Source organism: Cinclus cinclus, chromosome 5, assembly GCF_963662255.1.
Source record: "Cinclus cinclus chromosome 5, bCinCin1.1, whole genome shotgun sequence".
Classification (NCBI taxonomy): Eukaryota; Metazoa; Chordata; class Aves; order Passeriformes; family Cinclidae; genus Cinclus; species Cinclus cinclus.
Genome location: NC_085050.1, coordinates 14,080,136 through 14,152,224, shown reverse-complemented (window position 1 = coordinate 14,152,224; position 72,089 = coordinate 14,080,136). Strand labels below are relative to the sequence as shown.

The 72,089-nt window shown below is 38.8% G+C and overlaps 1 protein-coding gene across 2 annotated transcripts; it reads left to right on the top strand.

Annotated features, from left to right (window-relative positions):
• Window positions 1–34,683: 34,683 nt before the first annotated feature.
• BOD1L1 (biorientation of chromosomes in cell division 1 like 1) lies at window positions 34,684–71,013 on the top strand. 2 transcript variants are annotated; one of them, XM_062492678.1, is made up of 25 exons: window positions 34,684–34,967; window positions 35,377–35,501; window positions 36,694–36,884; window positions 38,010–38,615; window positions 39,093–39,239; window positions 40,525–40,694; window positions 41,575–41,698; window positions 42,038–42,182; window positions 42,847–42,922; window positions 43,809–49,527; window positions 51,954–52,015; window positions 53,397–53,466; window positions 55,880–55,923; window positions 56,818–56,905; window positions 57,977–58,056; window positions 58,616–58,700; window positions 59,674–59,747; window positions 61,022–61,097; window positions 61,178–61,212; window positions 63,130–63,175; window positions 65,980–66,014; window positions 66,120–66,204; window positions 66,653–66,806; window positions 68,475–68,618; window positions 69,767–71,013. In XM_062492678.1, the coding sequence occupies exons 1-25, from the start codon at window positions 34,773–34,775 to the stop codon at window positions 69,873–69,875; spliced, it is 8,685 nt and encodes a 2,894-aa protein (XP_062348662.1). In that variant the 5' UTR covers window positions 34,684–34,772; the 3' UTR covers window positions 69,876–71,013. The 2 variants fall into 2 exon arrangements, with proteins under 2 accessions (XP_062348662.1, XP_062348661.1); XM_062492677.1 differs by having other exon boundaries at window positions 43,809–49,917.
• The last annotated feature ends 1,076 nt before the right edge of the window (window positions 71,014–72,089 follow it).

Here is a 72,089-nt window from a genome sequence, read left to right as displayed (position 1 = left end):
CTAGACTGCAGGCCAAGTGTCCTGTAAATAAATCCTGGTCTTTCCAAGTTGACCCTCTGTGCACATTTAAACACTTCATCCTTCAGAACTTGAGGCTGCTCTGGGATGCACAGCAGCTACTGAAGGAGTCTGCAGCTACAGAGAGCCCTGCACTAAGCTGCTGGGGACATCAGCACAGACAGCTTCCTAAAAGAGTTTCTTAACAAAGTCAAAGTTAGAATCTGACCACTTCAGCCTGTGACCTGCTGCTCTCTCCTCCTGCCCAGGTTTGACTCTGGGATTACAGAATTTGAAGTTTCCCTCAGCATCCTTCTCAGCAGGTATCCACAATGGACAAGGAGTTCACAGTAAAGTAGAGAGAACAAGACAAATAAACAGTGTGATAAGCCAGGGTTTGCTGTTACCTGTATATTGCATTCCCCACTACAAATGTTTGGCAGAGACGTTTGTTTCTTAGGAACCACTAAAGTTATTTGCAAGCTGCTTCCACCACAAAATGGCTGATTGTTCCTATTCATAGGCAGGGCTAATGCATCTTTCTGCTGAAGCAACTTCCACGGAAAACAGAATTTTAGACAACTTCAAAAAATACCTTCTTTACAAAAGACACATCCAAATAACAGTGACATCCCCAACTCTAGCAAAGGATTGTAGATTTTAGGCAGGAGCCTGAAAAAATCTATGGGTGAGGAGAGGGAAATCACTGCATCATTTCAGGATTACTTCTTGGTCTTGCAGCACCTGCTTCTCTAGTGGGCTGGATCCTGTGGGATGCCAGCAGTAGCTGTGGATTCTGTCCATCCAACAAGGCGACATAAACTGTGTCATGCTGACAAGTGATCCCACACGAGTGCTGTAACCACTACACGCACAAAGACACTCCAACTTGAAAAATCCTAAAAAAACAATGGGGCATTCTTTAGTATTGTTTCTTTGGTGGCCATACAATGTCAGGGGGATTAAGCCCACTCCCTCTTCTGCTATCCCTGTATCTCCTCTTCCCGTTCAGTGCAGGCACAGAAGCTCCTCTCTTAGCTAAGGGCAGTCTCCTCAACCCACAGCCTGCACAGGACACCTCAGCACACCTGAGCTGTGAATGCCTGCCCTCCCCATGACTTTCTGCAGCTGGCAGTACATGCCCTGGCTTACCCCAGGTACAAAGCAGAAAAAAAAATATTTAGAGTGCACTTTAGTTTTCTTAGTCTGTAGCTTCTGGATTTGGTGGACTTTTCTGCTTGCAGCTGAGCTGACTTTCACAGCAAATAGCATAGATTAAGTTCTATGCTCTGAGCAGGGATTTCTCATTTCATACATCATTTATAACTTTCTGCAGTGATTCCACAAAGTCAGTTTTTCTCCATAGCACAAAGATGAGAAGGATGGAAAATATAGCTGAAAAAGTGACAAACCTGCAAATTGCATTTATGTAGAATTCTGTTGCCACAAAGCTTCTACAGCAATTTTATGGAAACCTAGCAAATTCAGTATAACTAAAGTTGCCATTCAGGAATGTTATGCATTTATAGATTTCAGCACAGTGCCATATTACAGCTTAGCAGAGATGCTAAATATCTCTCACACAAAATGGAAATTAAATCTGTTCTATTTTGTCAGATAGTACATTGATGGTACTTTGCCTGTGGTACATTGGGCATAGATTTCACTGCTCCCTCCTCACAGAAGTGAAAAATCACACAAACAAAACCCACTTTTGCAAAGGTTGCAAACACTAATTACATCAGGTTGCCCTATAACTGGCAAGTGATGTCTTTTTTCATTTTGTGTTTCGCTGAGGTATTTCATCCATCATTCATTATCAGAATATGAATGGAGGTGACTACAGAACATCACATTTTGGTGACATCAAGATTCCAGTGAAGTAAACAGCAAAAATCCCACAGGTTTTATTAGATTCACAAACTGCTCCTTTGTATTGAGTTCTTGTTTTTATAGTCGGGGCCAGTTGCCAAAATAGTGGTCCTGATCCCACTTTCATAGCTGGATAATCAGGATTTACTACGACCTAAATCAGTGAAGTCAGAATGGTGCAAATGAGAGAACTGGGGCCATCTGCTGTGAATTTCCAGATACCAAAAAGGAACTGAAAAAGGGAGAGATTTTCTTACCAGCCTTCAATTCCTGATGGGCAAAGATTTACAAAGAAAGTCCTATTGTGCCTGTCACCCATATTTAACTGTATCTTAAGTCAATAGGAAATAACGTCAGCAGGATACACACACTCACAAACACGTACGTATGAAAACACAAAATTGAATTCAGGTTGAAATGCTTTTCATTTCAGTACAGCATATTGCCATCAGATAAAGAAAAAAATATATGTTATTTTCTGTCTAGATCTTCCAAAGGAAATAATACCAAAGGTTTAAGAACATGCATTGGCTTCCTTCCTGATAGGATTTTAAATGTTCTTTTCCAATGTAAGTGCAAAACCAAACATTAAGGCTGAAAATCAAGCACACTAGACACGCACATTCAAAACTGCTGTGAAAAGACTGGACCTGCTGCAGCCAGTGGCACAACTCCCACTGATTTCCATGGGGCCAAAATTCCATCCAGTTCCTAGGAGAACATTAAATTGGCCACATTATGCATTGCATTTAATGGACTACATTAGCAGGCATGATTTATTGAGATTCACATTCAAGAAAGAAATCAACTGCATTGTGGAAAGTATTTAAATTAATGTATCTGTTACAGCATACATCTAAATTAAGTTAGAATTCAAAATCCTACTTTTGGTACTGCTTGACTTCTTGCTTTCCAAAGAAGTATTGCAGTAAGGGAATTTTGAACTCCATTTCCCACTTTTCCCACTGCAGACCAAGGTGTCACCTACCATACGAGCTTTATCAAAAAGTCTTTAAAAAAAAAGAAAAAAACCTTCAAATCAGACTACATCATGGCACAAAATATACAGAGGTATGAGTAAATTATTTATCTCTTTTTTTTCTTTTTATTTTTTTTCCAAACTAATTCCCTGCTTATTTTTAACCCAATTACAAGTGTGTTGGCTGCCAGTAAAATTTGGATCCAAATATTTCTGCTAACCAAGTGGAATTGTTTGGATAGTACAGTCAAAATTTCTAACATCTCAATGTGGTTGTTTCCTGACTTTTTTAATAACAAAAGTAATTGGGTATGTTAAAACTGCAATTCTTGAAAGTCCAAGACAAACATCATAATAAAATACTTATTTCTTTAGGGAAAATTCTAGTATAATAAAGAAACCAAGAGGATTTTATTGACATTACTTCCAAAGCCTAAAAAAGTTAACAGGTTAATCTACTTTCCATAAGTTTTGCTGCATCTTGGGTAGTTTTATAGGAGGACTGGAATTACATATTCTGTGACCACGACACCTTTTAAAATATTATTAATATCTTGTCACTTAATTGTGAACAGACAAATATAATTCCCTTATTTTGCTTTGTCCAGTACCTTCATTTGGCCTCTAGTTCCTCAGTGGCTGAGTGGCCATGTCCTGCAGGTCAGTGCTCCCCTGTGACCCTGCAGGAGCAGTGCATGGACTGGCCAATACCAGCAGCCTTTGTGCTACAAACACTGGAGAGCACAGGTGAAGCAGAGCACCAGGGCAACACTTCAGGTCCACTCAGGGGCTCTCACAGGAGAAGATGAACAGCACAGGACTTGAGGCACGAGGGCACCTTCTCTGCCCCAAAAATGGCAGACCCTGAGCATGTGGAAAGCATGCACAGAACAACCATAAAGAATGTTATTAACTTTCAAGAGCAAATAATTGCCACCCAGAACCAGTTCCAAACTAAATATTTTCAGGCAAATCCGTACTGAAAGTGAATAAAGCCTGACCACTGCAGGCAACTGTCAGAAACTCTAAATAATGAGATTTTGTTATAGGCATTTCTTAATGCAGAACTGCAGTAGCAATGAATATGCTGGGACAATGCAGGGGTTTTTATTCTCCTTCTGTGAAAGAAAATAAATGGGGACCTTCATACATTCATTGGCTCCAAAACCAAAGAAAAATAATCACAACCACACAGCAAAATCCATTGCACAAGCAAGTTGTATAACTTCTTTTGAGTGCTTGATTAAATATTCTCCCAAAAGATATACTTTACTTTTGCCATAAACAAATAAAGACATGCCGAATTTACCACATTCCTTGATAAATTATTTGTTTTTTCCCTGCTAAAAAAACACATCTTCTTTGAGGATCCATTTTATCTAACTTCAGTTAGCAGCCATCTTGCTATGCCTTTCCCAGCAAGACTGCAAAATCCTCAGCAAGAGCCTTGGTGAAGAATTGTGTGACATCTTTGTTATGCCTTAAGCACCCTCCCTTCAAGCCTGTCTCCCACCTTCCCTTGGATAAAAATTGAACATATCGGCAGCCCTTCTTTGTTTCCCAGCCCTTGTGGTCCTGCCCTTTATATCATATTCCTCTCTTGTTATTATATCATATGCTTATGTTATCTTATCATATGCTCTCTTATTTGTGCTGCAAACTTAATGAACCAGGAGCCTCCCAAACACACCATAAATATCCTTTGTACATTAAAACTCTCATGAAAACTCAGCTGTTATCCACTTATATGTGATCTTCTGCTGTGTCTCCCCTGGCCTCCAAAGTGGCATGAGAAAAAGAAACTTTTGCAGCAATTTCAGTACTGAGTATTGTATTTTTTTAAACCTCATTCTGTGAGCTCTTGGTGCCCAGGAACTCTCCTTGAAGTATCTTCGGAGATACAAACCATCACTGGAGCTAGTTAGATTCCCTCTTCCTTTCCTTTTCCCATCCACACTTCCCACTAGCATGGTGTTGGTGAGGTTTGTCCATGAGGCTGGGCAGATACTGTCCTTCCCTTATCCACCTCCCTCCAATTCCCAGTGGCTTCATCTGGCCACAAATACTGTGCCTCACACTCTAACTTCTTTTAAAATATATGGTCTTTCTTTCTTTTTTCACAGTGAAAAAATAATACAGTTTATTAGTTGGGTCCTGTGGGGTTTTCTCAGTATTATTGAAAGAAGCCAATGTTTTGCTGACTAAAGAAAATTTATAAACAGCCAATTTCTAAATGAAACAGATGGCTTATTAAAAATGAGCAGTCACTTCTTTGGCACACAAAACCAGTTTTAATTCTTTAAATATTATAATATTACTGGTTTTGTTTAAGAGTGACAGTTACCATAGTCCCACCATGTTAAGCAACAAATAAAAAAATAAATTGTGTGGTTTTGTAACAAATTGCAAATATCCTCTTACCTTCACTCATATGCATGCATACATTGGGTTTGTGGGGCAAGCTTCTGGTAATGGAAGGGGGAGAGGGCACCTCTGTGAAGCTGCTGTAAGTTTTCCCCATGTCTAACAGAGCTGATGCCAGCTGGCTCTAAGATGGACCCACCACTGCCCAAGGCCAAGCCAGTCAGAGATGGGGATAGCACCTCTGGGATAACATTTTTAAGAAGGAATTAGTTATTCTGCAGAAGTAATTGCAACCAGAGAAGAGAGGAGTGAGAACATATGAGAGGAACAGCAGACACCAAGATTAGTGCAACAGGAGAGACAGGAGGAGCTCCAGGTGCTGGAGCAGATTCCCCTGCAGCCCCTGGTGCAGCCCATGGTGAGGAAGCTGTGCCCCTGCAGCCTACAGAGGTGATGGTAATTGTTGAATGATCTCTCCCTGCCCTTATCTCAACTTCTGAACCTTTCACTATATATTCTCTCCCCTGTCCACTTGAGGAGGGCAGTGATAGAGTGGCTTTGGTGGGCATCCAGCATCCACCAGGGTCAAATTACCACAATGTACTAGAACTAAGGTAAAAATATCTAGATGGTACTGAATTTAAGATTAACTGGTTTTATTTATTGACAAACATCCCCAAACTTGATTCAGACCTGCAAGAGAGAAAATTCATTGTAGTGGATTTCTGAAGTGTCTGTTCATGCAATGGTGCTGCTTCTTCATCTAGTTCTGGGTTAGATCTCTCACAGACATTGTAGATAATTGTGGATCTAAGTTAGCTTCTTTTCTTCTTAGAAGGCAAAAATACCCAACCACATATGAGAAAGTCTTAACTTTTCAAGTAGAAAAGTGAATAAAGACATTTTCTTGCAGTGCTGGACAAAAATCTGGAGGAATTTCTTGCATTCTTGCATCAAAACTCTGCAAGAAAAGCTTCATACAAACTTCACACATATCTACGTGGACATATGTTATCTTATTAGAAGACTGGAAACATCACCTCATCTGAGTTACATGCCCAATATTTCCCAAGAGATGAAAACAAATTAAAATGAGACAAGCTTTCCTATTCTTCATGCAAAGACTGTGGCTGTTCAAGGAAACTGAACTCCTCAGCTAAATACTGAAAACAGTGATATTTTCTTTTCCAATCAGTGTGCTTCATGAAACAAGCACATTTGAATATATTTGTTTGAATTTGAAGAATATTATTCTCTGAGAATACTAATAAACCTAAATAATATTAATACATTTATATCTAGATGAAAGCTATAATAATTCATCATTAAAATCACTGAATTTTCTTCATAGATACAAAATAATTGAGCTCTAGAATTACATTCAGCAGAAAAAAGGTCTCACTGCAAAACTTGTGTACACACCAGCAAACTAGCATTTCTTATGGCCAAAGATTTGCATGTTTGTTGATTATCTAGTCTGCACAGCTTCCAGAAACTTTAATCAAGAACTAACCATGGCAAAGGAAAGTTATGAGCTTAGTCACAAATACACACCCATAATAGTTAGTTTCTCAACCTTCCCAAGTTAGCCCACACTGTACTCTGCTAGAATAAAGTTGCTGACACTATCATGGAATATTAGTATATATAAGCTAAGTCTGAGGATTTCAAAAGATTTTCAAAGAAAGTAATCTCCTGACTTTCTGCAACTGGGTCTCTGTGCCTTGATTCTATGAATAATGAATTTGCAGTAATTTCATTTAGAAAGAAGCAGAGGAAAAGGTCACTTCAAACATGGGAAATTAGGCAATGTGATTCTATCAGAAATCATATTGAAAGGATTCATTTCTTAAAAAAAAGAAAAAAAAAAAAAAGAAAAAAAGAAAAATTAAGAGCAGCTAAATATCTTAATCTTGTTCCACAGATGTTTGATAGAGAAGGATTCATGAAAGAACCCCCAGCCCCTACCAGAAACACTGCCCCATCCAGGCTGTGACTCTGTTGGACAAATTTAACACACAGACATAAGCTGCACTCTTCTTCAGTTGCCCCCCTTCCATGGGATATTACACATTGGAAGGACAGCAGCAGCTCAGTGCCACACTGCGGGAAGCAGCACGGGCTCTCACTCTGCAGGATTTGGTCCAGAATAGCTGAAGACACCATGGCTTTTTCTTGCCACCTTTCCCTAGCATTAGCAGAACAGTACAGGGAAACAGAGCACCAGAAGTCCTGACACATCACAAGTACAGTGATTAGGTTTTTGAAATGCCTTTACCCAGCAGGACAGAAACTGAGGGCATTTTTAATATCCATGTTTTATCAGATCATCCTCTGTAACCAACAGTAGTTTAGACACTGATGTGTGCCTGCACATCCTTTAGTAGCTGGCCTCTCCTGTGATAAAGCATTCTATTTTCTATCTTGTAGCTTCTCTCCACCCTAAAAGGTTGTCATTCGGGCATTGGTCATACTGGGTGACATTTACCTGCAGTAACAGTGATTGATATTTTTAAGTCTTAAATTATTAGCAGTGTGACAAGCATCTAATTGCTGTACTTGGTCTAAAACCAGAAATAATATCCAGTCTAAGCTGAATTAAAAGCCAGACAGTGACAAAACCAAGAGGATTTGTGTGTGTGACAGTGTACTTGATTTATTGCTTCAGATTGCAAGCAGTGAAAGGCAGTGTCAGTACTCATTTTCAGGTGACAAAAAGATATAAAGAGGTTATTATAAGGACTCCAACAAGTTTCTGCAAGTTTGATCTGGGAGAAGATAATGCCAGGTACTACACAGGGATGGAGCAGAAACGTGAAAGACAGAGAATAACTGCCCTTGCAGGAGCTTCCCAGAAAGCACCTGAGGGCTTCAGCCCCTGAGAGCTGTACACATCCAAAATACAGATTTTCAAAGCTTTTATCTAGTCCTGAGGTGTTTCAGCTGCAAACAAATAGTAAAGTCCCCAAGGCGTGCTGTATTTTGCTTCTAGGTGAAAAGCTATGCTCAGAAATGAAGCGCTCAGCACTGAGCTCACACCTAATTCCCAGCAGGACTGGCACAGTGAGGTCCCTTGCATGTCTCTGTGGTTCAGCCCTACAAGGCCACACATCCTGGCAATATGTATCCCAAACACAGCAGACAGCACACCCCTTGGATCATTCACAGGGCCCGTCAAGAGAAAAGCACTTCAATCCCTGATGCTTACACAGCCCATTTCTCAGAGCAGGACCATCCACCCCCTGGTACCCAGAGGTGGGTCACTGGAAATAAAAATAAAACCTTAGCAGAGCCACATATTTCACACTTGTTTCTTTCATGCTTTCAGTGGGCCACTGAACAAACACAGTCAGTCAGGGTGGGCTTCACCTTCTCTAATTTCAACTGCCTGAAAGTGAAATGCCTATTCAAGGAGATGTTGCTAGCACAGGGAGAGACACTTGCAAGGAACAATTTATCCCATGCTTCTCAGACACACACCTTAGGTCAGACAGATCACTGTCTGGAGGAGTCTCTCCTAGGGATTTGGGATATTTGGGATATTTTGGGATATGTTCAGCAGCACAGTGCAATCCATGATGTCCTGTAGTCCAGGTCACTCTGTCGTCAGCCCAGAGAAATCCTGGGGCTCTCCCTTCCTGAACACGGGCTGAGGTTTTCCTGCAGAAACAGCCAGGGCATGCAGAGGGCCAGGAAGATCTCTTGGTTTGTCCTCAGGAGCAGATGGATTGCAGCTGGAGTAGACATCTGAGGATGAGCAACATGGAGTGTATTGCAGTACTACATATTATAATATAAATACAGCCTCTATATTCATAGCTTAGGTGAAGACCCTTTTAGCCAGACAATTAGGAGCCATAAATCCAGAATTTAGTGATACAAACCTTAATGATACTTTTAATGGCCCTTATGAAATAAATACCACCAGAATGAAACAAGAATTTGTTCTCTCTCACTGTCTTTCAGACTGGATATCAATGTCTAATACATTTTAATGCTGATTACATTTTTCTTTATTTTAATATATTACAGCAGATTTTGTACAAATATGGGGCTGGATTTGAAACAACTGTGTCAAAAATAAATATTCATCAACATTTTCCTTAAATGAAAGAAATAAATTTAAAAAAAAAAAATCTGGTCATACTTGGTCAAACTTTTCTCTTTTTTCTTCAACAAGAATTAGCCAGGTCAGCAATTAAAAGAAGCTTCTTTCCCATTCTGTTTTACTCTCTTCTAACAACAAGGTCTTGATTGGGGTTACTTTTCAGAACAATGATATGAAAATATGCTCAAACTAGAAGTAAGCATAAGATGCCTTCAACTAATTACATACCATTGTAAGATATGTTAGCATTTAACATTACAGTGTTGAGATGCCTTTTAGTAGCACTTTGCTTGCCATGATTAAATCTTCAACACTGGGCTACCCTGATGCTTTGGGAAGCCTGCACAAAAGGAATAGTATTTTGCATATTATATTTTTACTGAGCATATAAGTGGACTAGGTGAAGACTAGGTTGTTAACCAAGTGCAATTATTCTTTGGTTGTCACAGGTCTCTTTTGAATATTCTGACACTTCTACAGGATTTATGAGCTTAGGCATGGAGCTACTTGCATAACATGGAGTAGATGAGAGAGGAGATGGGCACCATCAAAAAGCATTCTTTTCACCTAGAAATTCTTGCTAAAGAAAATGCTACTGGAATAGCTATAGTGTTGTTAAACAGGTATTCAACTAATCTGTTTTGTTTTATAAGTATGTAAAATAAAACTAAAGGATGTCTGACATAAAAGAAACATTGAAATATAGGCTGAAAAACAATCTATAGCAAGCAAATCTTACAAAAAAAGCTTCTCCTGGAACTGTCTTCTGTGATCCACATTTATCTTAGTAAAACAGGGTAGGATTTTCATGGTCTCTTAGAGCACTGAAGTATTTGTGGAATTCTGTAATCCAGCCAATTTCATAGGTACAGTGAGTTCTTCATCTGAGATAACCTCCATGACAGCGTCAACCAAAACACTTTCCTAGAAGACTTTTACGTAACAGAACCAATAGGAATTTCATACCAGGTTAGTCAAGAGAATGAGTTTTTCAGTTACTACCAATGTTTCTAAAGGGAAATTTTCCTCCAAAGGGAGGAAAATTAGGCAGCAGTGGGAGACTCTCTCCCTTATTTCTGCCCTTTTCTTGATTTTTTGGGGGGGCTGGTGACACCTTTGGGCTGTATGGTCTCCTCCAGAGGTGCCTAGCCATTAATGAATAGAAGCGCCACTCAGCTTGGGAAAAAAAAAATAAAGAAAAAAATAAAAGAGGAAGGAAAAGAATCATTTTGACAAAATTCCCAGGAAATTCAGTCAGACATGATAGCTGTAGCTAAGTGGAAATCCTAGATAAATGCAAATTTCTGCTGCATGGATTGATTCTGCAGTGTCTGCACAGCTGTACAGAGAGCTTGACACTTTTTGGCTTTGTTGCTTATAGCCACTGTCTTTGCTGGACAATCTGCACATGTACCTGGATCACACTGTTACTGTACTCAACACATAGGTGTAAAACCTCTCTTACTAGCAATAATCATTGTGTACATGGCACATACCCCCACAGCCTTGCCCAGGAGAAACAGAGGATCCCAGCTGCTATGGAACTGACCCCCTTAGAAAATACTGACTTTGAAACAATCAGATAGGAATACAATTGGTTCTAGGGCTTAAGAAAATAAACAAAATAGGTTTATCTGCTCCCACTGTAGTTTTAAGATAACATTTTCTCTTCTGGGGTTGCAACCAGGAAAGAGTGCTAGCCCCAGTATTAATCCATCTCTTGGAATCTTTGTCTGGCAAATACTGTATGAAAAAAACCATAGTTTTGTACCATCTACCTGCCGCACATGCTGCTGTGGGTTCAGTGGAGTGGTTCTGATTTACCATGTCTGGCCAGTGAGCAGTACACTGAGCTGGGCGAGTCTCTGCAGCCAGGCGAGAAGCAGGGCAGACAGGAACCTGGTGAGGCAGATCATTCTCAACAATAGTCTCTAATGCAGAATGAAGTGGCAGAAACAGTACATTATGGACATTATCATCATTATCTCTTCCTACCTCTAATAGGTTCTTATATCATTTTGCTCATTTTTATAGCTTGCTGGCTCAGAACCGACATTCTTCGTAATTCACTGGAAGAAATGTTGCATTTTAGCTCCCCTTGTTCTAACCATACACAGAATGGATGAAATAGGGATGTGACTGCTGGAGTAGATCAACACTTTCTTGCATAATTCAAACTAAGAAATTTCTAAAGCATGGTATTGTTCACTCAAAAAGGGAGAAAAGAATATTCCCTTTACATTTCTTTTGGTCTAGCCTTTTTTTATTTTCATTTGTTTATGTTGCTTAAGAAAACAACAGAAAGGAGAAAAGTAGGCAAAGCATGGTCCTCATGAAGCTGCAAGGAAGAATTCAGCAGCAAAAAAATCTCAGAAGATTTTGTAAATTGGTTACACAAATTCCTGAACTACTATTTCTCGGATTTTCCCAGAAGATAACCAATAGTCTGCCTCTTTCAAACTAGGATGGTGAAACAGGATGATACCTCATTATAGAAATGTCATCAATTGTTCCAGCATTTTTATCATCTGAATATGAAAGCTCTTCTATGAGATGGCTAACAACAGGTTAGCCATCTGTGTTATGATAGAAACTCCTCTGGAAATACAAAATAATTTAAAGTCACCACTATTCCGTGGTTATGCCAAGAGCCTGCATGGGGGTACCTCTGGAGTGCAGGGGTAATATGTGCAACTTCCCACCTCCTTCTTCAGCAGTTTATTGTTTTTCCCATGTTACCTGCTGACACACGAAGTGCCATGGGTTTCTGCATGATCTGCAGAGGTGCACACCCCAAGGAGGAGGCTCAGGGAAAGCAGGGAGATCCCAGCTTGGGGATAGAGGGAATGGGACGGAAAGGGGTATTGTAGAGCATGGGTGAGGGGAAGCAGAAGCACTGGGGTTGCAGAGTGGGAGCCAGGCTGGAAGGAGCATAAGAACAGAGAGGGACGTGTTTGCAGTCTTGAGGGAGGAAAGCCAAGCCTGGAAACCTTGAGCAAGCATGGGAGCTCAGTGGGAAAACAAGACTCTGCAAGAAGTGTCTGAGAGATAGAAGGTCTGAAATGAAAGAGAAGGAATCTGCTATGCATACACAATAAAGCAGGGATACTGCCACCAGCAACACTCTGCCATGCAAAATAAAACAAAATTTACCTACTGAGTATCATTACTGAAAGAAGGAGTTTCAGGTGTCACATCCACTGATGTCTCACGCGCTTCAGTCTCTATTAACCTGCCCATACTTCTTTCTTTTTATACCCCAGTCATACTTTTATTTCTGATCATTCTGTTGGACCTGTCCTTATTATACTCAGTAAGTATTCTTCAAAAGGATTGTTTGTTCTGTTGTGGGACAAGAAACAACTCGCTGAGGAATGGAGCTGAGTTTTCTGCCTCATTTGCTCTGTACTCTTTTCTAGACTGCATCAGTCTCTTATTTTCTTTTTTTAGGTACAGCAAATTCCTTACAGTCTCTCTTCTTAGCACTTTCTTATGCTGTTTATTACTGATGGTGCACTTTGCTATGTCCCTCTAGTCAAGCTTTACAGGTGGGGCTGGGCCAGTGTCATTCCAACTGTTCTAGCTGTGGTAGATCCTGAGTGACATGACACTGGTCACATCCCCTGAAATACCATATACACATACATGAATATGTGTTCAGTGTTCAGTTTTGGTAGGTGTTGATACATAATCTGTACATTTAATTATGCCTCTTAGACAAGTACAAAGACTTGCACTTGAGGAGGAAGATAGTAGGTTTGGGATTATCCTCATCTGCTGTGGGTGCTTCATCTAATCTTAGGCTGCCAAGGAACCTCTATTCTCAACACAGTCAACATGACCTTTATCTGTAGGAAGTTCTGTTTTGCTGGAGACACAGAAACCTTGTGCACAGTCCTTATCACAAAGCTTTTGTTAGCACTGTGTAAACTGAACCCCAGCCATCAGAAGTCAGAAGCATGAGGTCAAAAGCCTTGAATTTTATTTGGACTTCTGCAGGTTAGTTGGGGAAGACAAAAGATATTATGTTGTGTGGGCTCATGTTGTTTTCTGGAATATGCTGGAATAGTCAGAATGCCGACCTTCTCCCTGTTTCCTATATATTTATCAGAGATATCATCCTGCTACATAGTGCTTCTTTTATTCTGATGTTCCTGTATGCAATGAAACAAACAACAGCAAGGAAGCCCAGATATATTTGCCAAACACTGTTTTCTTCTTCAGGTTCTGGAAAAGTTGTATTTGATGAACAAATATAGATGTGATTACTACTTTAAGACCTTTCATTTCGTTTGAGAGCAGTAAGTTTACGTAAGAATGTATTTAAGACCTGTAGTTGACTCTTCTTTTTCTGCATGTTTTGTGAAAAGAAGCAGTCAAAACCTCATCCTTTCCCTTTCACTTCTCCCTATTAAAGTGGATGATGAAAAATTGGTTTTATGTCTCATTATTGACAATACATTAAGGCCATACACCATTGGAAGTTTGCTAATAAATATCCAAAACCAGTGGAAGCACACTTTTGAACTGGTGGCTTCTCACACCACCGGATTTCTCTTCTAACACTGGAACGAACTTCTGATGAAAGGGAGGCACTTATGCAGTTGCTAGACAAGAGCTTGCACCTGTACAAAGCAACGGACCTGTGTCCATAGATTTTTTCCAGATGCCAGTAAATGCACCAGTCCATGTGTATTTTTCTTGGAGTTACTGGTACAGTATTTTTCATAAATGAAAATGTCTATGAATCCTGTCTGTAAATCAATCAGCTATAATTTTCAGCCTCAATAGTGGAACAATGTGATAGATAAAATACCTTGCCAATCCAATTTCTTGATCACAGCTGACTGTCTTGGACAATGCTGTGAGGAGTAAGAAAACAAAGCATTCCTATTTCAAAGTAATGCCATGGTTCTTTATTGACAGTGAAGACTGTTGCTGAGAATCCTCTTTATAACACTGACTTCATACAGCTCTATCTTAGGATATATTTTTCAAGTAATGATCAAAAATCATGCATTCATTCAACATGAACTTTTTCTTCACATTAAAAGACATAATATTATACACTTTTAAATAAAACATGGAACTGCAACCTGCAAAATAGTGCACGTATTTTACTTTTGCTTGCAATGCCAGAATACACAGTCATGCTAGCATTTCAGAGGGAGAACAAGTTAAAAATGCATATTATAAAATGCACTTCATGTGAACAAATGTCAAAATGGCACATAGTTTCACCACATGACTAAGCTAAAGAATTAATTTAATATATTGAAATGAAACTACATAAATTACAACTGAGAAAATATTGGCAGAGTAGCAAATTCAGACTACTATTACCTGCTGTCCTACAGAGAGTGCCTAAAAATGAAGGATTGTATATTCTTGTTTTTCTACTTCAACTCACCATCCACCCCGTTCACGGCTAGAAATCACTTTTAGTTTAAGAAAGATATACTGGGGTGGCAGATAAAGTTCACACAAGCCTATGAGGGAGCTGTAATGCAGAGCTGTTAAATCTTAGGAGTAACACTGTGCATTACAATCTCTGCACCACACAGCCCAGCGCCGAGACTGCAGGGTGAGAGCACACCAAAGGTACAGCCCTGTTTAAAAGCCCTTCACAGTACTTCGCTAATACAAATTACAGTGAGACAGAAAAGAAAAGATAACATAAATTACCCTGTGCCACATTAACAAAATTTCCTACAGCTGTGGGTTTTTTCAAAGGGTAAGCAGAATCTGAAATGTTGTGCTTTTAAAAGATGAGAAAGGGCTAAGGCATCTGCACACATACAGCAGGTAACTAATTTCAGTCCTTTTCCCTCCATATATTTGGGAAAAACTAACATAAATATTAATAGCAGAATCCCCATTTTGGAAGCTTTTCCCACCAGAGCAAAGTGTGTAATAACAGTGTCTCATGGACACTAAATGCACATAGGACATGTGAAGAAGCCAGAGAAAACAGTTCAAGTAGGAAAGCACACTGAGTTTAGCAGTTGTTTTCCTGACCCTGGATCCCATTCAATCCATTAAGTAAGGGCATAAATAGTTAAATAACAGCCCCTTCTGAAGCCTCAGGTGCTCAGCTTGCTCCAGGGTGACCCAGCACAAGCTATCTAGTCAATGGCCATTTATGCCTTCCTCCTGATCTGCTTACTGAAATATTTTTCCCTACTGATAAAGGCAGTTAAGCATGATTTTCCATGCACCTGCTTTGGGGACTTGCACAGCTCTGTAACCAGTTCAGTTACATAGTGGGAAGGCTGTAAGAAACTTGGGTTGCATAGTTTAAATTTTTTAACAATTCATTGGGGTCAGGTGAGATCAGATCTCATCCCAAGAGAGAATGAGAGTGAACAATGGTAAGACTGAACAAGATATGAGTATTTAGGAAGCATAGATTTCATCCTTACAAAGAGGAAATTATATAAAATGCTTTCTGCTGGAAGAAAAAATGCACTGCATATGCAAAGCTGGAAGATGCCTGGGGAAAAGACAAAGTTGATATCAGTGTGAGTGGCATCTTGGGGAAAACCCCAGCTGACAGAAGGAGGCTGCATAGAGGGAAGAGTGCTGGGAACTACTAGACGACCGACTGGCACATATGTGCTTTCTGGTGATTAAAATAAGCCATTTAAAAACAGACCTGCCTGAAAAGCAAAAAAGTAAATTACATTATACTGGATGGAACAGCTACCAGATGGTCCAGTTACCAGCAGCGACTAGATTTTGTTTTTGTTTTTGCTTTTTTTTTTTAATACACACATGCACTCATACGAGCAAACGCTCATGGGCCAAACTGGACTGTAAAAGCCATCTGGCACTGCCTGTGTAAGTTTACTACACTGTGAAACCTCATTCTCTCTGACATTATTTGTGGTTAGAAGACTAATTCCAGTTTCAGCCAGGCACCTAGACTGCAATCTGGAGCATGAGAATCTGAGGGCAACAGAAACAAAGAGGGAGCCATAGGATGGATTTTCAGCTGTGAAGAAGCAACGTCCAAAAGGAAAATGAACTTCATTTTCTCAGTTCCTAAAATGAGTAATGGATGGTAAAGATTTACTCCATTCTTTGCAATAAATCAAATACTGTATAACAAACATGTACCCCTCTTCACATGGCAGAGCTCCACAATCCTTTTCTAAATAGGACTTGTATTTTTTTACAGTCACCTACTGCTTTATTCTGTCTTCTCCAACTCCTGTCCATTAGGACATCACAGTATTAGATGAGTTTCTATTCTCTATTTACTCATCTATACTTCCAGTTCAATTCCAGTTCTCTGCTCTGGCATATTAAGGGGTCTATGATCAACTCCTGGTATATCCTAGAAATAAAGAAATATCTGCCACGATGCAGAAGTGACATTTGATATGTCATCACAAAGCATTTATAAAATATGCTTATAGCACACATCATATTAACATCTTCTATGCACCTTTTTCCTAACTTTTAAGGAAATGTTTAACGAGTATTCCTAAAGAATTTCATTCTGGTAGTAACTAGGAATTATTGTATAAACAATCAAGGCAGTAAGAAAAAGTTGAACAGGTACCTATCATTGCACTAGAGACAATATCCTTGCCCTGAGATCTAATCTGGCAAATAACTCAATACAGTCAGAATGCAGCTTAGTTTCCTTAAATACTCTCCTTGACTATAACTGTTTTTTGTTGCAAAGAAGGAAAAAGAAACAAAATGCAAACAACAAATTTCAGATCTACAAATATACACCAACAATTAGTACACAGCTATTTTTCTACCATATTAAAAGATATATCTGCATCATATGTGTTTCAGGTTCCCTCCCAGCTGAGGATGTAATACCAGTGCTTCAATACTGGTGCTAGACCAATGTTCAGAACCCAAACTGAGGTTCAACACACTATACAAACACAGCCCAAAATAAATGCTTGGCCCATGTTTACCTTCCAGTCCCCCAAATTCACTCCCAAAGCTGTGAATTGTGTGAATATGAACTGTCTCTGATCCTCAGAGCATCCTGATAAAGCTGCAAGCACTGCAAGCAGTGGCCAAGCTACTACCATTGCCATATGGCCAACCTGTGAGGGCAGAGAGGCTCAGGTTTATTGAATTCATCTATGAATTTAGACTTGCCCTTGCTGTACTTCACAAAGAAAATTCAAATAACCTAAATTGTGGCTGAGCACATTTACACAGGCAGAGGATACAGTTCAGTTTGTTTCCAATATTCTGAGATGGCAGTTTAGAACTCTGAATTAGGAGGTTATAAAATTTATGAGTCTTCAATATAACAATACAAATGCTTGTGAAGGAGATAATGGAAGCTTCAAGCTCCCCCCTGTAAGGCTACTAACTCTTTGCAACCAATTCAACCCAAAATGTTCCTAGGAGAGTAGCAAGTCAGATAAAATGTTATAAAAGGCCAATTATCACTATACAACTCATTCCTAAATTAATTCAAGTTACAGATAATGCTCTGGTCACAAAAGATGACACCTGCAATGCTTCTTAGCCATTTTCTCCTCAGAAACACTCTAGAAAAGTAAAGCAAATAACTAATGTGAAAGCTAGGATAACTCACTGGGATTTCCATAATCCCCTTTCCTATCCTTCCCATCTTAAAAGCATTGTTTTCATGTTTGAAAACATCTACTGAGGAGGTTGATCCACAGAGCTTCAATCCAATTCTCTACAGAGGTCAGGGTGGGTTTGGTGCGACTTCTTATTATTGTTTATATTTTAGAAATATCATCTATATATATCTATATATAATAGACTAACTAATAAAAAGCGGAAATACTAATATTTTTATTACAGCAATTTGATTATAATCAGGGTGCAGGTATTTCATTTTACAGCAGTAGAAATACTAAGCTTTCATTATGATAATTCTGTGGAATTTAGAGAGAAAGATCCATTCCCCAAGGACCTGTGAATCTCTTCAACAAAAGTTAGAGCAGGCCTCTGAACTCTAAAACCTGAAACCCACTAAGTTTTCACGTGTACTTATGATGCCTTTAATGGAATTTCACTGATGGAAGATAGCTCTTCAAAATTTCTTGTTGTAGGACCAGAAGATGGCAAAGGTATTTCTTTGCTTGAACTCCTGGGAAACTGTGTACAAAAATGTTCATGAATCAAACTGGAATTTTTCAGCCCTTTCCCAGTCCCACCACAAACAAAAAGTGGGCAGTAGGTCTCACTTCTTCAACTTGTGATAACTTCTCTCATTTAGAAAATACACTTTGCAGCAGATTTTGTGTATTTTAATGATTTCTGGTTTGTTTGTGCTCTATTTTCTGATCACAAAAACTAAGAGATATTCCTTTGGATTTTTAAGTCTTTGACAACTAATCCTTGGGGTGCACTGATAGACACCTACAATTGCTAAACCCTAAAAGATGAAACCTAAGCATATTTTCCCAAGGAGGAGATAATCTGATGCACAGAATGCTCTGTTCCCATGGTCCTGGAATCCTGGTTACTTGATATATGACCTCTTATTTAAAAGCAAGTGCTCCCACTAATAGAAAATATATCCATCCACCTACCCTTCTGCAGTCACCTGACTCGTCTTTTCTACTTGCAGCTACATGTGTTTTCTGGAGGGAAAAGAAAGAGTTAAGAGAAAAACAGCCTAATCTCCACTCACACATTTGTCAACTTCCCCCAAATAGCTGCAGAATTTAAGCATAGTATGCCATTTTCCTCCCTGACAGGTTAATCCGTTTATTATTCATCCGTTTAATGAAAATACCATGTCTCCATGCTAAGAACGAAATAAAACCTCCAACAACACTGGTTCTCTTTAAATCATATTAATAATCTTGCACAATTTGATTTGTCTTTGAATTCAGCTTCATTTTTAACTCCAAGTTAGAAGCAGGAAAGCTATTTCTTCATATTTCATATTGCTGCCTCAAGCCATATTTATGGAATGTTTTCTACAAAATTATCAGCATTTCATTACCTGCTTCTGCAACAGCCATGTATCTACTGTGAAAAGGTCACCCACAAGTTAATGAACCTCATGCTTAGCCAAACTGCTCTTCTCCAGTGGGACAGAAATTTTCATGAAACTCTGCAAGGCTCATCTTGCAAAGTTTCCTGAATATGCTCTGAGAAAAAGAATAGTTACTAAGTCATGGAGCAAATCTGTCTCCCTTGCACAGGCAAGTGCCTCCATTGAGCTTTCTGCAAAAAAATGAGGCTTGAGTTCTCAATGGCATTACTTCTAAAGGGAAGCTCCAGCAGTGTTTAGAACCAGTCACAGAACTATTATGACCATGTAGCTATACAGAACAATCATACTCTTTTTCAGGATTTAATTCTTCTGCAGGATTCCCTGTCTTGCCTGGAAGCACCACTTTTAATACAAAAAATATGGGTTTTTTTACAGATTAATCATATTAGAAAACTGGATTCATGATCCATTCAGGTAGTATGCCTAGATCTTTCCCTCAGGCATTTCCTTATGATAACTGCTTCAGCTACAGTAGAATTGAATAATATTTCATTTTGAACTAATGAGTGTCATCTCCTTTGATTCCAGTCCTCATTTCCATCCTGTTTCCCAGCCTTTTCCTGTATGAGTAGCATTGCCCAAATCCAGCCAACCAGCATGGTTCTCTATGTTTCAAAGAAAGCAGTAATGAAGGGAAGAAATAGGAAAGGCCTCATGAACAATATTTTATTATCTCTCTGGTACTTTTTTCTCCTACACTGATGACTGTTGCCATGGTCTCTGCCTTCCAGTTCCTTCAGGTAGCCTCTATTCCAGCAGCTTTCACTTCAAGACCATACCAAAAGTTTGCTTTTGTCACAGGGAGACATGAGAGAAGTTCAGCACAATCTATTCTTTAGGAACCTCTTTTATTATACCTCACTTGTCTTTCTTAGTCCCAATACCAGAGAAAAACCTGTGGCCATTTATTGCACATTTTGTTGGAGCTCACAACACTCTGAAACATCTTTATGGAGCCTGACACTGTCTCAAAAATGAAACACTGCTGTGACTTAGATTTTGAATCCAATCTACTGCTTAGACAGAATATGTGCCTGAACAAAGTACTGGGGGAAAAAAGACAATGACAGGAAGATGATGAGGAGGAGGATGGGGATGAGGATGATGATCATCAAAACTTTTCAAGACAATTTCTTGTACTGAGGATGACATTTAAAAGGAAAATACAAAATTAAGAAGAAAAAAGTAAAGCATAAAAGTCAAAGGCAGTTGTTTTGGGATATTTCTGATTTGCATTACAGGCAAATTGCTCCAATAAGTAGGGAGATGTTTTGTCTTTTACTCTCAGAGGAAATTATTACAGTACTAAATGTCTATAAGCAACTACAAATAGAACAAGACTTGAGTTTAAGGATTGTTAACTCAACTGAATGCAAATTCAGCTAGACTCTGTGGAGTCTGGATTTCATTCACTAATAACCAGAGTTCCTAGTTCAAGTGAGCTGAATTTTACCTGAATTGGCCACTCAGTTCAGACAATGTCATTTGCAAAAGAGACTATGTTGTCTAATGCTTTCAGCTCACAATCAGGAGCTGGTGTTTCCCAGGTAGATGAGGTTATAGAATTGAACAAAAGGTATGTTCAATAAAAAGCCAGATTAGCAGCAAGGGAAAAATGTAACTGGACTAAGATAGGTAGATAGATAGATAGATAGACAGACAGACAGACAGACAGATAGATAGATAGATAGATTTTTTTGTTTGGTTGGTTTGTTGCTTTTTTTTTTTGGTTTTTTTTAATGAGGGAGAAAGCTGAGTTAAGTTTGCAGAAGCTATAAAAGCTTCTGGTAACCAGTAGAAAAAGACTAGGCAAATCCAGAATATTTATAGGTCAAAAAATCCATGGTGCTTCTCATTGACCCAGAGATGGTAACCTTGTCTATTCTATGTCCTGTAAGTGCATCTCTCAGTTATTGGTTATTCTTGTATCTCAATTTAAAAAAAAAAAATAAAATAAAAGCCTTTCTCTATGTTGTCTTTGAAATGTCCAGATTTCAGCCTAGTACAAAACAAGAAATTAATTTGGAGTGGAACAATGATTCCTTCTCCTGCTGCATTACCAAATCCCAATCTCAGCCTCATGGAGATCACCCTGGGGCTTCAGCCAGGGTCACCTATTTCATGGTGACAGCTCACAGAACAACTGAAGGTTAAGTGTTGTCTGAAGCACAACTTGGAAATGGCTAGCATTTGCAGACATCTTAGGACCAAGGCTCAGGGGCACAGTAGGGCTTGGCCAGGTTCAAGGCTTGAGGCATTGCAGAGGTCTACCTACATGACCACAACTCAGGCTGGAAGAGACCTCCAGCAGGCTCCAGACCAACCTCCTTATCAAAGCTGGGTCAGCTGTGAGGTCAGACCAGGTTGCTCAGGGATTCAGCTACTTGGGTCTTGAAAACCTCCAAGGACAGAGACTGTAGAACCTCTCTAGCCAAAATATGTATTCAAAACATCTGTTGTTCAAGTGCTGCCTCAGAACAGCAGTTATGCCAGGGCTGAATATCCCACTGGTTTTAAGTCAGCAACCCTTCCTACTTATCTGTCTTGACAGGAGTCATCACCATGGCATCCAAACACCTGAAACAACTACCTAAGGAACAATACCGAAACTGCAAGGCAGCTCCCAGCTCAGCTATGAGAAGTCAAGGACAGTACAATAGCCAGTGCATTTGCAGGCTGCCAAGGGCTAACAGGATGCTCTTATTTCTCACTAAACATGGGTGACCCTGCTCCTGCATGAAACCTCCAGCTCTCTGCCTGCAGTGAAAGCCAGCAGCACTTTCCAGGCTGCCAGCAGATGCTCATTCATCATCACAAGCAGCACAGAGATACCCAAGTGTAGGTGGAGCAATCAGGCAGGTCATAAACAAAGCAGGTGAGGTTCTTAAAAAAACCAACTCTCTTTGAGAAGTTGCACTTGAAAATGTAATGACCTGCACTTTTTCCTTATCTGCTGCTGTAACTACAAACTGCATCAAGCTCTCACCATATGTCTTTAACTGAACAAAAATAACACTCTGCTTTTGACCACCAGACAGAATGAATCTGTGAAGGTTCATTTGTTTGGGTGAACCGCATGGCCTCAGCATAATTATTTAACTTAACTGTAACTTAATTTCCTAATAACCCTCATCAAATTTCCTCAAGCTGCCAGAACACAGACTGTATTTAAAAGCAAATTCTAGGTATTAATAGTCCAGAGCAAATGGCAGTTAAACAATGAAAAACCTATTTTTTCTTGACACTGCAAATAGACAAGCAATCACGGTATTTTAACTTGCTTATGTGTCTCAGACAGAAAGGCTAAGATCAAAATACCTGTTGTGCAAAGACTTACACATATGCCTCAGTTTCAAAAAGAAATTCAAATATCCCACAAAGCTAAGGCAAAAAAGAATTAGTATTCATTCATTTTCATATGAAACTAAGACTGCTGTAACATTTTGGTATGCAAAAGAGGTCTCAGAATGGGGCAGGGAGAGGGAATGTCAGTACTGAAAGAACCTTAGAGCTGCTTTGCAGCATTGCACTTGCAGAGCAGAGAGCTCAAGGACTTGGTGACCTTGGGTACAGTTACTGGCCAATTGTTCCTCAAGGAAAGGACATTACATTGCTTGGACCTAATAAGTGAAGCAAACACTTCACAACAGGCATGGAAAATACCTGCTTCTTTCTTTCTCATTCCATTTCCTGTTTACAAGATTAATTTAAAATATTAATAAGTAGCATTAAGTCTGGATGTTTGAACACGAAGTTTATGAGGTCTGAGTGCTGGCATATTAATAAATGTCTATGATTCACAGTAAAAGATACGCTACACACAACTTGATTTATATGGCTGACTTTTGAATTATGGGAGTTTCGGTCTGTAACTGAGGGTTGGGAATAGGAAAGGAACAACTATGACTTATAAAGGAACAGGCTTTCTAAGTTCTGCTTTTAGAAATACTTGGATGACTAAGTAAGCGTTCAAATGTAAAGAGCGATTTGGAATGAGATCTCGCCCCGCTGCCAGTCAGAACTGGAGACGCAGAGCACAGGCAGCTCTTTGAACACGGAGCTGGTGCTGCGGGGACACAACTTTCCCAAAGTTCGCACAGAAAGTAGAGATTGCCACCTCCTGGCCGAACCCAGGGCAGCGCCGGGGACTCGCAGAAACATCCAGGCTCGGTCGAAATTATGGATGGGGACATTACAAATGCCTCAATCGCAGAGCTCTTAAATACCAAAGCTAATCACTGATGGATAATTTGGAGGAAATCAAGCTACATCAGAGCAGTGCCTCATACTTTAACAGGGAGACCAGGCAGCATTATGTTATGCTGCTAATTCCTTTCCATACTGTCAAGAGAGAATAAATACTCAAGGAAATACTTACTTTGTTTCCTTTCTGAAACAAAACAGTGTGTTCTAACAAGACATGCCTCCATTGTACACACTACTAGAAACATGTAAAAGTATATAAAAGTATAAAACCTGAAATATAAGTTTTGGCATTATTTTTTTGTTTTGTTTTTTTTACTCCCAATTTTGAATATTTTCATTCGGGGTTGAATTGAAAGCAAAATGTCACATTTTCCAACCTGAAAACGCAGTCTGATGTGCTCAGGGGCAATTGCAAGAGGCCACTGGACAGCAGCCCTGGCCTCATTTGTGTCTGAGAACACAGTCAAATCACACAAAGAAAGTTAAAGCACATCTGAAGAGAGATTACTTTCATATTGCCCCAAAAGACCTTGTGTGGACTAGCACCATGTCATCAGCACCCAACCTCTGCATTCAACCACAGTGCAGGGACCATGCTGAATTCCCAGCTGTCCTAAGGAATCCCTCCCTTTCTCCCACAACTCAGGAGCAGCTGGAGATCAGCCCTGCAGGAAGGGTCTGGGGGTGCTGTGTGGCCAACAGCATCTCAATGTGAGCCAGCAGGGTGCCCTGGCAGCCCCAGGGCAAACCCCACCCTGGGGTGCACCAAACACAGCACAGCCAAAGGGTCAGAACAGGGGACTGTCCTGCTGTGCTCAGCGCTGAGCAATTTAAGAAGGATGTTCAGGTCTCTGAATGCATCCAGAGGAGGGTAACAAAGCTGCTGAAAGGGCTGGAAGGAAAGTCCTGTGAGGGGTGGCTGAGGACTCAGGGCTTGTCTGGTTTGGAGAAAAGGACACTGAGGGGTGACCTCATTGCTCTCTGCAGCTTCCTGAGGAGGGGAGATGGGGAGGGAGTTGTTGATCTCTTCTCCCCGGGATCTAGTGACAGGACATGTGGCAATGGCTCAAAGCTGAGCCAGGGGAGGTTCAGACTGGACATTAGCCAGCATTTCTTTACCAAGAGGGTGACCAAACACTGGAACAGGCTTTCCAGGGTGGTAGTCAATGCCAGAAGCCTGTCAGGGTTTAAATGGCCTTTGGATAGTGCCCTAAACAACATGGTTAAAAACTTTTGTTCAGCCTTGAACTGGTAAGACAGTTGGAGAACAAGTTTTTTGTTGGTTCAACTGTAGTATTCTATTCTATTCTAGTCTATTCTATTCAAAACTATATGTTAGGCAAAACCTCTCAAAGGAGCTTCCAAACTGACAGAAAATCATTTATTATTGTGGAAAATATGTTGCTACAATAATGTTCAAAGCAAAAAGAACTTTTCTGTGCTGTAGGCACAAGCATACATACTGAACCTGCTGGTCTCTCACTGCTAACTTGTATTCATGACTTCCAAGCAAGTTACTTATTTTGTAAATACATTATTTCCTACAGGTAGGTATTGGCCATTCACTCAACTACTCTCTTGCACCTTCCTGCCCTCCTTCCTAATCAACAGACTTACCACCCACTAAAGAAACTGCTGATGCTTGACTCAGAGTGGCCATTTTGCAGCAAGTGGCACACAAACCCCAATCTGGCTCTTATAGGTATTGTTGATGAGGGCATAAGAATTCTGCCTGCTTTAGATTCTTGCCAAAATGTCTAAGTCACACACTAAAGCACAAAGTGATTTGTTGTGAAGGTGAATTTAGGGCTGAGGAAAGTTGGATGAACTCAGATAGGATTACTGCCTATCTCTTCTTACAGAGAATGTGGGAACACTTTCCTCAACAACAAATCTAAGTTTTCTGGATATTGGAGGGAAAGCCCCCCTTTGTATAAATGTTGGAGAGCTTCCTTCACTAAAGACAAGGTTCAAAAATATGCAGCTATGGAATTACACAGGTGTCCTCAATGGAAGACTTTGACACAGCATCTTGGAGAAGACACAAAGAGCAAAATCTAACAGAATTTTCATCCTGAAAAACAAAATAAAAAGGTGGAGACCATTGTTACAGACTGGAACAAATGGAATTGTATGGTCCTTGTTTGGGAAATAGTCACTAGATTGAAAAAAAAAAAATCAACAGAACTAAGCCTGTACATTGGCAGAAGAAATAAATACTTGCAATAAATAGACCTGCAAATACTTTTGGTAGAGACAGTAGTATGCCTGAATGGTTTAAAGTTTGTTACTTTATGTCAAACTGCAGGAACTGTGAAAAGAGGGTTAAATGAGAAAGCACAAGGAAATAAACAATTGGAAAATTTTAATGAGTTTTGCAGTCCTTTAAAAAAACATGAAAGACTGCTGGAGATTTACAAATGAACAAAGGGAAGATAGAAAAGGAAATCAGGTGCATGCTAGCGGAGATAAGAGCAGCATGCAGCCAAATAGCAAATACTTAACGAAAATTTTTGCCTCATTATGTTTAAACCTCGAAGAGAAACTTTGCTCTTTTACACTATCACAATATGAAGGCTAAAAGTAAAATTGTGCTTTAAGACTTTAAATAGATCATGACTCTCCAGCAATTTTAATTAGGATGCTTCTGTTTATACAAATGTGTCTTTGGGGAGCTCATATGAAGAATAGAATAAACCTAGATGAATATATGCAATAATTTTGGTATCCATAACTTAAGTTTCCTTTGTCTGCCCAGGAGCAAAAGGACCCAAAAATGCATAAAATTAATATTTCTATATTACCAAAATCCCTGTTCATTTAATACACTATTTACATTTTCCTAGCTTGCTCATATGCTAGTGCAAATAGCCATCTTAAATAGCATCACAAGTACACAGAACATTATCTCAACAGAATGTAATTGTGAGAAGCAAATTCTAGCTGCAGTTAAACTGGAGTTTAAAAAGATAGGGTGTGGAGGGAGAGAGAGAAAAAAGGGGAGGGAGGAAAGGAAGGAGGGAGGGAAGGAAGGAAGGAAGGAAGGAAGGAAGGAAGGAAGGAAGGAAGGAAGGAAGGAAGGAAGGAAGGAAGGAAGGAAGGAAGGAAGGAAGGAAGGAAGGAAGGAAGGAAGGAAGGAAGGAAGGAAGGAAGGAAGGAAGGAAGGAAGGAAGGAAGGAAGGAAGGAAGTTTGGTTTAATGAAATTCTTAGCAGGCTCTCTTTGCTATTTTGTGACACGATGAGAATCTGAAATTTTTGTTTCCTTTCCTTTTTCCTTTCCTTTTGTTTCCTTCTTGTTTCCTTTAGAGAGGAAACAGACATTGGAGGCCCCCTTCCCTATTCACTCTGCCTGGTTTAATAGCAGAAGAGTAATCTATAATAGCCAATCCCAGGAGAATCTAGAAATACTTTCATCTGTCCCAGAGTTTTGGATTACTTGTCTAATAAATTATTTTAATCCTTCCCTCAGGCAAAGTGAGAAATTTGGCATATGGCAACTCTGTCTTTCCCTCCTCTACTACATTAAGGTAAAATCTCACTCTGATTTACATGCTGTACTCTACCACCACAACTAATGAAACTGCATCAGGAAAAGTCAAGGCATAATCTAGTGATACAGATGTTTTTCAGGAATGGTAGATTTCACAAACTTTCACTATTATCAGCTTTTATTGAGTTCTGAAAGTTAATGTATCTTTCTCCTGACTCGCTTTCTCTCTCAAAATACTTTATTACAGGTTTGTAAAAAAGTTCTGTTATGCTGCATAGGATTTTAGTTTATGGGGAGTGATAATATTTTTCATAATCTTGTCTCTTCAGACTCTTCAACAAGAGGTAAATCACAAATTTGGCTAAAACAAGCAAGTACAGAAGGAAATTTTAAATAGAAAAAAAAATTCCAAATTTTGCCAGGGAGATCTTTGTACCAGCTCTTAAATCTGATATTAACAATAGCTCAGTTGAAAAAAATACATTCCAAGCTTATGCCAGGAGAGGCACAAAAACAGGATATAGAGAATTGTTCTATACATATGATTAGGTTAATTTTGGGACAATCTAACAGATTGATTTGGAGGCAGTAGTCCTGAGAAGCTCCTTACCTGTTTAACTTTCTCAGTGACTACACAGTTTCATGTTCTCACTCCTTTTTACTTTAGAAATCAAGAAAGGAAGACTATCTTTGTCTAATGTAGGCAATTGCTCATTCTGTCTCCGTGGAGGAAGAGTTGGAAGCTAGTGCTTTTTTCATTAATGGACAGATGTAAACACAATCAAAACTCTGGAAAATTTCAGACTGTTTTCTCACAAGAGAAATCAAACAGTCCTGGGAAAGGAATTCAGGCTTATGGAGAGTCAAAGAAACAATTTTTCATCTATTCTCAACACTCAGAATGAGAAAACTGTCACCACTTCAGATCATTTCCTTTGATGCCAGCAACCCTGGCAGGACTAGAATATTTTGTTACCACTGATAAACACTGCAAAACATCCCACTGTGTGTATCACCTGAGAGTAGCAGAGCAGTCTAAGGTCCAATGAGAGTTATCCTTGTTTCTCAGGTTAGACACCTCAGCTACCAGTATCTGAACCTGACACATGTTTTCAGCAAGCCAAAAACCACCTTGTCTTCCCACAGCATGCAGAAGAACTCCCTTCCCTCTACCACAGCACCTATATTTCTAACTACAAAATAAATCCCCTGAAGTGCAATGCTGCTCTCTTAAGAATTCCTTTTACTAAACAAGCTCTGTGACATTTATAAAGCCAGTCAGGTGATGACCACTAACACACAGCAACAAAGATGATGGGACAAAATATAAAGGACCTGTTTGTGATACCCAATGCACAGAAAGGGCTGCACACAGAGCGGTCCTGCCCTCTCCTCTCAGAAGCAACTACAGCCAAGCCAGCTGGATCCAGAAGCACTCTTTCAGCCACCCATCTTCCTTCCAGCCAGCATATCCTTAAAACAGGAAAAAAAAAGGCTTTTGTAAAGTTGTCTTCTTCCTCTAAAGCCTCAGTAGCTCTTTTTTTACTGAGCACAAATGTGTTTTTACTAATCCCATTGCTGAAGCGAACATGACGCTTCTCCATTTCAGGAAGGTTTAAAACCTTGATAAGAGCAAATAAAAGCTAACTAAAACCCCAAGACATTCACGAGAATAATTTTGAAAATGCTCTCTTCCTACTGTAGGATCGAAATTGGGAAGCGTGAATGTTGGGGCTTAGCAATGGTAATACTGCTAATACTTTTTCTTGACTTTCCATTGTCCTCTGGTTAAACAAATTAAATAGAAAACCTTGCATTTCTCGCACTCCCCAGCGTGAGTCTGGGATTGTTTCCCCTTGCCTGACTCCTATATCAGTTCCTATTCAGAAAGCAGCTGGTCTCTGAATAGATTCAGAGCTGGTTATCTCCACACACAATATATCATAGTCGATCCAGGCTTCAATTATTTTTTTTTTCCCCAGGAAACAATTATTTCACTATTTGTCAGTCTTTCTCCAACCCCTGCCCCATAACTTTTGAAACGGTTGGCCAATTTTAATGAAATCTGGCAAAAAAGCACAAATCTTAAAGACATTAAATACACATCATCTTTGTGCAAATCAATAGGTAAGGAGGAAAGATTTTGAGCAAGCATTATTATTTCGGCTGTTTCACTGAAGACTTTTTTCCTCACATTTCCACATTTTTCAGAACAAGTCTCAAGGGCTGTCCTTGAAGTGCAATAGCTTGGGGATACTCCTCTGGGTAGGTAGTAAATCTCAACTCCCATTTAGACACTCCACTTGAATTTACAGTGGTGCCAGCCTCAGGTGGGCAACACACTCCTTCCTCTCTGCCCCCTCGAGAGAGAGACAGGTGAGGATGCCAGGCATGCTGCTGAGGTATCCAGTGGGATGTGCAACAGATTGGCAATGGGCGCACCTTGACTGCACCCGAGCCAATGCCTCAATTTGCAGCCAGACCCAACTCGCTGGGGTTTCACCTATGACACCTTCACACAGCCCCTTCTACACAGCCCCACCTTAGCAGTGACTTCAGACAGCGTTCTCTTAATGCCCAGCAGTACCAGGAACCAAGCATGGAAGGTAGGTCAATGGCAATAAAATGACCCATCTCCTTCCCCCCCTCCACCCCACCTCTCCTAAAAGAATGCTGTTGAAATGTGACTCACCATTCCTATTCGTCCAGACCTTTGGCACTCCTAACACAAGAGAACAAAACAAAAGCCTAATTTTTTTTTGTTGTTATTTTCCTAAGTAACACTTTAAAAATTTTCCACAGAAAATACTATTTTTGCACTAGATACAATAACTCTCATTTTTACTTGAGAATTACAACCAAGGTTGCAGAAATGATGGCATGAGCAATTTTGAGCACCCTATTATTTAGTAGCAAAGTCCTGCTTTGATCCATCTCCCTGCTGACTTCAATGCAACTACACTAGGTATAAATTAAAGCTAAATTCAGTCCATCGGCTCTACTTTAAGCTTCATGCATTCCATTTAAGCAATGCCTCCACCTTGATTTCACCTTGCTGTAGTCAGCAAAGAATGCTGATATAAAATATGTCTTGCTTTTGTGTATCCACTCACTCTGCTTTAATGTTTAAGCTGTACCATTTTACCTTACCATTAAAATTACATTTAGGCAAAAAGTGAAAGAGTGTAGAAAGAATGCATAATCTCTTGTGCTCTCTCTAAAGAATAAGCTTCCATTAAGTTTTTCTCTGTCTCCCTGTACACAAATAGTAAAAACATGTATTTTCAGGTCAAAAAAAACCCACCAAAGTAAAAACTCTATTAAAAGGAGCACAGTAACTCATTCTAACATTTTTCACCAGAATGGAGAAATAAAGTGGTATTGTCCAGCATGCAGGAACCTACATTTCAAAAAAGAAAAGAAAAAAAAAGGCAAGAAAAAAAAACCATATGCTGAGATCATCAATCACATTAGCAGGAATTAGATGTCCAGCTCCCTAGATGCCAAAAACAATCCCAAGAATATTACATTCATTAGTCATTCTTTGTTTGTGAAGAGGTGAAGAGGTAAGAAAGCTGTTTTCTCATTGCCATGAAAGGGAACAGCACAAACGTTGCATCACCAGGTACAGCCACACAGATGGGTTTTCCTCTAACAGGCAGGTTAAGGCTCCATCTGCCCTTGAAGATTCCTTTCTTGGTTACAACAACACCAACAAACCAACAAATCAAGCAACACTGTGTATCAAGGTTATTTGTGACAGTAATCTTTTTTTGCTCTCAAATATCACCATCTAAACAGGCTCAATTCATCTCAGAAAACTTGGGCATCCAGAAACTCAATTTCTTGGCCTTGACAGAGACATAAAATTTTTTTAAAAGGGAGAAGAGGCATAGCTGTACCTTCAAAATAATGTACTTTAACAAGTACTATGTGGAAGTTTGGTGTCACACTGAAGTTTTGAAATTGGAAAAAGGAATCCTAACCTTTCACATAAAGTTATACTCAGAGCCATAATTTTAAATGCTTCTACCACGTTAAGCTACATATTATAAAATGAGTTAATGTCTCTGCATATTGGTAAAAAAATATTTTAAAATGCAGATTGATGAAACGTGAGTTAGAAGGCTTCACAACTTTTTCTCAAACTTTAATCAGACAATCTCCCCAAATACAGCAAATACAACCAGTTATATTAGCTACTGAACATGATAACTTTAGTATTTTTACAAAGCATTTCAGTCTATCTTTTTAACTGGCCAATTTGAGGAGCCACCAAATGTCATCTCTACTGAACTTAAGCATCACTGACAACAATTATCCTGCTCACTTCCAGTGGGAGTACCAGGATCTCATGGTAGTTTTAGTTTTGCTCAAGGAATCTCTGCAGAAGTAACCAAAAAGTTTTAGAGGTGTCAGTGCAAGGTCATGACAGCCTAGTCCAAACAAAAGCTTTCCTTTCATCACTTTAAAACGTGTTGTCTGTTCTCTTGTTTTCATTTCTGCACTTGCCAAAGGCTTGCCTGTGGAAAACACGTAAGACATTGAAGCAAAATACATTTGCTGTTCTACACATAATTCACTTAAGCCAAGCTTCACATTTTACACAGGGCCTACTTGCCAGCCAAATAAAAAAATATAAATATGCGTATATACCTGTTTGAACAAACAAAAACATGACTGACACCTGGAAGGAAACATGGTTACAAAGCCAGAAAGAGCACTTCAAGCATGCACTATTAAACAACAGTTTATCTAAATATTCTTATTTACATACCAAAATAAAGGATGACAGAATCATATCCTGCATTTATGGCAGTCCAATAACATTTTATCTACTGCAACTATTCCCATGTAAGGATAAGGACATCACTCCAGTCACATCACAGCTGAAGGTACAGTCTGTGCCTTGGCTACATTTTAGTCTTGCAACTACAGCATTTCATGCTACAGCTTAGCTGAAGCCACAGATGCTCTTATTGATGAAGCATAAAACCTCAGCAATGCTGGCACCATTTCTCTGCTGCTCGAAAACAGAGTGGACTAGATTGTGATTACTAGTACTGCTCCTAGGCATAATAATTTTGCCTTTTTTAGAAAAATCCCATAATAGTAAGCACCAGAAAATCTGAGGCTTTCTCCAACTGGAGACAATAAAAGTATACTGTTTATGCACAGGGAGAAACAAAAATGAAATATGCATCAGGCAATGCACATTCATACAACAAATCAATTCAGCATCCACAGTTCTGGGGTTTATTGTGCCATAATAAACAACATACCAGTAAGCTACACACTAAAAGATAATAAACGTCAGAAAATGGAGCCACAGCAGTTACACAGATGGTGCAAGGCACAGACATGTTAACACATATGTAGAGGAAGAAGTGAGCAATTCATCCAGGACAGATGTCTTGTTGGTGTAGGGCAACTTTAGAGCTTTCACTATCCAAGAATCTGCTCAGGCATTTCAGCAATTCAGTAATTCTGGTGAAAAGTCTTAATTTTTACTAGAAAACTCAAAATGTTACTAAAGAGCTCCTCTTTCTGTGTACCCTTGTCTCTAAAAGACTACAGAGGTTAAAGAGGAATGTCACCTTTGTAAGCTCAGTACTGACAGCAATACTATCTTTGAGAGCACAGGATTTTGCAACAGAGTTCATCACAGAGGAAGGGCATCTCCTATCATTACCAAACTTGCTCAGATTAATTCTTGACTCCCATGCAAAGAGGACTTTTACCTTCTTTTTTACTTTCTTAACCTAGCTGTCACCTGGATTTCAGATACTTCATAAATTCAGATTCATTATCAGCATACACAGCATGAACAAAGTTTTTGAGGAAAAACTACAGAAAGAAAGTATTTCACTGAAAATCAAAAGCCAGGAAAAAAAAGTCAGGTTTGGTTACCGCTTTTATCAATTATGGTATGAACAGACCTCAAGAGAGTTTAAGTCCATGAACACTCATAGAATCAGTTGGGCATGGTGGCCACTCTGAATTTGATGCCTGTGGTAGGCATCCATAGAATAAGATTTCTGCAACATTGTCTAAAAAAGAAATAGTAAGCTTTATTTTTATTTATGCTACTACTAGTAACAGCATTTCCAAACCCATCATAGTATTTTATTCCTATTAAGGAACAGAATTTCTGCTTCAGGTGAGGCATAGTCATGCCATTTATGCCCTCATTTAGTAAAAAATGAGACAAAACCTGAGATAAAATTATGTTAATCTGAAATCATAAACTGCATGGCTTGCTGATGTGACAGCAATGCCTGAAATGGGTCTGCCCAGCCTTAAGTCGTTCTCATTTTCAGGGACAAGACGCAAGCCTAGAGCTAGAAAGAGAAAAAACTACCTTCCCAGTCCCCAGTAACCCACAGAGCATCCACATTCTGGGCCACAGGCATCTTTCCTGAAATTTGTGACTTGTACTTTCATGTATTTGTCCAGCCTGAAGCCATGCAATAATTTGCTCCTGCAATATCATATGCATCTAATTTCTGTTTGTCTCATATCTTGGTATTTCCTCAGTAATTTAAATATTGCTTGAAGTTTAGGAACTGTAGCTGAAACTACATCTGTTATCTACTTAATTTAGAAGATATTCGGAAACTCGCTGAGACTTCTTTTATTAAATATATGTCAAAAAATATTTAAAAGTTAGACTGTCCTAAAAGAGAATGCAAAAGCAGCTGTACTCATAACCAGTTAGGAAATACATATAGCCGGGGCTACAGGTTAAATTGTATCACACAGCACCAGCTCCAGACGCCTCAAACAACACCAGGGATGGTGACTCCACCACTTTGCTGGGCAACCCACTGCAATGCCTGGCCACCCAAACAGCGAAAAATGTTTTCTGAAAGCTAACCTGAATTCAATGTTCCTTGCTTCAGCATATTGGACAGCTCTGAGCATAACACTGACACATGAAAACAACCGAAGCATTTATTTTACAAGTGCACATGAGAACGCGCTGGTATGTGAAGCTGGCGAGCTGAAATACAGGTAACTTAATTAACATCTTCCAGCCATCTCCTCCAGGGCGGCGGCGGCAGCGGCCCCTGAGGGCGAACGGGGCGGGAGGGGAGGCAGTGCCCGTTATGAGCCAGGAAGAGTCCCCGGCCGTCCCGAACTGCGCCCGTCTCACCCCGATCCCGATCCCGATCCGCTGATCCCGCCCCACGCCTGAGGGAGGAAGCGCGCGGCGCCACCCGCACCGTGATGGCGGCGGGCGCAGGAAGGGGCGGGCCGCAGGGCGGGGCCAAGGGTCGCCGCCGGGAGCGCAGCAGCGGCGCAGGGCGGCCGAGGAGAAGGCCGCGCCCGCGGTGCCCGCGGCGCCCGCAGCGCCCAGCGGCGGCCGCGCCGCGCGGGAGGACGTGGGCGCGGCGTGCGGGGGCCGAGTCGCCGCCGTGGCCGCTCCTCTCCCCTCCTCTCCCCTCCTCGGCCCGGCGGATCGGGGCCGCACCGGCCCGGGGGCCGCGAGCGGCTCCGCCCCTTCCGCCCCTGTGCAGGGCCCGCGGCGGCTGCGCTCGGCCCCGCCAGTGCTCGTCCCGCGCCGATGGCGCCGCTCTCGGCGGCGGCGCCTCCGCCTCCCCCCGCGCCGCGCGCCGCTTCCTCCCGCCGTCCCCTTCCGCTTCCGGGGTCAGCGCCGCCGCTGCTCGCTGAGCAGCCCCGTCCCGGGGCCCGGCCGGCACCGCCGGCAGCAGCCGCCGCCCCGCCGCCCCCATGGCCACCAACCCCCAGCCCCCGCCGCCCCCGCCGCCGCCCCCTCAGCAGCCGCCGCCGCTGCCGGGGGCCGGGGCCGGCTCGGGGGGCGGCGCGGCCGAGCCCGAGCTGGTCTCCATGATCGTTAACCACCTCAAGAGCCAGGGGCTCTTCGACCAGTTCCGCCGCGACTGCTTGGCCGACGTAGACACCAAGGTGCGGGCGGGCGGGACCCGCGGCTCGGGAAGGTCCCAGCACGCCGGGCTCTGGAGGGTCAGGGACGGGCCCGGCCCGGGGTAGCGCGCTCAGCGATGCGGAGCGGCCGCTGGGCCCGTGCGCGGCTCCGGCTCCGCTCGCAGCCCCGGGGGCGAAACCGGAGCCCCGCGTTCGGGGGGGAGCGCGGGCTGGCCGGCCGTGCACGCACGGTCATTACACCCGGTTCGCGCAGGGTCTGCGGGGCAGCGTTTAACGCGCTGCCGTGGCCGCAGGACAGTGTCTGCGCCTGCAGAGCACCGGGGAGGGGGGGGTCCGGCGGGGCTCCCAGCTGTACCAGCCTGGCCTCCCGGAGGAGAGCCAACCACTTACACCATCCTTCCAGTCCAACCTCTCTGCTATTGCTTTGTAGCCTGCCTACCAGAATTTGAGACAGCGCGTTGACAACTTTGTTTCCAATCATTTGGCTACTCATACCTGGAGTCCTCATCTCAACAAGAACCAGCTGAGAAATAACATTAGACAGCAGGTTCTCAAGTAAGTGGCAGCTTTGGGGTTTCTCTGAACGTGCTTGTGTACTATGATAGGCTCTGAAGAAGCTGGGTTGTTTTCCTCGTCAGTATTTTAAATGTGGTATTACTTGAGGTAGCAACTTGCCATCAGTAATAGTCAGACTGCATATGTTCTTTGATCTGGTTCAAATTTATGCAGGAGTGGAAACCTTGATTTTGACTTGAGGTGTAACCCCCTAGCTAAAGGCTACATTTACTTTTTCTTTTAAGGGAGGTATTAATAAAATTGCAATTATCATTTTTAGAGCTAAGAAGAAGCATTTTGAAAACTAAAGTCTGCAGAGTATAAAGCTAAAGTCGCAAAATAGAAAAGCAGATTTAAATCTAGTTGAACAGGGAAGAGGCTTTAAGAACTGCTGTTACGTCAAAATTATGTCAGACACTTTAACCTAATAGTACATTATTTCGTGAAGGTTCCTGCAGTCTTTCTTCTCAAGTCTTGGACTCATAAGAAGCATTAGGAAATTTCTTCCAAGTACTATGAGTTTGGCTATTAAATTGGGTCAAACCACAGATTTGGGAACAAACTTAATCAGATGTGCTGTGGTGGTACCATTGATAAATTGTACTGAGGACTGTGTTGTTTGTAGGGAGGTGAGCAGTTATTCTTTATTGTTAAAGATGTAATGAGGACAAGAGGTAGCATATGTCCAGCAAAAGACTACAGGGGTCTAAAGAGATAAGCTTTATAGCTGTGGATTTTCTGTTCTATTTTACTGAAAATTAAGTGTGTTCTATAAAGCTGCAGAACCTGCTGCCTTATACTGGGCAGAAGGTAACTTAGGGTAGTGATAAATGGTTTAGTAGTTATTTATTCCTCATGCTTTCTATAATTGATCTCTTTTTCTGCTCTGGCAATTGATAATACAGGTTTCTTCTAATTTTTTTCCAAAATATGGTTTTTGCAGTTAGATAACACTTCTAAGTGTAATCACTAATGATGTAATAACAGGTTGCTTGTATTAATTCCACATGCTTGGATTGTTTCATTTCTCTGGCACTTTTTTTTCTTATGGGTAAGGCACAGGCTAAATGCATAGCTGTGGGAATGCTCAGAAAACATTGGTGCTTCATTGGCGCACATTTAAATGATCATATTTCATTAATACATTCTTGAAACCTAATTTTTCATACTAATTCATGTAACTTTGTTCCAGGTCTGGAATGTTGGAATCGGGAATTGACAGAATTATTTCTCAGGTTGTGGACCCAAAGATCAACCACACATTCAGACCTCAGGTGGAAAAAGCTGTCCATGAATTTTTAGCTACATTGAATCACAAAGAGGAGGCAGGCCCCAGTACATCTCCAAGTGAGGAGAAAGCAGATGCTTCTGTCACAGTACAAGGTATTTTACCATTTCTCTGAGCAGTGCATTAACAAAAGAATGGGGTTTGAGAGAGCAGAATCATTGACTAGGTCTTCTGCTACCATAACGTTGTTAGTATCAGCATTAGCAGGCTCCAGGCAGCATGCCAGAACACTTGTCTCTTACTCTAGGTAGAAAGGTGGAAAGCAAGAGAGATCTCATGCTGTTACAACCATGTCATTCTTTCACTTCTGCTTGTGATTATAAGGAATCTGATTACTGTGGGGAGCAAAGTTGGTCTCAGTATTATAGAATCAGGTGGTTGTAAGGGAAGTATGATGCAACTTTATTGTCAGTCAGTAGAGGTGAAAAAAATTACTTAAGAGACAGTTCTCTGTGCAGTTGCTATGTGCCATAAAATTTGGATGGGTCAGGTCCTAATATTACCTGTATCAATTTCTAAATACTCCTGCAAGTAATTGTCCATTATTTCCTGTTGTAACATCTCCACAGCCTGTTTGTTACCTTTATTTAAATCCAGGCCTTTTTCCTGTGAGGCCCATTTCCTTTAAAATGGGTTAACAAGCCAGCTGCAGTTCTTAGTGGTAGTCCAGTTAACTCTTAGTCACCCATCTTCAGAGCTGGTTCTAAAATGATGGAAAACTGATAAGGTATTTCTGATAGTGCTGTTGTTATATAGTCAATATGCTGAGTTGATTTTCCATGCCATTTATGCAAATACTAGAGGTGTGACCTACCAACCTTCTCCTTCAGCTTATATATATTGTATATTATATACGAACGTATTTTATCCAGAGTCATCACCCTATTTAGGATGTTGGTCAAGTTGAACAAGGGCTGTGTTCAGATGTCCTTTCTCACTTTCTCTATGCAGGCCTCAGCAACAGTGGTGTGTTACAGGGCAAAATTAATCTCTTAATTTGCTTGCTGCAGGAAGGGAACATCTTGGAGATACTTTTTTCAGTTCTTTGTTTTTAACCAAAAATCTCTTAAGGCAAAATTAGTCAAATATTTTAATTAACTATACATGTTTTGTGAAGAGTGCTTAGTCTGTTCCTTTTCACTTGTTAAACCTTCTATCTGAACAGAATTACGGAAACTAGGGTGAAGTAAAAAAAATCTGTTCTTTTTTTACTATTCAAGGTGTTTCTGCTACGACTCCAAGTGCTAATGTAGCTAGTGATGCAATGTCCATTTTGGAAACAATAACTTCTCTTAACCAAGAAGCAAGTGCTGCCAGGGCTTCAACAGAGACCTCAAATCCCAAGAACAATGACAGAGTTGCAAAAAAACTCTCATCTCAGCAAAGTGTGGATGGTAGCACTGATAAAGAGAGAAATGCAGAGGACTTGCCAGACAGAGAGAAAGCAATTTGTGACCTTTCTGGAGAAGGGTCTGACACACTTGCAAAGTGTGAAGATTTAAATGAGCTTCCCTGCCAAAGCGAAGAAATGAAAAATTCAGCAAAGGATAATAATACTTTGACAAGTAAAGATATTCAACAGGAAGGTGAAGATATAAAGAGTAAATTATTGGATAAATCTGACAAGAAACCAGAGAGCAGTGAAAAAAGTGAAAGAAGAAAAGAAAAGAAGGAAAAGCTTGACAAGAAGTCTGATCATTCAAAGAAAAGTGATGATACAACAAAGTCAAAAGAAGAAAAGCAAGCAAAAGAGTCAGAACCCATGAAACAGTTGGCTCCAGAAAAAAATAGCAATAAACATAAAACAGCTGAAAGCACTAAAGAAGGTATGGTGTGGGCAATGCTCTTCCTCAAAATATGCGTAAGGAGTGAGGTTTTTAAGTTTATTCAGGAGCTGAGTCGGTATATTTGGAATGTAAGTTTTCTGCTAGTTCTGGTAACCTCATCTGCTAGTGACAGTTGGACTTGATCCATCTCTCTTAACTGAGGTACCTGAATTAGGAGTCAGAAGACCTTTGGATCCTCAGGTGTGTGATGGGTCATCTTCATGACACATCTGGCAAGTTCTCTCAACAATTTCAGTCCTCATTTAAAGCTTAGAGTTTTACCTCAGAGTGGTTTTTGTTTTGAATAAACCAGAGTTAGCCTGGTTATTTTATTATGGTGTTATAATTTTGTTTTCTTATTTCTAATTCTTAACATAGTTTTGTTCTCAGTGACAAAATGAATGTTTTGGTAGGAAAAGTTTCACCAACTCAGTGTGCTGCCTTACAGCTCTTTGTTTTTACTTTTTCCTTTGCAAGAAAATATGTTAATAGATTCAGATATGGATGTACTCAGTGACATCACGGTCAGCTCCGTTCATACCAGTGACCTTTCTTCCTTTGAAGAGGAAAGCGAAGAAGAGCCTGTAATTTCTGACAGTACTGAAGAGGGGGAGATCACATCAGGTGGTAAAATAATTACATTTTTAACTGGCAATAAGGAGTATGTAATGCGTTTGTTGAGTGTACCATGTCATAAATTTGAGGGTTTGCAATATTGTACCTACCTATGAGAGAGACTTTGAATGTGAACTGGATTGTATTTGTGCAAATGCAAAAGATTAGTGGATATATTTTTTGACTATTTTTATTCATATAATATTGTTAGGTGTGTTCTAAACATTGTAAGTCTTTTTTTATGCTATGATATACATAGATGACAAAGGCACTTAATGGTGAATGTCACTGTTCTGTGGGGTTTCTTCCCCTCCAAGTCTGCCATGAACTTGGGGTAACACTGGAGTGCTTTGTGATCCCACGGTAGTGGTTGTAGCTGGCTTTGTAGATCGGATTGGGTTTAGAGCTTTAGGATTCAGGAACTTCCTCAGTAGAAAGAACAGGATCGATCAAGTTCTTTCATTTTGACTGTGTTGCCTTTTTGTGTTCTCGCTCTAGTACAGACTTCAGACTCTGATTTCTGCAATTAATAAAACTTTCCAATTTATAATGCAGAATACCTTAGTACCTAAATGAATTCTCTCTAGTATGCTGACATCTTAACTATTCTGCTCTAAAAATATAATTTAGAAGCACTGAATCATTTGCGTATTCTCTGGCTTTTGTCTTAACTTTGGAACATGACAGATCGTGTTCAGCTATGACTAAGTATTTATGAAATTAAAGCAAGCCTTCAGTATGTTTCAGGAATACAAATAATTTGTACAGTATTGCACTATTTTTAGTAATCCTGATAAAATTGAAATATATTTGTATTTGATTAATATTTAGATACGTGTAACTGACAGTGTTTTGTGTATGTATTTCAGTAAGCCAGCTAGTTTTTATGTACTCAGATACTGTATCAATATTTTTGGTGTGGGGAGAACTATTGTGCATAGCAGAAATTATATTCACTTCTCATGCATAGCTAACTACTAAATACTATATGTGAAGTGGCAGTGGGATTACAGGCAAGAGGGGTAAGCCCAGTTGTGTCCTGGTTTATTACCAGGTTTATATCATTCAGTTTTTTTAGCTGAATGACATACTCAAACATATCAATGCACTTTCGATTTTTTTTCATGATCTAGTGATATTTTGATGCTAAAAGGGTTTAATTTTTTTAACTGTTTATGATTTTAGAGTAAATAATTGTTGATACATTTTGAGTAGCTTTGTCTTCTCAAAAGTCATGATGAAAGCACTGCCCGAATTTATCAATATATCTCTACACTCACCAACCTTTCTGTAGATGAAGAGGAGAAAAACAGTCAAAGTAAGTCGAAGCCCCATGCAAATGAGCTGAGTGATGGCAAAGCCAGGCCTGTTCGCCATGCTTATGTCCGCAAGCCTTTCCTGTACTCCAAATACTTCAGTGATTCTGACGACGAGCGAACTGTAGAGCAGCGCCGTCAGTCCATTGTAAGTGCAGCTCTGGTACTGCTCACGTTCTGGCCCCAAAACTTTTTAGAGCAGAAATTCCGCTTCTGGTTTGGTGGCGATTTGTGCAACGGGGAGTCTTCAGTTTCTTCTCCCATCAGGGTTTTTTTTCTCTTTTTACTACAGCTGTCCTTTCTTCCGGTTTCCATCAGTATGGCATGGTCTGCTCTCCAGTACAGCAGTCTGCTCCGCTGGTTATAGTTTGAAGGCTTCTGTCAGTGAAAGCAATGACAGTTTTCTGTCTCCTTCCCCTTTCCCCAAAATGCAGTGATAATTTGGATGAAAAAAGTAGCCGATATCTACCTGCAGCCTGCCTTCAGTAGGGTTTTTAGTAGGTCAGGCTTGGGTTGAGTGCTGCAGGCTACTTCATTACCACACCTCAGTCCTTGCTGACCATGAAATCAGTAGTTTGTAGCAAGTCTGCATTCACTGAGAATGGAAACAGATTTAAGCATGTGCACTCTCTTCTGTGGCAGAAGGGCCAGCACAGAGAAGAGGGAGCAGCAGTTCTTCTAGATTTTCTCTGTTGGCCAGACATATATATATATACAGTTACACTTACAATCAATATGTTACGTATATATTGTAAATACGTACAAATAAAACATACGTTCTTTGAGAAGGTTGCATAGCTTCTGTCTGCAGTGTTGAGCAGCAAGGAAATTCTGTAACTCTGCTAAATTAACTTCACAAAAGTATTAGAGGACTCCATTAACTTGTATATGATTTCTAAGGTGTATTTATGTTTTAGCTTTCTTAAGCTACAGTGTTCTGTTTTCTGTGAGGTTTAGACTTACATTTATAGTCAAAGAATGCTCTTTGACCTATTGATAAATTGTTTACCTTGGTTTTCTATCTCTAGGCCAAAGAAAAAGAAGAGAGACTCCTTAGAAGACGAATTAACAGAGAGAGACTTGAAGAAAAACGTAAACAGAAGGCTGCAGAAAAGACAAAATCTCTAAAAACTGGAAATCAGAATGCTAAAGGTATGAGAAGAAAAGCTGTGAGTAGCCCACACCACCCTACTCCTGCTTACTCTCCACAGAATAAAGCATTCAGCTTTGCATAATGGTCATACAGGTCTGTAGTTGTTTCCTTCCCTTAATAACACATCCCAACAGTGATATAACAGAAGTTATAATACATACTATTAATACAGAATTTCTTCTTCAATTTTTCTTATATCCATTACACTACTTAAGCTCAATTAATACTTGCTGTTCTCTGCTACACCTAGTACTCTCTGTACTGCTTTCTGTCATGTTTATAGCTGAAACACTAATATCATGATGTCTGTATATTTCACCATTTGTGTATAATTTTAGGAAAAAGTGGCTTGCAATTAGAAGAACCTTCATCAAAGAGTCTAGAGTCAAAAACTACTGGTACTAGCATTAAGGATGTACTTAAAGAACAGAAAATTTTTGAGAAAAAAGTGGCCCTGAGCAGAAAAAGAAAAAGAGATTCAAGGTATTTATGTGTTTGCTGAAAAGGACTTAATGTTTTGATTATTCATTTTTGCAGATTGGAAAGGTTCTTTCCAACTTTGTACGCAGCCTTATCCATTTAAACAGTTTTCTCTTAAAATATTTGGAGACTATTGTTACTAACAAACATTAAATTCAGGCAGAAAAATTACAGCTAGTGAAATATATTGCAGCTTAGACTGCAGTAGCAGTCTTTGTGGTTTTTTTCACAGAATGGTAATAGAAGCCTGAGAATGGAGAGCTTTTACATGTTTGTGCATCTAATAGGCAAGTCAAGTTGGCTTCATCTTTAGATAGACATTTCATGTAGATACGTATCTGTGTACATAACTGTCTACATGTAGGTAAAAATTGGGCAAGGAGAACTCTTTCTCATTTTACGGGGACAGCAACAGCACTAATGTCATACTAATACTGCTTAAAAGCACTGGTATGCTTGGTATTTTTGAATCTGATGCATATAATTTTACAAGAGAAAAGGCCTGGATTAATTGGTTAGCCAGAAGTTTGGTGATCATGTTCTGTTTCTGCATTTTTAGTAGTGGGCATTTCTCTCTTGTGTTCATCTTTGAAAGCAGAATGTTTACAAAGTAATGTTAGGCTGGTACCAATTGTTCTTTGCTAAATTGTCCAAATACCTCTTTCAGGCATGCTGAAGATAGCTGCAGAAAGAAAAATGAGCCATCTGAAGAAGATTCTAAAGAAATACAAAAGACAAATGAGGTAGGTGTCTGTTAAATATAAGTCTTATCTTCTTTTTAATTCTGATGGCACTCTCTCAGATGTCCACACCAAACTGCATATAATTGCATTCGTTCTCACTCATAAGTTTTTCCCTGTCTGTGGTTTCAGTTGTATTACTGATCTGACATTGCTGTAGCAATGTTTTCTGAAATTGCCCACTGAAATATGGTCTGTGTATTCAGTGCTGATGCATGTTGCAGTAGAACCTGAGATGCAGTTTGAGCCCTAGTCTGTCAAGCATGCTGGGTTTTTAAAAAGAGCATTGTGTTTTATGTGTAAAGACTTGATCTTGATCTGTTTGAACTTCTCACTGGAAAGTTAAACGAAAACTGACTTGCTCCAAACAAAAAAGGAAAGAAAATTTTTATGCTGAGAATTTTATGAATAACGTTGTTTAAATTAAAAAAGGTGGGAGTGGAAATTAAAGTAGAAGGCTAGATATATCTTTTTAGGTTTTGGTGTGTTGCTTAGTTTGGGATTTTTTAGTTACAGTTTTGTTTTACCAGACAGCATAATAGCTATTTAAAGTAGCTTACAGAGTATGTGAAATTGTGATTGTCTATTCACAAACCTTTTTAAGTCATTTTAGAAAAATTACCTTGTGAAGAAAAGGTAATGAAGTTCAGACAGCTTAAGGATAACTTCTGCTTTAGAGTTTTCTACTGCAGCAGATAGCTGAAATGAAAATGGCAATTTCAATTTCCAACTGTGTTTTACATTAATTTTTGTCATAATGTTACATGTATTCCCTAGTGTATTAGTGGGTTTTTTCCTAAGAGTTTGTGCTTGCTAGCTCTGTTTAGGCACATAAGTGAAGGAACTGTGTAATATGTACTTACATAGATTAAAAAAATCTCTTTTGTAGACTTGTGAAAAAAATTCTTCCAAAGAATTGAAGCATAATCATGGAAAAAATGAGATCTCTAAACAACTTAGAAGACTTTCAGAATGGGGACATTCAGCTGAGGAAAGCAAAAGTGATTCTAAAGCAGAGAAAGAACATAAAAGAAAAACCTCCACTTCCCTTCAGGCTGAAGGAGCTCAGCACGACAGTGAAGCAAGGGATCCAAAAAAACAACTGGATAAAGGAGAAGTCAATACTGAAGAACCACAGAAGCAGAAATCCGTATCTAAGAATGAAAAACACCCCAAAAAAGATACTGAAACAGAAATTCAACATATGAAAAATTCTGCCAAAAAAGAAGCCAAGTCTTACAGAGATAAAACTGACAAGGAGAGAACTGCTTTAGAAGATAAACTTTCATTAAAGCACAAATATAAAGGAGATGGTGTTCACAAGTCTGGTGAAGATGTTGAACTTCATTCATTTGAGAGAAGTTTGAAAGGAGAGGATGGTGGCCAAAAACATAATCAACAAATAAAGGTTTCCTCAGATGACAAATATGAAAGAAAAAGTAAACACCGAAGTGAACGGAAAGTATCAGTAACAGGAAAAGATGGAAAAAACCCTTCTGAGTCAACCTTAAAAGCTGAAGAATTGCTGCGGAAAGAAAACAAAAAAGACAGACATTTCTCAACAGACAAACCGAGAGCAGAATGCAAGACCAAAAGGTCCCTGAGTGATTCCAAACCACAGAAGGATTCCCTAAGTGCCTCAAAGCAGCCTGGTTCAGCATCACACAGAAGGAGCGAAAGCTACTCAGAAGATAAACGTGAAATAGAATCAATTAACTCTGATAGTAATGTAAAACTTGAAGATGGTGTTCATAAAGATAGACGAAGATCTAAGAGCCTTGCAGAAGACAAGATTTTGTTCAAGTCCAAGTCAAAGAGTCATGGTAAACAATTCAAAGCATCTGAAACAGAATTACAGGAATTAACAAAACAAGACACTGGACAGAAACTAGACAAAGATAAGAGCCTGGAAGACAATGATTCAGATAAACAACACAAATCCAGGAATGAAGATAAAGGTTTGGAGGAGAGTGGTGCTGAGTTTCAGCTTGCAAGTGGCTCACAATCAACTCAGGGATCACAAAAAGACTTCAGTCACAAAGTTAAGGTACATTCTGGAGAAAAAGGGGCTGTAAAAGACAAACACAGAGGTGATAAAGATGTAAGTAACTCCAAACTAGAAAGAAGGTTCTCTGCTGAAGGTCATAAAAGCAGAAACTTAAAGCATGGCAACAAGGAAATGAAGAAGAAGGAAGAGAGCATCAAATTGGAAGATAAAGATACTAAAGAAATGGATAGTGGGCATGAAAGATTATCTAATGTCACAATGGCAGTGGATAAAAAACAAAGCAAGAAGGTATCCTGTGAAAACAGAAAAAGTAGTATATCAAACCAAGATTCACTTAAGGAAGAAAAGCAATCAGCTAGCACAACTGAAAGCAGCCAGGTTCCAGCCCCTCAAAAGGCAACTGTGAATAATGATGACTTGCATGCTGGTCATGAGGAAGAGCTAATGGAACTTGATTTGAAAAAAACAAAAGCACAAGAAGCATCTAACATTGACGGAAAAAACATTCAAAACTCTCTCCAAGCCACAGATGCCAAGTGTGCAGTAAAACAAAAAGGATCTCGTTCTACTTCAAATAAGGAGTTAAAACACAGCTTGACAGGTTCTGAAGCCTGTGAAAAAACTGTTGAGCAAGAAGATACTTCTAGTAAACAAGTTGGTGCCTTAGACCCTTTGTCCAAAAAAGCTTCCATGGCTCAAGGACCCAGTAAACAAGGGACTTATAAAACGAGTGCTGTGTATGAAACAAGTGGTAGAACCTTAAAGAATGTGTCCAGTAAGGATCAGGCTTCAAAAGACAGCAGAAGACCAAAGAATTTAAAAACTGTGAAAAATTCTAATTCAGATGATGTTCCTTTAGCAATTAATTCTTCAAGAGAAGATGCTGCTGATGCAAAGTCCATGGATATGGATATCTCGGATTTTACAGGTTCTTTAGGTACCATGTCTAAAGAATGCCACAATTCAGATGGGACTTCCTTATTGAAAGGTGCTTTCCTTTTGAAGAATGATGCAGCACAGGTTGTATACATGGAGCATGATAGTGCAGTGCCGAGTTCTGTCATGAAAGATGATGGTGATATCGCCATCAGGGCAAACAGTCTGGGAAAAGTTAATGAGGTGTCCCGGCCTGATGAACAGGCAGTGGAAGACACTACAGCTGGGTTATGTAGGCAAGAAGATTACAGTGAAGCAGCAAAGTCAGAAAGCTCTCAAGATAGGCAGTTAAAAAGAAAAGAGGAAAACTTGATGTCTGACATGACTGAAGATCGTGGAGATGTAACATCAAAAGAACTTAACCTCAGAAGAAAAGGAGGAGAGTGCTTGAATATAGATCCTTCCACAAAGGGAGAAAGAAGCGCAGTGATGGATAGTGTGGAAGACAGCAAGGTGCATGATGCCGATGATATGATCCAGTCTTCCTCTGTTTTAGTGCCTGAAGGAGTTCCTGAGGAAGGTTTCAAAGGCTCTGTTGTAGCTAATGGGCAAGAAGGGACTGATGTGGTTGGCATGGAAGACAAAAATGGAAGTAATGCTGTAGATACTAGTGCAGGAAGTAGTAAACTTAGTTCGTTGTACAGTAGCCTACAAAAAATGCCTGCCAGTGTGATAGGAACTAGCACAGAAAAGATCACTGAGAGCACTGCGATGGCAACTAGTACAGGAGGAGAAAGAGCTGAGGGTACATCACATTCTGGAAAGGACAGTGATGCTACAACCACTTGCTCAGAAGAAAGTGAGGTGTCAGTAATCTGCACAAGCATAGAAGCTGACGAAGGTTTCACAACAGGCATATGGGTAAAGCGTAGTGAGGGCTGCAGTTTTGTCACAGGAGCTGATATTGGTGACTGTACTGTTGCAGCAGCTGAAGAAAGTGGTGGCAGTGTTGTCACTGAAGGATTAGCAGAAAGTGAAAACTTCCTAACAAGTACAGAAGGAGAAGAAAATGGTGAATGTACCATGGTTGATGCAGAAGAAGGTAGTAAGGATTCTGTGAACCCAAGTGGAGTAGAAATTGAAGACAGTGTGAATAGTGCTGGAACAGAAGAAAAAGATGATGCTGTGACTAGTGCAGGCTCTGAAGAAAAGCAAAAGACCTCAGCTTGTGTAGATACAGGCAAATTTGAAAGTTCTGTGTCTTGCTTGGGTGAAATGGAGAGTGATGGAGCTGTAACTAGTGCAGGGACAGAAACAGGTGAAGGGTCAACCAGTGGTGACAGTTCAGGTGAATTTAGGGGCAATGTGACAGCTGGCCAAGTAAAAGAACATGAAGGTACTGTGACTTGCACAGGTGCAGAAGAAAGAGGTCATAACTTCATCATCTGTTCTGTGTCTGGTACAGATACCCAAGGAGAAAACACTGTAACTGGTGCATGTATTGCAGTGGTCACAAACAACAGTGCCGTGGCTGGAACTAGTGGTGACAAGTCTGAGGATACTGTCAATGGTGAAAGTGCAGTGACCAGCACAGGCATAACCCCAGAAGATGATGCTGAAAATTCAGCAGTCTGCACAGGGCTAGAAGACAGCAATGAGGGATTTGTAGTTTGTTTGGAAGCTGAAAAATGTGAAAGTCTAATGGACAGTACAAGGGCAAAGGAAGAAGCTAGTATCACTACAGTCAGTGTAGGTCTGTGTGATGATGAAGGTTTTGTTACTAGCACAGGCTCAAAAGAAGAGGATGAAGAAGGTGAGGACATTGTAACTAGTACAGGAAGAGGAAATGAAGAAAATGAGCATGCTTCTACTTGTACAGGAGTGGAAAGTGAAAGTGCACTAATTTGTATAGGTGCAGAAGAAGGTGAAAGTTCCATTATCTGCATAGTTGCTGAACAAATGGAAGCTGAGTCAGGAGTGGCTGGCACAGATATAAATAAGCTTACTGTTGACAGCATGACAAGTGCAGAGAAAGAAGCTAATTGTGGCACAGACTGTAAAAATGATAAAGGCGTTGTTGAAAGCAGTGTGACCAGTGCAAGTGCTGCAGATGAGGGTGCCTTAGCTGCACAGACAGCAAAGCATGAAGGTACCTTGCTTCCCTCAGATGCTGAGGAATGTGAGGGTCCCATGACTAGTGCTATGGCATTGCAAGATAAGACACAGCTCGTTGCTGAAGACAAACATGAGAATGCCATGACTTCCTTTAACGGTAGAGAACTTGATGCCTCTACAAGTAGTGCAGTTCCAAAGAAAGATGAGACTTCTCTTACCCCTGCTGACAGAGAAGTGAAGGTGAAAGTTGATGTCATCTCTACCAGCACAGTGGAAGATGCTCCTTTACACTCAGCCACAGATGCTGAAGAAGGTCCACTTGCTGTTGAAAGAGTAAATGGAAGTGGGGAAAGCTCTATGGTCTTAATAGACACTGAAGACACAGTACCTATGCCCAGCACAGCTACAGAGTTTAAGGAGTGTGTGAAGACTTCTAGCAGTAAGCAGGAGAAAGATGAGTGCACTATGATCTCCACCAGTATTGTGGAGGAATTTGAGGCTCCTATGTCAAGTGCAGCTATTGAATATGATGGTCAGCTCCCCTCTGTGAAACCAGAAGATATAAATGAGAATGCTGTGGTTTCTGTAGATATGGAAGTATATGAGGTTCCCATGCCTAGTGAATCCAGCACAGGAAGAGATGATGATGGTGATGATGGAAGTCACCCAAGTGCTAGTGGTAAGGAAGAAAAGGATGAGTGTGCTATGATTTCCACAAGTGTTGTGGAAGAACAAGTAATCCTAATGTCAAGTGAAGTCACAGAAGAGGTGATTCAACATATCCCAGACACGGAGCCAAAAAATGAGACGCTAGTGATCTCTACAAGTACAGCAGAATGTTTTGAAGCTCCTATGTCTAGTGTAACTATGCAAGATGAAAGCAAACTCCCTGCTTCAGAAACAGAAGGAAGATATGAAGCTGCTATGATCACTACAAGTATGACAGAAGAATGTGAAATAGTTCTGATCAGTGCAGCACCACCACAAGCTGAAAGTCAGCTCATTGTAGCAGGAGATGAAGATGCCATTCTCTCTCCACATGCATCAGAAGAATGTAGGGTGGTGGAGACCACTGCAACTGTAGATGAACAGTTTGGACTAACTGCTTTCAATGCAGATGGGAAAAGCAAAGGTTCTGTGATTTTTGTGGGAGAATGTGGAGCTCCTGTGCTAAGAGTTGCAACTGACAATGAAGATCAGCACACTGCTTCAAATGTAGAAGATAAGGAGGAGGAGGCAGTGATCACTCTGAGCACAATGGAAGAATGTGATAGTCTCTTCACCTTTACAGTCATAGAAGAAAGTCAACTTGCTGCTGAGAGTACTGAAGTAAAAGACAAAAGTGAAGAAATTTTTAATACTGCAAACCAGATTGAATGTATCCTCTCAACTACAGGCCCAGAAAAAAGCGGGAATTCTTTGCTTGTTATTGGTAGAGAGAATGAGACACATGAGAGTGGAGTGAGGACAGAATCAGCAACATCTCAGGCCACAGTAGACATTGAAATCACAGAAACAGATGAAAATGCAGTGAACCTCATGAGTGTAGATGAGGCCCTTTGTGTGGAGATTAGTACAGAGGCTGCTGAGAGTCCTTCCCCAGAGGCAGGTGAGGACAATGAGCAAGTTGAAGATATTTTGCATGAGGATGTTACATCAGAACTCTCTAGTACAGTTTCAGAAGCAGTGGGAGAGAGTGAAGCTGTAAAGAATGTAAACTATGAATTAAATTCAAACATAGTTTTAGAAAGTGACTTTTCTGACATAAGGACTCCCCTGCCTAAGACTCAGGCTCTTTCCTTAGTTTCTGCAAATGAAGTGACTGTAAACTCCAACCATGGTGAAGTAACAATAGAAGCAGAACTAGGGAAAAAAAGAAACCTCACTTTGTTGCATATAGGAAAGCTATATGACAGTAATGACAAAACCAACTTAGTCAAAACAGATGATACTGGCATTGAAGTTACTTTTCAGAAAAGTAATGCAACCTTTAATTCAGGTGAGGATTTTTTTTTAATTCTTCAGTTTATAAGTTGTCATAAACAGATGCATTTTACCATTATAGTTAGAAATAACTTGTACTTTTCAAATATACATTACTTCATTAGTTGCAAAATGGCTATTAATACACTTAAGAATTGGTGGCAAGTAAATAAGCATGTGATTCTGGGTGAACAAGACCAACTCAGCACAATTACCTGAGTTGTGTTGGAAAACAAATACTACAGTGCAAAAAATGCTAAAATGCATTTACTTAGTCTTCAGCTAATATATAAAGTTATTTGCAAGGGGTAATTATTGTGGAGGTATACATGGGTTTTGTTATTAATGTGTTAGAAAATTCAAAAAGGTTTTTTAGGAAATAGGATGCATTTAATTTTAACATACGTTCATTTTATAACGGAAACTTCATAGTAATTTTGAAGGTTAAGATTGGCCATCTTTAATCATGACTGCAGATTTTCTCTGGGTCATTATTTAGCGATCATGTTAAGATTCACTTTATTGCACTTAATTTTTTCTTATGAATACACTTGAAATCATTCTGCTTTGTGTTATAATCAGCCAGTTATCCTAAATAAGTATTTTAAGTGAGCAGTAGATGTCTGTTTTAAATAGAAAATTATAGCATATGGAATTAAGGATATCATACTCTAATTAGTACGCTAACATTTGAACTGAATCTGCATGGTTGCTGGTTCCTAAAATACAATGTAATAAACATCCTGCTATTTTTGACCTTGCATCTCTTTGACCCTCTGAAGCAGCTGAAGCGACAGGTTTTTTTAAATTAATGAATTGTGTAGATGCCATAATGAAGTCAAAATTGTGACTTCATTATAAATTTTGAAGAACTGAAACGGTAGAAAAATCTGTTTATGCCACAGGAAGTTGAATGATGCTGATCGAATACTGTTTTTTAAATATTTTCCTTCTCATGTCTGTCTTTGCTACAATTAAAAAAAAAAAATTATAATGTGGCTTTAGGTCCAGTTTCTCAAAGACTGGCTTTATTCTCTAATTTTACTGACATTTGAGTTGAGAAAGCTGTCTGCAGATTTTGTGAATTTATGAATTTTTCTAGGAGAGATGCTGGTTTAGTAAGCTTAAAAGATGTTATTTGCAGTTTATACAAGAGGCAAATGAGTCATGAAAGTGTAAAACGCTACACAGTAAAATATTCCTATCTCAGTACTTGCCTCAATTCTTTTTGACCACTGATGTAGCTTTTGTAAATGGTAGAGGTGCTTATTCTGTGAACTGCAGCGCTAATTTAATCACTTCACATGCATCATTGGTGAATTACCATGTTGTAACTATTTATTTTGGGAAAAGTTGTCTAAACAGGCCTCTGAAATAGGTTTCCAAAAGTGCTGTAGAAGTCACTCTACAAATGCTGTTGTCGTGGCCTGTTCTTAAGGTGTAAGCATACAGTTGATCCCCTAGGGGTTTTACCATTTTCTGAAACCACATTGGTGCTAGCAGGAACTACTGAGTTTTCAGTCTCTGTACAAATTGGTCATTTTCAGTGATTATGTTTCTAGAGCTGACGGATTTAGACCTGATTGTCACTTAAAGCAAAATGTATTGTTAGGATTAACTCTTAACTCTGCATTTATTAATACAGAGGTAGTTTGCAGTTTGAAATTTGGTCTAAAAAAAATCTCTTGATGGTTTCTTTTTGAAGGAAAAGCAATAAGAAAAAAAAAGTTAGAATTCATAAACAAGCTAGGAAAAAAAAAGCCCAAGTCAGAATTCATAAGTAAGCTGTGGTAAATCCTGATAACCCGTGTTTTCCAAGCCTTTTGTATTTAAGGAAGATGTCGCAGTACCTGTGTTCTTGCAGATTACAAGTTTGGGTTTTATTGAGCTGGTTTGCTGTAAACAGACTGGCTGTTGTTTCTGTTGTCCACATGAAGGGTTTAAATTCATGTGCTGTATTCATGAGGTAGTACTAAGAAATAACATTCTGCTGTAGCATGAGATAAATGCATAATGTAATCTGATAATTTCAACATACTTGTGTTTCATTAGGCAATAATGCAACCTTACCAAAGTTGGCAGAAGAACTAGAAAGTACCTTGAGAACTGACAAGGTATTTATGTTATTTTGAAAATTTTAACTGCACTGTTTCTTGCTTATTCGTACATCTTGCTAGGGTTTCTTCCTGTGCCTTTTGATTTTTGTGCATCAAAAATGGAGCTTTAAAAATTTAAACTGGAGAACTTTGAAAGAATCATTTTTCAGATTATTCAGCTGTAGTTTACTAAGCAGCTAGCTTTTAAATTGTGGGTTGTCAGTGTTATTCTGTGTTAGGGATAATTCCCTGCTTCAGCCATGCTCCTTCTGTGACAGAGACATTGAGGTTCACATTTTTAAAAATCGGTCATACTGTGTGCATGTTGCTTGATAGTGCTTGTAAAAAACTACTCGGGTCTTAGAGCTGGCAAATGTTGGTTTAGCCCTTTGAGCCAGTAAACAAAACCTACACTGCTGTTCATTGCATCACTTCCTGCCAGTCTTCAGACTCACACTTGCTGCTGTTGTGTTCTGATAACTACAGCCCATTATCTGCTGTCACAGAAGAGTGGGGCAGCCTGGATAATCCAGGGTGTTTGGGCTCATGGTCACCTGTAGCCTGTGTAAGACCAAAGCTGAGTCTGTGTGTCTGGGCTGTGTTCCATAGTAGGCAGGATTCCACATGGTTTAACTCTTCATTCAGATGCAGGAGTGATTGATGTATTTTTGCCAAGCTCTGAGAATAAATTTTTGAGGGATAACATGGTTCAGAGATTCAAGCATCTCAGAAAGGGTGGACTTCAGGAAAGAGGAAGTCAGCTTCAGTCTGGTGGAAACTATTGATAATTCCACCTGCAAACAGCTGCACTGTTTACTGGCATAACAGCATAACATGGCTCTAGAGTCAGTAAAGCCATAATGTGGAACTGTAGCTGAGTTTACAATGTTCAGATCAGACTTTAATACACTTAGTTCCATATAGCATTATTTATGCAGTGGTAACTTTGAGCTGCTCTGCAACTTTTTTTTTTTTGTTCTGTTTTTGTTTTTTTTTTTTGAAAAGGCAAGCAAACCTAAAAAAATTACCCAAAACACAAATTCAAGGGAGGTTATTATACCTCATTATACATAGCAGATCCTGTTTTTCCTTGTATAGATGAACATGTTTTGGCTCTTGCTTATTTTTGGAACACATAGTAGGTGTTGCACCTTGAATTTGTGAAATCTGCTTTTTTAAGTTCATCTCTGGCACTAATGTTAACTCTAAGGTCAAATCTAAATACTGTACTGTTGAGCTTAGCCCTGGTTGTTCCTTCCTAATATATGTACCAATAAGAAAGCTTTTGAAGACTTCACAGTTCATGATAAGACAATGTTCATTATGACATAAAGGTGCAGAGTGCAACATACTTGTTCTGAATATCTGCAATATTTGTTTCTTTTGATTTTGTGTTTAGTCACAGCAGCCTGAAAGTGCAAGAAGTGAAGAGGGATATGTGGACCTTCAGACTAAAGAATTGCAAAAAGGTGATTTTTATAATGAAAGCAACTTACTTTCATGCTGAAGAGACTATTACTTATGATGGGAGGGTTGCAGATTTGTTATATGTGACATATAAAGGAATTGAATGGAGCCTTCAGAAATCTTTAAATGTATCTAGAAGTTCAGGGGTGCCTTGAATTTGGTTTGTGGGAAAGAAGGGTCAGACTTTTCCAACATGATACGCTGAAAGGAGAAAAGGATTTTTTGAAAAAAGTAGACTGCTAATATTCAACTTCAAATCAGTAAATAAAGAAAAACATCTGTCCAGGTAAGATACAGAAACTTCCACAAGGAATGGCTTTCTTCCCTATAGGTTTAGAACATCCTGCTTTTAGTGTGCTGTGACAGGTCTTGTGAGGATATGAAAATAGTAAGGAATATATGACAAGTCAGAGACTTGACAGAAAATTTCTGGGTTTTTTACTTCTTACTCTCCAAAAGATTAAAATAATTGTGGCCGTCCACTCAAATTTATAAAAGCAGTTATATAAGTAGGTAATCATCTAGTTAGAAACCTCAATTTGTCAACTTGGGTCTGTGCTCAATAATTCCTTTTCCACGTGCTTAAACTAATCTCCAGTCCGACCAAAACTAAAAAATAATCCATTCTTCCCAAACCCAAATTATACATTGGAATTGTTTGGCCTTCCTGTTAAAGCAGAAACAAACGTCTCCTTTGTGCCCATCTCGATGGATTTTGTGCTCCAGATGCATTACAAAGATGTTTACAGCACTACCAGATGAGAGCTAATCCTCAGTTATTGGAATAACAGGCAGAACTAAATGAATCCCAAGAGGTACCAGTGTTACTGCTGCTTATATTATCCAGGGGGGTTAAAGATGCATTTCCTCTAACACAAAATTGCAGCTGAAAGCCTACGTGCTTTGAAGGGACACACTGTTAAACTCACTTTTAATTTTTAGATGTACCAAATAGAAAACAAAAACAGCAGTAAGGTGCGACAGGAGCATTGGTATAAAACTTTGGAATTCTTTTTTTATTCTCAGGGTAGGTCAAATACATATACCTGGTTATAGGGTGGTGTATATTCAGCTGGGTGGTAAGAGGCATAGTCTGCTCACAAGAAAGAAAGCAAATGTAAACCCTGAGAATTGGTTAGAAGAATGTAGACTTGGGAACAGCAGATCTAAAATTTGAGCAGGTTTTTCTGTACTGTGAGGTTTCTTTGAAGTGGCTTTAAAATTTTGCCACTTCCCATCACTCAAGTCACCCAGACAGACAGTACTTAAGATTTTAAATGTGCAGATTGAACTAGCTGAGATAATCTTGTTTCTTGTAAAATGTTTAACAAAAGTCCATTTGTTGTGTAAATCATGTTGAATATGACATACTGAAGACTAATGCTTTGTAGATCTTGGTAAGAGAGGGTTTTTTCTCCCCCACAATAATCTCTTGTATGTATATATGCATGCATGTATACATACAGCTCAACATACGTAAAAGGAAGTTGTTTAAAAGACAAATGTGTGTCCTGTCATGAATATGAACAGCAGACACAGTAGTTTAGTAGTCCAAGATTCTTTGGAATGTAAACAAATCATTGCTGTTTGAGTGGGTAGGAACTAGCTCTTCATTTGACATTGCTTCAAAAATTGAAAGATGTGCAGTTCAGCAGCACAAGAAGAATCATGCTAAAACATGGAGATTTAAGAAAGGAGCTACAAAATACATAAAACTATGTAAAAAAGAGTGGTTTTATTTGATTTTAGGTTTGTTTTTACTGTAGCTGGAGGGAAAGTAGCAACTATTGATAAGGCAGCTTCTTTCTAATTCTCTTTGTGTATTGAAAGTTATGGAATTCTTTCATAACTCCAGACCACTCATCAACTCTCATAATAATTTCCCTGATTTCTGTGATATGGAAGGCTGAGGCTCTACTTCATCAGAGTTATAGTAGAGTTTAGCAACTGGACAATTTTCTTACATGCTTTCTATTAGCTACAGGTCTCAGTAGTACAGTTATGCAAACTTTAATTCTCCGGAAGCATAATGTAGATTAATCTCATTTTACTTAATCCCATGATCCAGTATCTAAGATTGTGATGCGTGAAATTCTGATTCAAATGGTAGAACTATGTTTGAAATTTCAAAGTCACCATAAATTTCAAAGATGACAGCCCCTTCATTGCCTGTGTTTCAACCATAAAGTGATTCTCAGTTATCCTGTGCTCAGGAATTCATATTCTTGCTTTGTGTTGTGGTATATTGTTAAAGAGAAGATTGGATGTCTCTTACTTCAGGCACCAGAAGTAAGTTTAACATAATTTCAGGTTCTCTGCAATTCTTTCAGGGAGACGAAGTAGAGGATACTGTGATATTTTGTTCTTGCTTAGCTTTTCTGATTAAAATTTCTGTGTTAAAATTATTTTTAACAGATACGCTGCAGAGGAATATTCCTTCAGAAAGAGAAACTTCTCATGTAAGTACTTGCTTTTCAAATTTTTTATTCTCTAAATCAGTGCTGCTTTTCTCATACTTGAATTTACTTCTATTTACATTAAATATTCTGTAAAGGAAAATATTATTATATGCAGAGCCTATATTTATTGAGACTCTGCAGCTGTGTAGGTTGATGTCTAATTATTCTTTTAAATCTGCCAGTAAATAAATCTTGTATTGTTGTTCCATAGTCTATGACTATTTCAAGACTGTTAACTGGCAGAGAAGAGAAGCTGGATCTCCATGAGAGTAGAGGAAAAAAATAGGGATTGTTCTTGGGGGTGTTTGATCACAATTGCAAACCTATTTTAATGCAGTCTGCTGTCTTTCGCAAGAACTTATAAGAGGGATAACTCAGAAACTTGCAAATGTAATGTGTATCTTACAGAGCAAAACCAAGACATTTAATACAGGTAGCAGGCTGAAACTGTGTTTTTTATTTGCTTAAACTTGGGTAGTAAATTTATTTATTACTATATTGAAATGCTGGTTGGCCACTTTTCTGATGCTAATGAGATAATTCTCTTGTTCCTGCATGTAGGAGAATGTCCTTTAAATCCAGCAATATTCTGTGTGATTTACTGTGATGAACTACTTTTGAAACACGTAGTAGGGTGCTTAATTCTGAGGCTTTTTTTTCAATAAAAATATCAGTCAAAAATTCTGAAAATACTGCAGGTTTGAAGTTTTTTGATTGTGCTTTTGTGTAGTGGTAATGTTACTTGAGTTCTAGGAATAAATTCCTGTTGTAACAGCTGCTTTTCATTTTAATGTATGTTGTACTTGGAAGTAGCAAGTAGGGAAAAGTTTTCTCCCTTCTGTGTTTATAAACCTCGTGGGGAAAAAAGAAGTTATCTTTGTGTTTTGTGTGTAGGTTGAAAACTTGGCTACCCAGACAACTGAAGAACATAGATCTAGAGGAATACAATGTAAATCTTCAGAAACAATGGATAAAGAAAAATGTAAGTGATACAGAAGTACATGAATTTGTGCAATGCTTTTCTGTGACAAAACAGTGTTCTAGTGTGGTGAGGCCATAAAATGGTATTTTTGAGAAAAGAGTGCAATAGGGGAAATACCAAACTCCAAAGCAATTTTTATTCCCAAAACCACTTTTAATATTACAGTTAATATATTTGATAAAAATATTGTGACAAATTTAATTACTGCACAGAAGAGCATTATAGTGTTTTTTTCAATCGTAAGTGAAGAAACATTTTTTGTTTAGTCTGTAAAATAATTAATAATTTTATCTTTTTAAAATATAAGATGAGGAAGCTGATCATCAGGAAGATATAAACATTCCATAGACTTTGTGGGGATGGATACTTCCTTTTCTTAGGTTGGAAAGAAATAAATTTTTGTGTAACCTTTTGTCTGGAAGCAAAAAGCGAGAAGGAATTCAGTCGATTGAATGGCATAAGCATTTCTGAATTAAATTTAGATGTGGTTAACTTCTAAATAAATTGGGCATTTTGTTGATGTAGTAATTACAAGACTGATAGTGTAATATATCTCTTCGAGCTTTGGATTCAACTTCTTTTGTCTTTTCCAGCATCAGAACAATTTAGGAAAAAAGTATCATTAATAATAGCATTTTTAATAAGAGTTTTTATTCCTCTTCTAAGATTTTTTTATTTGATAAAGAGATTGATTAAAAATCATATATTCATTAGTGTCCCACACAGCATTAACTGTTTTCCCTGTCTCTGGGTGAGTTGAAGTTGAGGTGGGTGTTCTATTTCTTGATGTGTTAACTACCAAATTTCAGTTTTGAGCTTGTCTTTAAAAACAAGCAAACAAAACAAACCACACCTGTAATGTACAAGAAACATGTAATTCTTTTGTTATTGTGGTGTCTTCCTTTTTCATAGAGTGGTTAGAATAGCTTTCTGTTCATATTTTTATAAGGAAGAGCCTGCTTTTCAGACTTTTGAATCTCAGTAATGGTGAGCTGGTATAAAAGTGACACGCAAATATAACAAATGCAGAAGACGCTTCTTTAATACTTTGATTGTCACCTGCTTTTGCAGGCAGCCAGCTGATTGCTCAGGATGTGCTAAAAGATGGTGAACGAAGTCAGTGTTCCAAAATGAAATCTGGTAATGCCAAGGTATTTTCAAAAACTTTTATGTTCTGCAGTTGTAAATAAAATTAAAATCTTAGTCATTATTTCTTCAGCAGTTTGTTTTGGGAAGTGCTTCCATAATTAAGCTACTTTTGCATGGTCTGTGTTGAATCTCTTTGAGGTGTGGAAAAGTGAGAGGACTGACTTGAACAATAATTAGGACCTTGGGGTGTCATGGAACCTTGTTGGATGCCAGCTCTCCATCAGTTCAGTGTCTACATGGACATACTGATCTGAGATCTTCAAGAGGGTGTATTGCACTTCACCTGAGTTCTGACTTTGTACTGATTCCTGCTAAATTAAAACAGAGATTAGGACAAAACAGATAGTCTTTTTAGGAGTATATGCAGTATATTTGGGCTTACCTCACCCACTGATTTGTGATAAAGTTTCTCAGCATTGAAGTTTTTAAGAGACAGTACAAAATCTTGATGAGTAAGAAAAACTACTCATGTATTGGGGTGGGGTATTTTTTTAGTGTAAGTGAAAATTGTTTTTAATGTGTAGTAAAACATCTTTCCTCTCTTGTTTCAAAATAATGTAGGAAGTTATTTCAGGTGATGCAGCAAAAGTGTCTGAAGAAACTGATGGAGCACAAACACCTCCCAGAAGTACTGTGGAAGAAAAAGGTAATTAAGCTGCCCATTATGGCAGATTTTCTGAACCTGTGCTGAATATTCATTTCTTTTCATTTGAATGATTTTTGAGAGAAATTGGGGACTTGATCCTATCAAATACACTGGTATGTATTCTCTGGTTGATTTCTGCTCTATTACTGCTATCAAATAATGCATTAATCTTAGTTTCTTTAATGGTGACATCAGTTTAGATGTTTTTGTGGTTACCACCTGTTCATTGTTGCATCAGTAGGTATCTTGGGTAGGAAAGCTAATGGGAAATAAACAGGTAGGTGGGGAAAATAGAGTCATTAGCATTATGTAATAAGAACATCTCCTAACTCTGACCACAAGCAAGAGCTGTCCTGTGTAGAAGTCCATGACATAACCATCAGATCAGTTTTGTCTCTGTAGAGTAACCAGCCAGAAAAGAGTGCAAGTTGCATTGTTGTAATTGACTTAATTGTACAAAAATAAATAATAAAAGATGGTGTGTCCTCATTATTAACGTGGCTTTCATGTTACTTCAGCCTGTCTTTGTGGGAACAGTTTGAGAATGTTCCCTGATGTTAGTTTGACCTATGAATAGTTTTTTTTCCTATGCAAGCAGGTTGACAAGTCTGAATCTGTTCTGCAGTGTGCTTGTATCCTCAGCTTCCTGTTTCATGGAACATGTGAAAAAAGGGAATAGGGGCTTATATTTGTCCTACCATTTTATAGTATCCCACAGTTGTGAGCTTCTGTTTTGAGCTTAAAATAGAAGACCTCCCTAACTCATCTGGTGTTTGGAGGAAGCATTTTGGCAGACCAATACACTGCTGCTACAAGGCAAGCAGTGTTGATTTCTGATGGGTGTTTTTAGGGAATTTTGGGCTAAAGAGTGAAATGACATTTTCTGTGTGGAGGTTGTGGTTTTTACTATTTCTTTTGCCTAATAAAGGTATAAAATTTCTTCTTTTTTTTTTTTTCTTTTGTATGTGTGAAGATGACTTTTATGTTGAACAGGAAATGTGTGAAAAGAAAAAGCACAGTCTAGAGTCAAATGAAAATTCTCCAGAGGTGAGTGGTCTTATTCATGTTAACTCACTGAGATAGTGCAGGTTCACAGTACTGTCTTTGGAGTACATAACTACTCTGTATTTTGTGGACAGCAATATTAAAATTGTCTTCACCTACTAAGGAATAATTGTGAAGGTTTGTTTGGTACTGTTAAGTACCAAGGACTTATGTAGCTCTGTCACAAAGTATGAACTCACAGACCATAAGACATCAATGTCTTGTTATCAAAGTAGAACTAACTCCCTTCCTCAGCTTAATAGTGCTTCCAAAATGTCTAGAAAGCAACTATATAGAGTTGTGTTGTTTAGAAGTCTATGTTTTCTGAAAACTTTCTAATTGATGTGGACAGTTTAGTCATTAACAAATACAATTTGCTTTTAAAAAATACTATCTTTCAACTATTTTTGAAGTCTTTATAGTATCTCCTAGGCACATGCTTGAGATATTCTACAGTGTGGGTTGTAAACAAATTGATGCTGGCCTCTAGAAATAGACACTGGTCTTAGAAAGGTGTTGGGTTTCATCATCTGGGGGTTTTTGCCTCAAACTTGGAAGTAGAAGAAAATTTAAAGAACACATTTTTGTATTTGTTCACTCAAGGCTTGAGTCTCTAAGAACCATTCTAGGAGAGTTACTGCTGAACTTCAATAAATGCTGAATGGTGCATTTAATCTTTCCTTGTATATAAGAGAGTCTATTATTGGGGATTTTGCAATATGAGCATCTGACTGTATTTGTTGCTTAAAAGTTCTCTTTCAAAGCTTAAAACTTAAAAAGATGGGGCCTTTATTTGATAAAGATCCTGTTTATGTTAAAAATATCAGCAATTTCCATATTGGAATAATTAGGATATTAACTGTTGGAGGCAATTCCTCAACCTAGTGCTATATGGTGCTAGGAAAAGGGGCTCATGGGATGTAAAGTTTAGAGCTCTTGTATGGGGTAAGCCAGCAGCATTTGTGAGACCAAGTGATAAAGAGATTTTGGGGCTAAGGGAGCAGAAGGTACTGCATTCTCAGGCATGCTTTGTGCCCGAGTCAAACCACTGTGAATTTTGAATAACTGGAGGTTTTCTTGGTTTTTTTCACCTATATTAGTTGATTCAGTAATAGGCAGTGTCTCTTGCTATTAAAATTGCCTCATTTATTTTTTAACTGAAAAGTACTACTTCTGCCAGTGTCACTGAATTCAGTTAGCAGTCTTTGTATTGTATTGCTCAAATGCCAAATGTCAGTTACAGTAAGTACCATATTTTTGTCCTTTATTTTTAATAGGGAAATCAGCCTGTAGTCGTGAAACGCAAGAGGGGGCGGCCTCGTAAATACCCTCTTGAAGCAGTACAGCCTGGTGGTAAGTAGTTCATAACACCTGTGTGGAAAAACAAGGATAATAATGACATTCAAGTTCTGAACTCATATTTCTTCCCTCAGGTGGGGAGTCAAAAGCTGATATGAGCACTGGGAATGTAAGTGCCTTTATTTTGTTTGGGTGCATTTAAACACAGTATTTCAACAGCCATTTCTCTTTCTAACAGTTAACAGCATTTGATTTGTTTCAGAAGCATCTTATGGAGAACTTGATAATTGAGTTCAGTCTAAGCAAATGAAAATTATTAAAGTATCTCTTAATGTAGCTGATCTTTTTAAGCAAAATATAGTGCTAAGTCAGAATTTAAAAATTTCTATCAGCTTCACACTGAGTTCACTGAATACAAATGTTAGTGTTACACTAGCTAGCAATATATACCTGTGTGCAGGGTGAATTTCTGGTAGTGTGCATATGTGTCTTCTAGTTTGCGCTGGGAGAAATTTTGGCCTGAAGAGCAGAGGTGGCTTTATTTCAAAAACTATTTTTTTCCCCTCTAATGAATGTATCATAATAATAGCACATGGTCTTTTTGTAGCTGTAAAATAAAATACTATGTAAAGTAGTTCTATTACATCTATATTGCAACATGCAATATATGTTCATGTGAGATATGGAGACATACTGGTGAGTAACCTAGGAGCTCATGAAACATGTCTGTCTTTTAAAGCTCAGTGGTAGTTTTATTTCCTAACCCCTGTGAAGGATATTCAGAGCTAAGAAAATAGTCTGTTGGTATTGTCTCTGCAATCCAGCTGGGTTACAGCACAGGGCAGTGATAGGTCACATGTTTGTGGAGTACAGCCAGTTGGATTTATTCTGGTTAAAGGCTTCTCTCTAGGGAATTCCTCTATTTCAGAACCAACATTATTGTGTAGTAAAGGGGGGATTTTAAAAATTAAGTTGTGTTGAAACACAGCTTTTCTTCCTGCTTGCCTGGTGAGGCACCAGTTGGCATGGCTGTTAGAAATCTTGGGAATTTACCTAGTTCATGGATAAAAATAATTACTGTCTCTTCTTGTTTTGTCCTCATGTTTCAGGCAGCCCTTTGAGTCCTGTCCCTTCTTACAGTTTGGCTGGAATTCTCTTTCAGAATTCCTAGTCTTTCCTAACTGATTTTTTATTAAATTAATTGAATTAAATGTAATTTGAACGGTGTGGATTTTGCTGTTTGGTTTTTCTGTTTTGGTGTTGTGGGTTGTTTTTTGTTTGGTTGTTTTTTGGGGTGCTTTTTTTTGTCCAATTAAGGATGAAAATTAATTTTAGAATCACCCTCAGAAATAGATGTACCCTGGCACCCTCAGTAGTGGAACAGAATAATCTTGTTGTGGTTCAAGTGTTTAAAGGTGCTGTAGTGATGAGTGCTTGGTGTCAGCTGCAGGCTGCCTGGGGGGGGTGATGCCTGCTCTCCATCTGAGACAGGGGTTCTCTAAGGTGGGATGCCTTTGCATGATAATTTCCCCAGGGGTGGGAAAACGTGTTTGGGAACACATTGCTACTTTAGAGGGACTGTAAGCATCCTGGGGTAGTCATTCAGTGGTGAAAGCACTGAAATTTTTGGACAGTCATCATAGGACATCGTGTAATTATATATAGCTTTTTATGCATTCTGAGTAAATAAAAATTTTCTGGTGACTTGTAGTTCTGTAAATCTATATGTGGGATTACATAAAATGACTGTAGTAAACTTCTTTGATAATTAAATACGCAGAAATGTGTTTGACTGAAACTGCTTTTATCTTTTGTTTGTCTTTTATTGCAGTGACTTTAGTGTCAGCTTACTGAAAGTACTGTGATTTGTTAATGGGCTGATTTGACTTGTTTCAGTTATTTATCCAAATGGAAAGATGCATCATACTCTTAAACTCAGTACAAACTTTGCTCATTAGCGTTCATGTTTTCTAGATTTACAGATTCATTCTACAATGAATGTGAGCAAGTTTCTGTGATTATGTAACACAGTGCTGAATTTTTCTGATTTTCTTTAAATTAAAATACCCACTTTTTTTAATTTCAGCTGCAGTCTCCTACCTTTGCAAGTAGAGGGAAAACACCTCAAACAGGTAAGCAAATGATACCTGCATCAACATGGGAAACAAAAGATGGAAGAGGGTTTTCACAAAAATCACATGGGTCCTCCTTCATCCTGACATCATCTCTGGCAGTCAGTGTTATTCATGAATAAAAACATCTGAAGAGAGAGATGAAGACTTATCCCTAATTGTTACAAAGTTTTTCTTTTCAAAAAAGAGCAGCTTGATAAGAGTTTAGCTCAAAAATGAGGCAGCACTGCTCAGTGCTGAATAATGCATTGCAGAATATGCCAAATAATTGAGTGGGCTAAGTATATGGCAGAGCTTCAGAGGAAGGTAGGTACCCCATCAGACTGGCTCTTTGTGACTGTTTTCTATTTCTGTGTATTTTCTTTCATACAGTGACTATCAATCACACTTACTCCATTGCATTTCAGATTTCGTTCAGTTAATTGTTTTATCTGTGGATATGTATCTAAAGATCTTAGGGGTATCTTGAGGGGATATTTCTTTCCCTTTTCACAACTGCTATAAGATCTTTGTAACATGATTGCTTAGCTTGACTCAAAAACATACTTAAAGTGCTTTAGACTAAAACAGAATTCAGTGAAATACCTTTCTAGTTCTCTTTCCTAATTTTTCATGTGTATAGAGTCTGAACTGCACTGTTTGTTTAAATGTGTCTTTCTAATTATGGCCATTCATTAAAAAACTTTAAAAAGCCGTTGTAGGAAGCAGGTGAACTGAAAAGTAGGTTAAAAATGGTTTGTAATAAATGCAAATGAACATGCAAAAAAATCTGAGAAACCAAACGTTCAAAACAAATCTTCTGGAGTTTCCAAAAGCTTGGGTTTCTACAGTTATACTAATCCAGCTGCACTGCACATATGGACTGTTTCCTACATTCTCCACATTTATGAAAATGTCAGCTTTAATCCATATGCTTCAGAATTGTCTCTGGATGGTTAGCTTCTGTGGTACTTGACTTCTGTGAACTGCACGGAGAACAGACAAGAATGTGAGAATGAAATAAATGTGCATTCTGCTTTTCTTTTTATTCAAAAGGACATACACCCAGTTGTGTACCTTGAGTGTGTTACTTAACATTTCTCTTTTCCAGGCAGAAGGCTAGCAGTGTTAAGAGGAATGTCTAAAGTGGAATGTACTGTTAAATTTTTCATCCTGTATTTGCATTCCTGGGCATAAAGGGGTTGAGACCCCCTGGCAATGAAAAGGAAACCAAGTTGAATCCCTCTGTGCAGTTCACTTACTCTGGTAGTTTCTGGGTGTTCTGCTTAAGGATTTGCAATAGGGACAGACCTACATGTGGAGTGGGATGCAGAGTTTTATTTTTGGTCACTACAGCAAGTGCAGTTAAGAGACGTATGCTTTCTGAAGGTGTCATCCTCCCCTAACACTGACACTGAACTTGAAACTAATTACTAAACATTTGCTGCTCTAAAATTAGTAAGATTTTTAGATACTATGTCTTACTATTTTTATACTCAGGCAAAAGTACAACATTTTCATATCTTATGGAGGGTTGTCTGTTAAAGGCATGTCATGGATCTAGATGGGATTATTCTTCAGTCAAAAACCCCTTGGCTACAGATTTGCAGATTGTACCAGAATTATGAAGTATCTCTTTTGAACACAATAGAACTGATACATGCTGGTTATATTATGTGTGTGCTTATGTTGTGTGAAGAGCTTAATACAGTGGAAAGTCCTGTGTTTTATTTCACTTATTTTTGAATACTTAAATATATTTTTGTTTTACTTCATTTGCTTTTGTATAAAAGCTTTTCCCCATAACCTTTCAGAGGAATGCCAGAAAGCTTCTGTGTGGTTTTTAGAATATATTTCTACTCTTTGACATCTATTATAAATCCTTTGCATTTACATTCTTTTGTTTGTTCTCTTAGTCTAATTGGTGAGGGTTTTAGAGTTTTTGTTCTCTTTTATTTAGCTTTCAGAAATTAGATAACAATTTCATGGTAAGGGAAAAAGGTTTATAAAAACTTGCTTTTATTTAGGTTGCTTCTCTTTTCTATTGCTAAGGATTTTTATCCTGGCAGTGTTAAGAGATAATTCTGTTTGACAGAGTTCAAAAGCTTTGTAAAATAATCTCTCATCACAGAGTTAGAGTAGAAGTGGTAACCATGGAAAAAAGCCAAGCTGAGACACAGGATGTAGAGTTAAAAATCTATTTTAACGTATATAGGCTAATCTGTAAAAATTACTGAGTTAGAAATAAATATTTCAGCAGAGGAAGTCATGTAATTCACATACTAGAAGGTTTAAAATAGTGTCTTTTTGAGCTTCGTCTCTGTCATCTTGGTGCTTTAGCATGAGCATAGTTGAGGACTAGAACAGATCACCTAGAGGGATCATGTTCTTGGAGACTTTCAAAATTGGACTGAACAAGATCTTGTGCAGTATGATTCATTAATTTAGCCATGCTTTGAACAGGAGGTTGGACTAGGTGACCTCCAGAAGCCCCTTCTAAGCCAAATTTTTCTGTGATTCTGTAATTGGTTGACAGTAGTTAAAGGGAGTAAGTAACTTCTGCATTTCCATTAAAACAAAACAGGATATGCAACAAAGCAATAAATACTGTCAGTCATAAAGCCTTAATACTTAAAAAAATTTAATCATTGTCCCAGTCTCTGTATATAACAAAGTACAGCAAAGCTATTTTCTAAATTATAAAGAGACTTGAAATTTTTTTTGAGCTACTGTGATGTTTATGCAAAGTAGAGAGTATAAACCCTTTTAAATTGGTGAAAGATTTGAAGTTCAGGATCAAGTATTGTTCTTTCCTTTCTTTTTAGGTACAGACATATCTAATAAGAAAGAAACAACAAATGTAAGTGTGATTTGTAAATTTACAAGTAGTATCTAATGAAAAATGTCTGTCTTCTATGTAAAGTAAATAGTTCTTGACTTACATGGTTCCATTCTCTTTTTTCAGGAAGATGAGGCTGAGAAAGCAGAAATGGTTGTGCGTAAAAGGGGAAGAAAGCCCAGGCGTTCTCTGGTTCAATCAGATGAAACGGGTAAAAGCATGAGAAACTGTGCTGCTCCTAACAGAATAAGAAAATCCTGCTGTGCCTTTCTGTTTACTAATAGCAACAAGATAAGCTTTATTCAATTTTCCTTTCTTGAGGAAAAATCATTGAGTTACAGCTAGTGTAAATATTATGTAAATATGTGTAAATTGCTGTAATCTCATGTCAGGATTGCTACATCCCAGATGCTTTTATAAAGCCTCATGAATTTTCTATGAATTCTGGCTATGAGCTGTGTAAGTAAACTGTGGTGAATGTGTTAGCAAGATTAAGTCAAACAAGTGTGAATTAAAAATGCTGAAATATGAAGGAAATGGAAAATTACTTACTGAAAATGGGACTTGTGACTACAATACCTTTTCTAAATTACGTGTTCGTGTCCTTTTGGAAGCCTTTTGGAAAATTATAGTGTATGTGTAACATTTTAAATGGACAGAAACACTGGAGCCAGAGAATAAACGTCGGAAATTAACAACTTCTGAAGATGAACTAAAAGAACAAGAAGAGGGTGAGGAAGAAGATGCTGAGGAAGATGATGATGCGCATTCTGGGGCCACAACTAGGTCAGCCACAAGATTAGAGGCTCAAAGGTAACTGTAGAGACTCCAATAATAAGCTTTTTTTCTGTGGTGTTCTCAGTTGTTGTGGGGTTTGTTGCAGGGAAGAGGTTGTTACTTCCTCTTTTTGCCTCTTTCTGTCTGTTTTAAATTGATAAGAACTTCCCAAATAATTCTGGTTCTAATACTAGTACCACTCTTCTGGGAATAAAGAGACAAAAGGTGAGGTTAAGGGAAACTGTTAGGGTCTCAAAAGGCATACTTGAATGTGTACCAAGGTAAGAATTGATCCTGTTGGCATTCTTTATCCTAGTGATGCCTCAGAATTTGAGTCTAAGGACACTTGGTTTTGATGGGTAAAATGGGACATTGGAGTTGACTGTACAATTCACCATTTGTTATTTGGTGTTGGAACAAGGTGAAAATATAATTATCCCTGTCTGTTTCTTTAAGTACTGTCCAAGTTAAATACATTAATCTGCAGTATTGGAGGATTTAATTTCTAGTATGGTGATCTGCAAGCTTGGGGAGCAATCTTGCTGCGAAAGACAAGTGTGGATAGGAAGAGTTCTGTTTTCAAGAAACTGTTCTTCATCTGCCTTAGCACTAGTCTACCTCTTTATAGGCACACTAAATACTAGCAGAGCTCATCCTGTTGATCTTACTGTGGAAACAATGAAACATAGCAGCTTTGGGAAGTTTTGATTTGTGTAGCTGTCTTTCAGAAAAGAATTGGAGTCCAGGCTTTTTTTATGTCGGTGATGGGATGACTTTCAGTTGACCATATCTACTTCCCTTTTAAGGATGTTATATTGTATATATTATATGTTAGCCTTTGGGCAGTACTTGAAGCACAGTTGCCATAGTGCTCTTGAACTGATAATTTCAGAAATGAATCTGAAAGTAGTTACATGGTTCTTCATTTGCGTAAGAACTGTGAAGGTTTACCACTGCCACTTGGTAAACAAGTTTTGTTTTGGTAAAGGCAAAGGGACTTCCTTTAGTCTCACAAAATTGGTAACTCTAAAATTGTAATAAAGGTTTAGGTATTTGTGGGTTTATTCTGCTTGCTTGTGGAAACATCTTTTTTTATAGATTTGGGGTTGTATCTCGGATTTCCAATGCTACCTTTCTAGCTCTGATTACAGCAAAGCATCTCCACCTTCAGGTGCAGCATATAGTCCGTATTTTATAAGTAGCATTTGGGAATAATTCTGTGGAAGAGGATGCTTCCTCATGTTCAGCATTGCTGGATTTCTCTGACTTAAGTCACCTGTTTTCTAAACTATGAAATTAATCACCAGTAGCCAGTTTTTCATGTTTCTGAACTTGTGAATACCAAAGCTTATACAAGTGAATTCAGACTACAAAATACGTTTTTTAAACATAGACACACGCACAAAAATTATTGCAAGATTTGGAATGGATTGGTTTGTTGGGTTGGTTGGGTTTTTGTAAGTACCAAATATTGTAAGTAAAGCAGCCTTTTGGTTCTAAATTTGATAGAAAAATACACAGCTTGGCATTGTAGCGTGTCTTGAAGCAGGCAAATTTTTTTTTTTCACTGTTTCTTTTGGCAGCTTTGATTTATTTGTTGCAAATACTGTGCACTCTTAATTATCTGCACTTGGAATGCAAGAAGAAATTGATTTGGTAAAAGTATTTTATTATATATAAACTCATCATTCCTTTGTGTTACAGAAAACAGCCCAGCAAGCCAACCACACGTGCAACTTCTAAAGGCAGCAGTCCAAGTTCAGTTTCTCCTAGAAAACGACAGAAACTAGCAGCTAAAAAAAGATCTCCAAGTGATACAAAAATTAATAAATCTCCTCCATTGACACAGTAAGTATTAAAGTTGAATCTACTTGGAGTATTTGTTTTGGAAGCCACTACCGTGATCCTTTCCTTATATGTAATATTCTGCTTGAAAATCTGAACAGCAGACTAGTTTTGTTCTGTTCTTGTGTGATATATAAAAGCTTTTAAAGGATTTTCTTCTGTTTACATTTTTTTCTTTTTCTTCCTTTATTTGACATTTAGAAGACTAGATTTCTTTTTTATATATATCCTTGGAAACCTCTTGGGAGAATCTGAAAATGCTGTTTATGTAGTATTTTAACTTCAGCTGTGATTCTTTCCTGGGTGGGGGGGTAAGAGCATCTGTAGTTCAGATTAAAGCTAAATATGATGGCATGATAATAAGATCGGCTGATGAAGAGGAGAAACTCTGAGAGCTCTTATACCAAGTTTTGAATCTAGTTCCCTTTCCCTCCTTTCCTCATAATACTTGTTAATTTGTAAAGCTGAGATCACAGTGCAGAACCCCAAGGGAATAAGTAACAAATGTGATGCACAGTTGTTCTGCATCTTGTAGTTTACCTGTAAAATGTGTTGTATGCCAAACACATGTAGCTGTCATCCTTTCTAAAATGTATCAGCTTCTTCAGGCTGAACCTGGAGAAACATGTGCATTGTGCACTGATGGCTGTCATAGTCCACCTCAGCTCATTATTTTGTGTGGTTATGAATGGCCAAGAGTTTCAGCCTGTTTACAGTTAGTTGCAGCTGAAATGTGGTGAGCATATTGTGAATGCACAGGGTAAGGGTGCGTGATGTGTGCCCTGTGTCCTGTTCTCCCTCTTGTGTATGCAGGGCTTGAGACACTATTGCTGCTATTCTGTCTTTGTGAGATGGGGGACAAGGTAATGAACAGCACTGTGTTCTGTTACAAATCCACAAATCTTTCCAGAGAAAGATAAGGAAAAAGGAGAATTCTATCCCTAACTTCTACATAGGGAGCACTCTCCAATGTACAGAATTAATACCCCATATCCTATTAAGAAGTGTGCTTTAGTAGTAAGTTTTTATATAGTATATCAGAGATGGGCATCAGAGATGGGCAATTTATTTCAGCCCTCACAGAACTGCGACTGCCCACTCTTTTTTACAGGTTCTACCATTGTGAAAATAATTATTAAAATGCTTTTCAGGTTAAAGGTGCAGTCGGCCAAGCGTAAAAGGGAGGACAGCCCAACAGTGGTACGGAGAAAAGGCCAGCAGAAAACAGAGGAGACACCACTGAAGAAAGCAAAACGATAATTACCAGCCAGTACTGTTCTTGGAAGAGTCAAAAGGAAAACAAACATCTGTGCTTCTATTTTTTTTAAAGCAAAGGGATTTGCACGTGCTTGTTTCAGAACTCTGAGTTAAACAATGCAGTACTTTTAAGTTACATTTGAAACAGCTTTATAAACTATTGTTTATACAGAATATTATGTACATTTATTTCAGATGAAAAATAAGTTTACTTTGTATCTGAATGAAAAACAAAGTAGTTATATATTTTATCACTGACTTGGAAAGTTGGAGTTTCCCAATGTGACATGTTAATGCAGATGCTTCCAACCCATAAGGCACCCATGTGCCGACTAATACACTTTGTACATAGACTTGTAAAAATAGGTTGTATTTTACTCTGTGTAAGAATTTAATCAATGATGGACATTTTATTTATTATATGGAAAGCATTGGTCTGTAAACTTTAGTATATACCTTAGGGTTTTTTAATTATATATTTTACATTCTATGCAGATGTCAGTAGGAAACTTCCCCTCTGTTCCCCCAGGGCTGTCTAAAATCTGAAGTTCTCTAAAATATGCTCAGACAGTTGGTAAAATATTTTTCTCGCATGCATTAAAGTAGTATAGTATAGTGAAAGGGATTTGGCTCCTTTCTGTTCACATTTGTGACAAAGTACGGCATTTCAAATGTAATCTTACTAGATTATATTTTCATTTGTAAATTTACTACCAACTTCAAGAAATATATACTACTAGGTTAGATTTATTCACAGTCACCCAATACCACCCTGAAATGAAACAGTTTTATTTTGCAACTAAACACTTGTTCTTTCAGGATTTATCTTTTTCAACAGAGGGACCCATCAAAATCAAATGTCACTTCTCCTAACTATAGAGCTTCAGCATTTTATGTTACATTTTATACACAGGTATTAAAAATAGAAGCTGGTATTATTGCCAGAATCTTTTTTTAATGTATATTAACTCTGGTAAGAGCAAATGTTCAAGTGAAGTTGTATATAAAGTTAAACTTTTCTTATGATCAAATGTGTCTCTTGTTATGATGTGATGAATTGCCAAACAATCTGAGATTATTTTAAGTGTTTTGTTGATATTCTGGTTTATAATTAAAAAATATTTTGGGGGTTGGAACTTTACTTTTTTTCTTTTATTTCTCTTTTTTGTGAGTTTTTTTTTTTTAACTTGTTGTAAGGCAGATGTTTCGGTCAGATATTCTGCTAGGTTTCTTACTGAGATTTTTATATAAAAAATATAAAATGTTTGCCAAAAATCTGAGTTGCCATATTTTATTTTCCTTTAATTGTTTTACTGTGGAACTTGTTTTTACAAACGTGTCTGGTTAGAGTCATGTCTATAAGCTTTACCTGGTTAGTGTCTTTAAAAAATGTTAAAGGTGTTTATATTTTGGATATGTAAACAGCCTTAATATGCTATAAAAGTGCTCCCATAATACTTTTCTAAGCAAATTAGTCTGAAAGAAGAAAATAGCTTAGCTCTGAAAATTAATTCATTTTACTTTCTACCTTAACTTTGCTGCCATATTAATACATACCTTGCTAGCATACTGATTGATAATATTCCTATATGTTATTAATACTGATGTTTATGCACAGTTGTAGGATAAGTTGAATATTTTGTTTTTTCTATTTTTTTTCCCCTTTGCCCCCTGCAGTATGCATAGGCCAAAGTTGTATATTTTTATCTCAGCCTTTGTTCTGTGAGGCTAAACAGGCTGAGCTGCTTGTTTTTCCATGGGCGCTTTCCAGACTTTAGGTGGGATTTTGAGTCCTTCCCTGCACCTGTTCTATTTGTTCCCTTACACCTGAATTCAGTAGTGAGGTTGCTCAGGAGGTTCCTAAGGATGCTTCACCACTGGACTGCACATTATTATCATTTATTCTCTCTGCTGGTAGTACCTGTCCAGCCCTGGGACAGTTCATATTTGCCTGTTTCACAGGCAGAGCTCTTCTGATGGATTATAATGATTGGCGAAGCTCTGACTTGTGTCAGGTCCTTTTGACTGGCTCTTGTCCGATTATCTCAGTAGATAATCAGGGCTCTGAGGATCAGTGTCAGTCTCTCAAAGCTAAGCTCCTAGGAGGTGGCCCACTGTCCTTCCTGCTAGTGATGGATAATATTTAGGAATAACCTATGGGAGCATATTGTCTGTGGAATGTGTCTTTGATCATTGATTTAATTATTCTGTAATATG

What these genes read in the sequence shown, in the direction of transcription:
- BOD1L1 (XM_062492677.1), top strand. Translation starts at nt 34,773, where the DNA reads ATGGCCACCAACCCCCAGCCCCCGCCGCCCCCGCCGCCGCCCCCTCAG. An exon ending in GTACCTTGAGAACTGACAAG is followed by an intron (nt 52,016 to 53,396) that starts GTATTTATGTTA and finishes TTTTGTGTTTAG; the next exon opens with TCACAGCAGCCTGAAAGTGC. An exon ending in AAATCTCCTCCATTGACACA is followed by an intron (nt 68,619 to 69,766) that starts GTAAGTATTAAA and finishes AATGCTTTTCAG; the next exon opens with GTTAAAGGTGCAGTCGGCCA.